At 46.0% G+C, this 70,919-nt stretch overlaps 3 protein-coding genes and 2 non-coding genes across 5 annotated transcripts in view; 3 read left to right on the forward strand and 2 right to left on the reverse strand.

Annotated features, from left to right (window-relative positions):
- The first annotated feature begins 548 nt into the window (after window positions 1-548).
- Window positions 549-14,182, forward strand: INA (internexin neuronal intermediate filament protein alpha). Its single transcript, XM_049790879.1, has 3 exons — window positions 549-1,646; window positions 10,336-10,460; window positions 13,035-14,182. Exons 1-3 carry the CDS (start codon window positions 585-587, stop codon window positions 13,336-13,338), a joined length of 1,491 nt encoding a protein of 496 aa, XP_049646836.1. The 5' UTR covers window positions 549-584; the 3' UTR covers window positions 13,339-14,182.
- LOC125995332 (U6 spliceosomal RNA) lies at window positions 9,777-9,883 on the forward strand. Its single transcript, XR_007490874.1, has one exon. It is a non-coding gene; the product is annotated as a U6 spliceosomal RNA (small nuclear RNA).
- Window positions 14,183-32,357: 18,175 nt separating the features above from the next.
- On the reverse strand, window positions 32,358-56,663 carry PCGF6 (polycomb group ring finger 6). Its single transcript, XM_049764310.1, has 10 exons — window positions 56,295-56,663; window positions 54,433-54,532; window positions 54,247-54,343; window positions 50,746-50,801; window positions 50,589-50,648; window positions 48,970-49,078; window positions 47,343-47,370; window positions 40,623-40,721; window positions 35,237-35,323; window positions 32,358-32,614 (listed from the first exon to the last, which is right to left on the reverse strand). The coding sequence occupies exons 1-10, from the start codon at window positions 56,661-56,663 to the stop codon at window positions 32,558-32,560; spliced, it is 1,062 nt and encodes a 353-aa protein (XP_049620267.1). The 3' UTR covers window positions 32,358-32,557.
- Window positions 43,484-43,582, reverse strand: LOC125995132 (small nucleolar RNA U13). The gene has a single exon (XR_007490726.1). It is a non-coding gene; the product is annotated as a small nucleolar RNA U13 (small nucleolar RNA).
- An 8,672-nt stretch (window positions 56,664-65,335) lies between the features above and the next one.
- The window catches only part of TAF5 (TATA-box binding protein associated factor 5), a 25,967-nt gene continuing 20,383 nt past the window's right edge, over window positions 65,336-70,919 (forward strand). Inside the window, exon 1 of the mRNA XM_049790845.1 lies at window positions 65,336-65,933. Within this exon, the coding sequence (XP_049646802.1) occupies window positions 65,336-65,933 (598 nt within the window). The remainder of the gene's footprint in view (window positions 65,934-70,919) is intronic.

The raw sequence follows: 70,919 nt of genomic DNA on the forward strand, positions 1-70,919 counted from the left end.
GAGGAACCCCTGATTGAGCGGTGCCGGGTGTGACCCCAAAACGAAAGAAAGAAAGAAAGAAAGAAAGAAAGAAAGAAAGAAAGAAAGAAAGAAAGAAAGAAAGAAAGAAAGAAAGAAAGAAAGAAAGAAAGAAAGAAAGAAAGGTAGCCGTGGGGTGTGTGTGGAGAGAAACACAGGAGCATTTGGAGCATCTATCTGGGCTATGTCCGAACTGGGTGTTTTTCCTAGGGCAACCTAGTCGGCTGAGGGGGAAATCCCTTCCCTCCTTGCAGTCACTTCGACTGGCTTCGGGGTGTGTGTGTGCTTGAACGCCCGCATCCCGGGCATCCTGCGGCAATCGCCGCGCTTCCCCGTTCCCCCCACCCGCTCCCACTCAGGGAGGGAGCGGGCCCCTCTCCCCTAACCCCGCCCCTTCATTTCCATAACTCCGCCCAAGAGCCCCGCCCCTCCCGCGGCGCCTTAAAAGCCGGCGCGCGCCGCCTCGCCCCACCGGGCGCGCCTTCTCCTCCTCCCGCGAGCTCCGGCCGCCGCCGTAGCCGCCGCCGCCGCCGCCGCCGCGCGCCAGCAGCCCGCACTCCCTCGCCATGAGCTTCGGCTCCGAGCACTACCTGTGCGCCGCGTCCGCGTCGTCCTACCGCAAGGCGTTCGGCGACGGCTCGCGCCTGGCCGCCGCGCGGGGCCTGGCGGGGTCGGGCTTCCGCGCCCACTCGCTGCCCCGCGGCGCCGCGGCGTCGCTGCCGCTCGGCCTGGGGCTGGGGCTGGCCTACCGCCGGGCGCCCGCGGCGGCCGACGGGCTGGACCTGAGCCAGGCGGCGGCGCGCACCAACGAGTACAAGATCATCCGCACGAACGAGAAGGAGCAGCTGCAGGGCCTGAACGACCGCTTCGCCGTGTTCATCGAGAAGGTGCACCAGCTGGAGACGCAGAACCGCGCGCTCGAGGCCGAGCTGGGGGCGCTGCGGCAGCGGCACGCCGAGCCGTCGCGCGTGGGCGAGCTGTTCGAGCGCGAGCTGCGCGAGCTGCGCGCGCAGCTGGAGGAGGCGAGCTCGGCGCGCGCGCAGGCCCTGCTGGAGCGCGACGCGCTGGCCGACGAGGCGCAGCGGCTGCGGGCGCGCTGCGAGGAGGAGAGCCGCGGGCGCGAGGCGGCCGAGCGCGCGCTCAAGGCGCAGCAGCGCGACGCCGACGGCGCCACGCTGGCCCGCCTGGACCTGGAGAAGAAGGTGGAGGCGCTGCTGGACGAGCTGGCCTTCGTGCGCCAGGTGCACGAGGAGGAGGTGGCCGAGCTGCTGGCCACGCTGCAGGCCTCGTCGCAGGCGGCCGCCGCGGCCGAGCTGGACGTGGCGGCCGCGGCCAAGCCCGACCTGAGCTCGGCGCTGCGCGAGATCCGCGCGCAGTACGAGTCCCTGGCCGCCAAGAACCTGCAGTCGGCCGAGGAGTGGTACAAGTCCAAGTTCGCCAACCTCAACGAGCAGGCGGCGCGCAGCACCGAGGCCATCCGCGCCAGCCGCGAGGAGATCCACGAGTACCGGCGCCAGCTGCAGGCGCGCACCATCGAGATCGAGGGGCTGCGCGGCGCCAACGAGTCCTTGGAGAGGCAGATCCTGGAGCTGGAGGAGAGGCACGGCGCCGAGGTGGCCGGCTACCAGGTAGGCTCCGACCGGCCGCCCCGCGCTCTGCCCCCGACGCACACCCGGGCTTCGGGAGGAGGAACCCCGGCTGGAGGCGGCTGCTGCGAACAAAAAAGGCGCTGGGGAGCCACCCTGGGCATCCTCTTTTCTCACCCCTCACTTAGGTTTCTACCTCGGCCCTTCTTATCTTAGCAAAGAAGCTTTCTTTGTGGGGTGCCACACCCGGCGACGCTCGGGGCTTACTCCTAGCTAAGCGCTCAGAAATCGCTCCTGGCTTGGGGGACCCTGTGGGACGCCGAGGGATCAAACCGCGGTGCGTCCTAGGCTAGAGCACGCAAGGCAGATGCCTTGACACCGCCTGCACCACCGCTCCGGCCCCAGCAAAGAAGCGCTTACTTAAGCTTTTGTTTTTCAGTCTAAAAACCCACGCCCTGGGAAGGGGTTAGACGCAAAGTGGTGCCCCCCCCCCACACCAAATGGCGTGCAAGTAGGAGCAAGCCTGAGAGATGTGGGGTCCAGCCTTTCTGTGGCTGCCCGAGCTGTCTTGAGTTGTTCGGCTTATTACGTTTATTTTGAAAGGCTTTCTGTGCCGCCTAGGGTTGACATTTCTGCGGTGCGGTGCCCTAGGGCTGAGCGGAGAGTACTGAACAGGTAAGCCAGGGATCTGTTCCATTTTCTTCACTTCTCCTTCGAAAAAAGAGAGAACCTAGGAGCTGCTGGGCAGAGCTCCAAGTACCACCGGCGCGTACCTCACTTCCCCCGTTTTCCTTACCATGCTGTTCCTCCCTAAAGAAATCTTTACCCACCAGCCCTAAAAATAACTGTGATCTTTCCATTTTTGTTAACAAAGTTACATGTTCTTGCCAGAGATCGAAAACCGATAAAAAGGAAGCACCTACGCATACGCATACGCCAGTTAGTAAAACTAGTGGCTGGCGGGGCGCTGGCCGCGGTGCTGATGCAGAGTTGGGCTGTTTCAGAAAGGACGCCTCTGCCTCCCTGTGTCCCAGTTATGACTCTAGGCAATTAACCGCTTTCATTCCCCCGCAGTACCAGCACATCAGTCTTGGCTGCCTGCAATCAAAGGTCAGCCCATGCAGACATCAATTCTCACTTTTCATGGATGGCTGAGCACTTAACGAAAACCACTTAACCGCTCAGCTTCAGGGAAGTCCCACTAGAAAATTCCTTGTCCTTAATATTTTTTGCATCCTGAGTGAATGTGATGAATCACAAGTAAATCTCTGTTACGAGCCATTTGTTTTTCTCTGTTATTGCCTGTCCTCTCAAAGCCTGTGACGGTATTGATTGCCTCTTTCCTCCTTCTCTGGTCAGACAAAGGCCGCTCCACTGCCTCTTCAGTCTTGGAATTGGACGTTCTGAGCTTATGGCCACAAGAGTTGGAGAGGCAGGAGGATGTGTAGAAAATAACCTAAATAGTGGGGTTCGGGTACCAGGTACAAAAAATAATTCCATCAGACAGAATTAATCAGTTCAGAAACTTGGCAGTAATTCATTTTAGCCTCCATTAAAGCTTTTTTTTTTTGATGAATTTCAGAATTAGGAGCATCAATAAAATGCATCCATAAACATAAGTAATTGAGTGACACCTCAATTGTTATTACATTCCAGCTTTAAAAAATTACTGATACAGGGCCCGGAGAGATAGCACAGCGGCGTTTGCCTTGCAAGCAGCCGATCCAGGACCAAAGGTGGTTGGTTCGAATCCCGGTGTCCCATATGGTCCCCCGCGCCTGCCAGGAGCTATTTCTGAGCAGATAGCCAGGAGTAACCCCTGAGCACCGCTGGGTGTGGCCCAAACACCCCCCCCCCCAAAATTACTGATACATAGGTGTTGGCTTTCCATGGTAAATGACGACCTTTGGGAAAAGAAAGGGGATGGTTTGGAGCATTTATTTTAGTGGTTTCAAACTGGTTTGTTTTGTTCTTCAAGTAAATATTTCTATTTTGCCATAGAATTTGCTTCAAAATATGTAACTCAAACTTTCCACTGCTGGTCTAGTCCCAGGTTGGTTGGATGGAATTAATCCCACTTACCTCACTGAGACCTCATGTTCCTCTTTAGACTTCTAAAAGAATGAATGAGGTGGGTGAATGAGGATTCATTCTAAAAGAATGAATGAGGAAGGGCTGGCCTGAGAATTTCTGCAAAAAGATCAATTTCCCTGCACTGCCTCCTGATTTGGGCTCCACAAGATTTCTGCTTATTGTTGCCCCAGCAAGTCCAAGAATCGTGATGGCATTGTCTAGCGTGTTTTGTTGGCTTTGGAAGATTTTCATTTTTAGACAGCAGTAGAGTTGTGCAGTCTGCAGAGAAACAAAAACCTCAAAACTGCAGCGTTGGCAGCTATTCCAGGGTGGCCCCAGTTGCTTTATTCTTGAGCTCCTAAGCGGACCTCAGGTGGTGTAGCAACACTGATCAGACCACTGAGAGTTATTTTCTCCCTCTGGGGCTTCAAAGGTAGGGAGGGATCTCAGAGCCAGGTCTGCAGCTCCCCAAGGCCTGAGGCCACCAGGCTGTCCTTTCTAAGTCTTTGAGGCCAGGTGACAAGACAAAAGGCCTTTTCCACACTGAGATTCCGCCATTGTTTTCTTGCCCTCTCACCCTGCCCCTCCCAGTTCACTGCAGTGATGGGAGTCTCTGGCTTTCTTCTGCTTCAGAGATTAGTGACAGGCCCATTTTTCTTTTCAAGCATGCTACCATCTAGGTCCCCATTATAGTCACGTTTTCCCTACCCTAGAGAACTGACGGCCTGTTTGAGGAGAGAACGCTTATTACACATTTGAAGGAATGAAGAACAATTCAAGGTGACTGGTAAGTGTGTAGTATAGGAAAGATTTTTAATCAGGCAACAGGAAAAAAATTGGAAGAGCTACAGCTACTGTCTTCAAAAGCCAAGTGCACCCACCCACCCTCTAAGACTGTTTTTTATTAATCTTTATTTAAATACCTTGATTATAAACACAATTGTGGTTGTGTTTCGGTCATGTAAAGAACATCCCCCTTCACCAGTGCAACATTCCCATCACCAATGTACTAAATCTCCCTCTTCCCCACCCACCCCTACCTGTACTCTAGACAGGCTTTCTACTTCCCTCATTCTTTCACATTGTTATGATAGTTCTCAATGTAGTTGTTTCTCTAGAAGAATTTTTTTTGTTTGTTTTTTGGGCCACACCCGGTGGCGCTCAGTAGTTACTCCAGGCTCTGCATTAGAAATTGCTCCTCAGCGGTGTTTGCCTTGCAAGCAGCCGATCCAGGACCAAAGGTGGTTGTTTCGAATCCCGGTGTCCCATATGGTCCCCCGTGCCTGCCAGGAGCTATTTCTGAGCAGACAGCCAGGAGTAACCCCTGAGCATCGCCAGGTGTGGCCCAAAACCAAAAACAAACAAACAAAAAAAAAAAAACAGAAATTGCTCCTGCCAGGCTCAGGGGACCATATGGGATGCCCAGGATAGAACCAAGGTCCATCCCGGGTCGCTATGTGCAAGGCAAATGCCCTGTCACTGTGCTGTCACTCTGGCCTGCTTGAAGCTTTTTTTGGGGGGAGGGGGAACAGAGGCATTGGGATATTTCTGGCAGGTCCTGGGGGCCCTTGCCCTACACTGAGGTTGTCTTAGAAAGCTCCAACTTTTCCTTGAAAGACGCTGAACAATCAAGCTTGCCATTAGTTAATGCTCTCTAGGGAACTGAGCCAAGTCTGCCCTCTTCCCTCCAGTATGAGATTAGAAAACAACCTAATTAAATAGCAGGAAGGGGCTGGTCCCTTGGGGATTGGAAGTGGCAGCGGCTGCATATATCTGTAGCTTGATAGATCTATTTCTGAAATTAGGATTCAAGAGGTTAAAAAAAGGCTACCTTTGATCTTCTTGTCCTCTTCCCATGTGTTTTCGTATTCGGTTTTGCCTCTCTATCTGACTCACCAAAGTTACCTCTGGTAGCTTCTTTACAAAAATAAACTGGAACTAGTACTTTCTTTCCCCGCCAAGACAACATCACTTAGGGTGGACAAAAGATTCACAGACCTGGTTCCAAAGAGTTGGATCCTGCAGTTCACAGGCAGGGCTTGGGAGCAAATATTCAATAAAAGTGCTGCTTCATGTCATTATTCAGAGATCTTGAGGTGCACCAACCTAAATCACATCGCCCAGTGCAAATCCACCCAAAATTTGGAAATATAGGGCCCAAAGTGATAGTGTAGTGGACAGGGCACTTGCCTTGCATATGTACAGTTAATCCAGGTTTGATTCCCAGTAACCCTTAGGGTTGCCCAAGCCCCACCAGGAGTGATCCATGAGCACAGAGCCAGGAGTAAGCCCTGAGCACTGTTGGTATGTTCCCCTAAATACAAAGATTTTAAAATATGGAAATAAGAAAATAGAGGTGGGATTGAAATGAGACAGGCAGGAGATTACCTGCCCTGGGATCTACTGGTGGTCCAGGTTTCAGAACACCCTTAACTCCCTCTCTGCCTCGATGAATTCAGCAGAGCAGTCCTTGGGAGTGGCCTTTCAGTCCAATTGTGCTGCCCTGGGACCCCTGAAACTGATGAATACAGGGCGCTGTCCTTCCTGTTCCCCAGCGCACAGGCGAATCCTAGCCCACCGCCTTCCAGTCCCAGGAAAGATGCTCGGCACCTGTGCACCTGTGCACTCTTCGAAGCTACAGAAGGACCAACTGGGGCTGGAGCACCTCCTGCTGCATCCCCTCCGGCCAGGCGGCAGCTGCAGGACTGGGGGAGGGGAGTCTGCAGCTGCAGGCTCAGCCGGGGAGCTGGAGGCCATCTTTGGCAGGGCTTTTCAAGGGCAGCAACTCAGGCTGGTGAGGGAGAGTCAAACAAAGAGCTCCAGGCCCTGGTCAGCAGTCAGCACTGTCCTTCTGAAGATCCTAACACATTGAAATGGGTCACATCAGAATTCAAGCGGAGTGTGCCTTCCCCAGCAGTCTCCTCTCTAACAAACTCAGCTGAGAAACAAGTTCTTTTTTATTTGCTTTTGATTTGGGGAGTGTCATATTTAGCAGTGCTCAGGGCTTACTAATGGTTCTATGCTCAGGGATCACTCCAGGCAGTGCTCAGGGGGCCATCTGGGGTGTTGGGGATTGAATTTAGGTCAGCGAGTGCTAGGTAAGTGTCCTACTGGCTGTACACTCACTCTAGCCACAGGAAACAAATTCTTTTTTTTTTTTTTTTTTGAAACAAATTCTTTTAAAGAAGCTAGTTAACCTGCTGAGGAAGTCCACCTACTGGGATACAGCCTGTTCCCTCTCTCCAGGGTTGGGAAGCCCTTGGTGACTTCAGTGGCAAGACTAGCTATAGAGAAGAGAAGAGAGGCCACTGGCCTCTGGCCCTTGTGAGAATAGGGAGTGGCAGGACAGGTCAGTTTGTAGGACAAAGAAAACCAACAAGGAGTATGAATTACATGAATTTAAATCTAACTCTTTGGGACTATCTAGAGTAAAAATAGCTCCAACTATCTTGGTTGACCTAAATAAAAAGCATTGCAGAATTATATAAAAAATAATTGATTGATCAGGAGCTGAAGAGATAGTACAGTGGGTAGAGCACTTTCCTTGCTTATGACTGACCTGTGTTTAATCCCCAGCACTTCATGTGGTCCACTAAGCACCACCAAGAGCAATTCCTAAGTAACCCCTGCCCCTGAGCACTGCCAAGTGTGATCCCCCCAATTTTTTTTTAAGTAGTTGATCATTATCATAAACCTAGTGACTGAGAAAGTTGCATTAAGTTGCTTAATGTTCTAATTGAAAGTAATCGCTTTAAATAGTCTTTTAAAAAATAGTGCTTGGGCCCGGAGAGATAGCACAGCGGGCGTTTGCCTTGCAAGCAGCCGATACAGGACCAAAGGTGGTTGGTTCAAGTCCTGGTGTCCCATATGGTCCTCCGTGCCTGCCAGGAGCTATTTCTGAGCAGACAGCCAGGAGTAACCCCTGAGCACCGCTGGGTGTGACCCAAAAACCAAAAAAAAAAAAAAAAATAGTGCTGGACAGCGGCGTTTGCCTTGCAAGCAGCTAATCCAGGACCAAAGGTGGTTGGTTCGAATCCCGGTGTCCCATATGGTCCCCTGTGCCTGCCAGGAGCTATTTCTGAGCAGACAGCCAGGAGTAACCCCTGAGCAACGCCGGGTGTGGCCCAAAAACCAAAAAAAAAAAAAAAAATAATAATAATAATAATTAAAGAAAATAGTGCTGGAGAAGGGAAAGTGGCTTGTAGTGTCAGAGATTTTTGAATTTAAGCCTCACATATAATTTGGCCGTATCGTTAAGAAGATAGAAAATCACATGGCATAATAGTAGCAGTAATAAAAACTTAACATTTTGTTGGCAGTACAATGGGTAATATGCTTGCCTTGCTTGTGGCCGATTCTGGTTTGATCCTTGGCACCATATTTGGCCCCCTGAATCCTGCAGGAGTGATCCCTGAGCATTGAAAGCACATTTATTGAGCAGTTTCCTACGTGTCAGGTGCTATTGAAATGCCTGTTACCAGGGCCGGAGAGATAGCATGGAGGTAAGGCATTTGCCTTTCATGCAGAAGGTTATCATTTCGAATCCCGGCATCCCATATGGTCCCCTGTGACTGCCAGGAGCAATTTCTGAGCATGGAGCAAGGAGTATCCCCTGAGCATTGCCGGGTGTGACCCAAAAACCACACACACACACACACACACACACACACAAAGTTAAAATCAAATGCCTGTTACCTCTTTGAACAATAATGGACTCATATAAATCACTTAAGTTATATACCTTTGAGGATTTCAGAACACTTCAGAAAAGAGTAAACATTATAATTTTCTACATGCATAAGAAAGTTTCCAAGAAACTAAATGGAACTGGAGAAAATGTGTAAAGGGTTAGAGGGCACGTGCCAGAGGCCAGGATTTCATCCCTGCTCCCACCTGGTCCCCTTAGCACTAAACTTCTAAGCATCCCTAGATGTGGCTTTAAGTAAATTCCCAAACAAGGTGAATAAACTAAAATAAAACTGATGAGATATGTTGGATGTTTGTTCCAGAGCAAGAATTGTAACTCAGGGGCCAAAGAGATAGTAGAGTGGGTGGAGTACTTGCTTTGCACGTGACCAACTGGGTCTATCCCCACCATCTCATGTGGTCTCCCAAACCCACCAGGAGTGATCCTTGAGCACAGATTCAGGAGTAGACCCTAATCACAATTATGATCCCAAAACAAATATGGGGCTGGAGCCCTGACGCAAGTAGCAGACGCCTGCCTTGCAAGTGCTAGCCTAGGACAGACCGCAATTTGATCCCCTGCATTCCATACGGTCCCCCAGGCCAGGAACGATTTCTGAACGCATAGCCAGGAGTAATCTTTGAGTGTCAACGGGTGTAGCCCTCACCCCCCCAAAAAAAAAAAAAAAAAACCAAGAACTTAGACATGCAGAGATTTCATTACTAATGTCTTGTGTTTTGAGTCTGTTTCCATTTGTATTTCTTATCCTTTGTTTGGGGAATTTTGTTTGGTTTGGTTTTTGACCACACCTACAAGTGGAAGTGTAGGCCAGAGACTGGGATCCTGGTTCACATCCTCAGATTCGCCAGACAGCACTGCAAGAAATTGTCCTGAGGGCCCCAGAGATAGCACAACGGCGTTTGCCTTGCAAGCAGCCGATCCAGAACCAAAGGTGGTTGGTTCGAATCCCGGTGTCCCATATGGTCCCCTGTGCCTGCCAGGAGCTATTTCTGAGCAGACAGCCAGGAGTAACCCCTGAGCACCGCCGGGTATGACCCAAAAACTAAAAGAAAAGAAAAAAGAGAAAGAAAAAGAAATTGTCCTGGGTCTGGAAGTGACTCAGTGGGAAAGCACATTCTTAGCATTGAAGGCGCCTGCATTTGGTCCCCCAGCACTGCAGGGCCTGGGCCCCTGAGCATTGCTGGATATGAATAAAAATAAGCCAAAAATGTGCTTGCTTTAAGGGCCTGAGAGATAGCATGGAGGTAGGGTGTTTACCTTGCATGCAGAAGGACGGTGGTTGGAATCCCCTCATCCCATATGGTCCCCCAAGCCTGCCAGGAGCGATTTCTGAGCGTAGAGCCAGGAGTAACCCCTGAGCGCTGCTGGGTGTGATCCAAAACCAAAAAAATTTGCTCGCTTCAACAACACATATACTAAGATTGGAACAATACAGAGAAGATTAGCATGGCCCCTGCGCAAGGATGACACGCAAATTCATGAAGTGTTTCATATTTTTAAGATTGGCCGTAAGAAGCCCCCGCCTGATCATGTGAGCATTGTGGAATCCAAAGATGAGATCTTGACAACCACACCCATCTCCAAACAAAAGGGCGGGAAGCCAGAGCCGCCTGCTATGCCCCAGCCAGTACCAATAGCATAACAGGGTCTCCTTGGCAGCTGGATCTGGATGTTCTATAAGGATCTTTAATAAAATCATTTTCAAAGACAAAAAAAAAAATAAATAAAGCCAAAAATAGCTAATCCTCATCATGTATCCAAAACTCTGAGGACCTTTAGTGGGGGAATTGTAGATGCTGAGAACCAGCCAGAACCATAAATCAGCACTCATTTGGGTTGGCAACTGGATGGACAATGTAATGTGTAGTGAGAGTTGAGAATCCACCCTCCTAGCACCTCTGTGGCTCCCAACAGGTGTGGTCTAACTGTTCAGGCTGTGTCCTTTCTCAGGATAGCATTGGGCAGCTGGAGAATGACCTGAGGAACACCAAGAGTGAGATGGCCCGTCACCTTCGGGAATACCAGGACCTGCTCAATGTCAAAATGGCTCTCGACATCGAGATTGCAGCCTACAGGTACTTCAGAAGGCATCTCCTCTCAGCAGGGACAATCCCCTGGGCAGTGCATCCTCCCTCAGTAGTGATACCCAAAGAAGTTACTAGTCTGTTGAATTTCTCACGGACATGGGTCTGGGGAGCCTGGTGAGAAAAGATACTATGGGCCAGAGTAATTGTACATCGGGTAAGGCAATTGAGTTGCCACAGCTGAGCCAGGTAATTCTGGGTATTGCTTATGGTAACCCCATCCCTCAAGGTGTGATCCCTGAGCTCACAGCTGTAGAGTTACAGCCCTTAGGATGGGCTTGGATGGTGGTGGACACATGGAGGTGCCTTTCTCTGCCACCCCAGGCCACATGGCTCTGCAACCCCCTTCAGCCTGCGGGTATCTGGGTCCAGGAGAGTGGCGGGTAGAAATCTCACTCACAAGCAGGCTTCAGGAAGTATCAGCTTTATTTATGCTCTAGCCAACAGATGTGGCTGCTAACCATTTAAGCATTCATCCCTGCATTCCAACTTATCCCTCAGCCATAGCTCTCCATCCAGGTAAATGCAAATTCCTCTTTGCTGCCTTTCTGTGCAGGTAAATGCAAAATCCTCCATGTGGCCCTTAGGCCACACCTTTTTTTTTTTTTTTTTTTTTTGGTTTTTCGGGCCACACCCGTTAGATGCTCAGGGGTTACTCCTGGCTATGAGCTCAGAAATTGCCCCTGGCTTGGGGGGACCATATGGGACGCCGGGGATCGAACCGTGGTCCTTTCCTTGGCTAGCGCTTACAAGGCAGATACCTTACCTCTAGCGCCACCTTGCCGGCCCTAGGCCACACCTTTATAATCTCCCTAGACCTCTCCCATTTCTGGGAGGGTCTCTAGCAGGTAGTCAAAGGTAATATCCGCCCAAGACTCCTCCCAGAAATGGGAGGGCCTTTGGGTCAGATTACAGGGGAAGTGGGGCTACACACAGCCATGAGTAACCCTGAGCACTACCAGAAGTGGCCAAAAAATAGAGAGAAAAAAGACCTCACCAGTGCCTGCCAGGTGTTCCCACTCCTCTGTCAAATGACTTGGGTTACATCCTAGCTCCACCTCACTAGACCGTGACGTAGTCCACCTAGGATTTAAGGACTGAGGATGCTAGGATTTAAGGAGATAATGTGAGAACAGAGAAGTTATAGTAAACCCATCAGATTCTAACTTTGAGAAGGTTTGGACCCAAGTGAGTAAGGTGCTTGCCTTCCACTTGGCCAACCTGGATTCAAACCCTGGTATTCCATATAATTCCCCTTAAGTCAGTTTGGAAAAACGTCTGAGAATAGCTTCACAGACTGTTTTTCTTTAATTGCTGGTTTCTTTCCATTTATCCCTCGTCACTGAAACTCTGAGTTAGGCAACTGCTCCTTCCTCTGCAGACTTTGAACTTAATGTATTTACTAGCAAATTTCATCTACTGAGAGTGTTGTGCTCTTTTTAAAAAAATATTTATTTTAGGTTTTGGAGCCACACCCAGCGGTACTCAGGGGTTACTCCTGGCTCTGTGCTCAGAAGTCACTCTTGGCAGACTCAGCAGACCATGTGGGATGCTGGGAATCAAACCTGGATCTGTCCAGGGTCAGCCACATGCAAGGCAAACATACTATAGCTGTGCTGTTGCTCTGGCCCCAGTTTTGTGCTCTTAAGTGCCAAACACAGCAAGAAAAAAAAATCAGTATTTCCTCATTGAATTTATGAATAGAAAGACTTTTCTGGGGCCAGAGCTATAGCACAGCTGACAGAGTGTTTGCCTTGCATGCAGCCCACCCAGGTTTCATCCCTGGCATCCCATATGGTCCCCGTAGCCTGCCAGGAATGATTTCTGAGCGCAAATCTAGGAGCAATCCCTGAGCGCCAATCCAGGAGTGATCCCTGAGCACCACCAGGTGTGACCCCCCAAAATTAAATAAAAAGACTTTCCATTGACAGTGTAAATATAGCAGGTACTAAAGGGGCATATGTGTGTGTAAGCGTATGTGTGCCTGTGTGCACATCTGTCCTGAAGAGATGACAGCCTTTGGACTTCAGTGTTTATTGATCTTATGAAGAAATGCTTACTTGGGCCCAGAGAGATAGCACAGCGGCGTTTGCCTTGCAAGCAGCTGATCCAGAACCAAAGGTGGTTGATTCGAATCCCGGTGTCCCATATGGTCCCCCGTGCCTGCCAGGAACTATTTCTGAGCAGACAGCCAGGAGTAACCCCTGAGCACTGCCAGGTGTGACCCCCCCCCCAAAAAAAAAAAAAGAAATGCTTACTGGCATATTTCATTTTGTTTATTTGGGGGCCACAACTGGTGGTGCTTAGGGCTTACTACTGGCTCTGCACACAGGGATCACTGCTTGTGGACTCAAGTGGAACCTTTTGGTTGCTGGGAATCAAACCTGGGATGACTGTATGCAAGGCATGTTTTCTCTCTCTCTCTCTTTCTCTCTCTCATACACACACAATCTAATACCATATGTCTAAATACATCAGGGCTGGAGAAATAAATTATTAAAACACACACACACACAAAGGAAAGTTGTACATTTTCCTGAAACCTTTTATTTGTTGACCTTACAGGAAATTGCTGGAAGGCGAGGAGACACGTTTTAGCACCAGTGGATTAAGCATTTCGGGTCTGAATCCACTTCCTAACCCAAGTTACCTGCTACCACCTAGAGTGCTCAGTTCTACAATCTCCAAAGTCTCATCCACTGGGCTGTCTCTTAAGAAGGAGGAGGAAGAGATTTCGAAGGAGGCCTCTAAGAAAACCTCCCAGATAGAGGAAAACTTTGAAGAAATATTGGAGGAGACAGTAGTAGCTTCTAAGAAAATTGAGAAATCCAGTTTAGAAGAAAGCAGCCTTTCAAATCAAAAAATATAATTGCTTTTTAAAAATTCATGCATAAGAGGGGATAATAATATGCACTTGACTTGTTAAACAGCCTATTCCTAAACCAAAACATCTGCCACAATGATACACTATCTTCCAGGCTTCCGTCTCACGTTTAGCATTAACTACTTTCTCTAGTAAGAAAACCACCCCTTAGGTTGGAGCAAACTGCAGTCCTCCAGCAGTCCTAGAGGGGTTATCTAAGAATCCTGCTTTCTCATCCAAAGCACAGGCTTCACAGCATAGATGATCCAAGTACAGAGGAAGTGCGAACTGAGGTGCTATACCGGTGATCATCGTCATATGCTGCAAACTCAGATCAAAACTTGTTTTCATTCAGTATCTCCAGCCATCACCCCCATGATATTATCGCACTCAGCACCTACAACACATGGTTACTGCCAAAAATAAACCAAGCCACTCTCCTAGAACCGTGCCACCAACAGTATGTCAATTCCATAGAGCCTTTTCTCCCTGACAAGGGAATAAAACAAACTGGTAATAATCTTGCCTTTCAAACACATCAAGATTTTTCTCAAAGGAACTTTTCCCCTTCAACCCTCTGGGGGTAAAATTAGGTGCATGTTGTCCATTTCTAAGATTCGTGTAAAACTGCTCCCTACCCATTTCATTTCCTTTCAATTCTGTAGGTGTAAGAAAAATTGCAGTGGTAAGTTTTAATAGATGCCCCCCAAAAAAGATGATCCCCAAGAAATGAAATAATGAAAAGTCCCCTGATTTAAGTCTTTCAGCTTTTTTAAACCCATTTAATTAGAAAACTAAGTATGTAGCATTTTGATGTGAATGTTAGGAGCACATTAATAGTTGATCCCAGGCTATGATGACAGTGACCTTAGATTTAGTAATAAAAAGTGGGAATGGTGAGGGCCCGGAGAGATAGCACAGCGGTGTTTGCCTTGCAAGCAGCTGATCCAGGACCTATGGTGGTTGGTTCGAATTCCGGTGTCCCATATGGTCCCCCGTGCCTGCCAGGAGCTATTTCTGAGCAGACAGCCAGGAGTAACCCCTGAGCACCACTGGGTGTGGCCCAAACCCCCCCCCCAAAAAAAAAGAAAGAAAAGGAAAAAAAGTAGGAATGGTGAGTTATTTGTGTGAATGGAAAAAGCCAAGGTTTCATTTATCTGTATTGATTTATTGTGATGGTCCAGAATTAGCTTAGACACATCCAAATGTTCTTCCCACTTAGTCTATCTAGGTCTAAGAGACTAATTTCACTCTCCTCTGCCTTTGGAAAGTACCCAATGCAGGTTTATTTATCACCAAGAGACAAATGCACTTCCCAGAAGTAAAACTCACTTCTGAAGGTCAATGACCAACACCAGCAAACATAAAGTCAATATTTCTCTTTTTTAAAAAAGAAGAATTTTGCCCATCATTTTGCTATGGCTCCCCAGTTGGGGTCTCACTTCCCTGATGGACAGGAAGTGACTGCCCAGAGGAGGGATGTTCGCTAGGAAGCAGATTCTGGAGTCAGCTTTCACCCATGCCATGAGAAACAGCCGCAGCGCCCAGTCTGCCTGTGTGCCAGGTGGATGATTTATTCTCTGCCACAGTCACTCCCACCAAGCTAAAGCAATGCCCCATATCTGCCATCTGTCTCCATAAAGTTCTGTGGGTGTCACACTCTTCCTGAACTCTTTATTCTAGCACAAGCTTCAGTACTCCAAGGAATTCAAAAGATAATTTTTTTCCCGTTCCTTCTACCATCTCTGTCCTTCCTCCCTACATTTATTGTCAAATGTTAGTAAAATAGGAATTAAAAGTTACACGAATCCCATCCAAATCTTTTGTGTTCTGTGATTTTTATTGTTTTGATGGAATTACTATTCAGTGACACAGCTGCTCCCCAGATGATGCAGAATCTAACATTCTCCATGCTTTCCACCAAAGCCAAGATGCTTGCGAGTTGGTTCCTGGATCCTGGTCAGAAACATGTGCAAAGTGTACAGTTGGTGGTAGGGCACTGAGGACCCAAACCAAATGATGAATGCCAATGTGATATGTGGCTGGACAGTGACATCACTAGCAGCACTGGCGAAAATCCCTGAGAATGAGAGAACAGAGCAGACAAGTACTTCAGAGTCAGGGATACAGTTCAAATGGCTAGGGATAAGCTCACATGCCAATTGCCTAGGTTCATTCCCAGACACACTATGGTCCTCTAAGCACTGCTGGATGTGGGCCTCCCAAAAAATTGGGGTTAGTGATACAGTAAGCAGGTAAGATCCTTGCCTGCATACAAATATAGCTCCCATAAACACCAAGAAAAGTGATCCTTGAGCACAGTGCAAGGAGTTAGCCCTGAGCACCACTAGATATGGTCCCCAGACAAGAAAGCAAATATCCTTCAATGTTTAATGGATTCAGGGAGCTAGATGTCCATGCTTGGCATATTGAAATACCAGAGTATGATCACTAGCACTGCATGTTCCTTCACACCCATCACCCAGCACTACCAGAGTAGCCCTAGTGGCCATCAGCACTAGGGATCCTAGTATTCAACATTTCAGCTGGCTGACCAAAGTCTCTGAGTGGTGCTTGAAAGGCCACCTCTCCCCTCTAAAACAATCCCTCTGAGTAACAAGAATTCTTTTTGAAAATAGTGTAATCCTTCTGCAGAATCCAGATGTTTGGGTAGAACAGGGAACTAGTCATATTTCTCTATTGCACATGGTTTTTAAGTTTTTTTTTTCAGATTCCAGGCTTTTTTGAGAAAGGCCTGAGCCCCTTTGCCAGAATAATACACCCAGCAGTATGCAACTGCTGTTCCTGGCTTTGTGCTCAGTAGTGACCCCAGGCCGTGCTCAGAGACAATTTGCAGTACCAAGCATTTGAGCCCAGGTCAGCCAGATGCATCTTAAACCTTGTACTAGCAGTCTGGCTCCTAAATTTTTTGTTTTGTTTTGGGGCCACACCCGGTGACACTTGGGTTACTCCTGGCTATGTGCTCAGAAATCACTCCTGGCCTGGGGGACCATGTGGGATGCCAGGATCGAACCCAGGTTCATCCTGGATTGGCTGCATGCAAGGCAAATGCCCTACAGCTATGCTATCACTCCAGCCTCTGGTTCCTAAATTTTTTTTTTTTTTTTGATTTTTGGGCCACACCCGGTGACGCTCAGGGGTTACTCCTGGCTATGCGCTCAGAAGTCGCTCCTGGCTTGGGGGACCATATGGGACGCCGGGGGATCGAACCGCGGTCCGTCTCCTAGGCTAGCGCAGGTAAGGCAGGCACCTTACCTCGAGCGCCACCGCCCGGCCCTAAATTTTTTTTAAATTAATTTTGGTTTGGGGGCCACACCAAGCAGTAAGTCAGGACTTACTCCTGACTCTGTGCGCAGGGATTACTCCTGGAGTACTCAGGGGACCATATGGGATGTGGAAGATTGAACCCAGGTGGCTATGTACAAGGCACATGCCCTACTCTCTGTACTCTCTTTGACCTCTTAGAAAGGTATTTTAAGGTCATTGAAACAGCTTTCTCTATTTTGGAAAAGCCCATGTTCTCTTCTTCTTCTTGCCTTTTACACTTCTCTAAGTAAATTTCTTTAAATAAAAACTACTTTGCTTAACTGAAAAAAATAAATTTAATTTAAATTAAGTCATAGAAACAGAAAACAGATTCATAACTGCCAGCACTGGAAAGAAGAGACTATTCAGAGAAAATAGAGAATGTTTTATTGTGGAGTGATGGAAATGTCTTCATGGAACTAGATGAAAGTGGTAGTTGTATGCTGAGCAGTAGTACAACAAATAGGATGCTTGCCTCACCATAGCAACATGTGTACCCTATTGTCCCCTGAAGGCCACTGCTAGAAGTGATCCCTGAACTCAAGAGTCAGGAGTAAGGGCCCGGAGAGATAGCACAGCGGCATTTGCCTTGCAAGCAGCTGGATCGCCAGGACCAAAGGTGGTTGGTTTGAATACCGGTGTCCCATAGGGTCCCCCGTGCCTGCCAGGAGCTATTTCTGAGCAGACAGCCAGGAGTAACCCCTGAGCAACGCTGGGTGTGGCCCCCCCCCCCAAAAAAAAATGAGTAAGCCCAGAACATCACTAGGTGTGGCCTCAAAACGAAACAAACCAACAAAGTAGTAGCTGCACATCATCATTCAGTTTATTCTGGAGAGGGGCCAGGGTTGGGGCCAACCTGGAAATGCTTAAGGAGTACTCCTGGCTCTGTGCCCAGGGCCATATGTAATGCCAGGAATCAATTGGAGTCATCCACATGCAAGGACTTCTTTAATATCTCTGCAGACCAACATTGTACAGTTTGAAAATGATTACTTTTATGGCCAGAGCAATAGCACAGTCGGTTGTGCATTATGCCTGCATGACACTGACCTGGGTTCAATCCCTGGCATACCATATGGTCCCAGTCCATGCCAGGAGCAATTTCTGAGCTCAGAGTCAGGAATCACATCTGAGAGCTGCTGAGCATAGCCCAAAAACAAAGAAAAAATATTAATTTTATCGTAAATAAATGTTACTTGTATAAGGCTTGCTAGGTTAAAAATTAGGAAGTCCCTACCTCCAACAGGAGAAGTGCTAGCCATGATTCTTAAGTTTTTTCAGATTCCAAGCTTTTTTGAGAAAGGCATGAACCCTTTAGTCAGAATAATACACCCAGCAGTATACAGATAATAGTTGAGTCTGGGAAAGAGGAACAGGACTTGTGCATGGCATACCTATGTTATAAAGAATGCAGAATAGCAGGATGTCGGCCCATACAGTCATAAGGACTGGCCACTGCATGATCCCAACTGACCTGTTTGCAGGGTCGATGGCAAATGTGTGACCATCAGCACTATCTCTTCCCGAGCCTATACTTTTTCCACCAGAAGTGAGCTATAAAATCAATCCTACTGCACAGACTCGACTCTGGCAGCCTCTGCGGAGACTGTCAGACCTCGCCCCACATGTCCCACCCCCCAGTTGATCAAATCTGTCTTGATTCTGGCTCTATCTTGCCACCTTTCAACTTGAATTTAAAAAACCCATGGATAGTGAATTTATGGAGCTATCAGAATAGAATGACAGAAAGTCTGCTATTCCTTTGTTCCAATTGAGCCCACCATGCACAGAAACCTTGGTCAACCCCAAAGGAATTCCATTAGAACAACCTTAGCCAGATCTGATCTAAGCATTGATTTCAAAACAGAGCTCAGAAGAAAAAAAATATCTCTCCACAGGCAAACAAAAGGAAAAAAAAAAGCTGCACTGTTTGGCATATGAACAACTATCACTGATTTCCACTAATATTTTTATTATAACATCAAAAATCTCTAAGGTCTTTAAAAACAACCAACTCATAAAAAATGCATCCCTTCCCTCCCTTCAACCCAACTGCTACACCAGAAACTGCAGTCATTTAAAATGGAAATAACTGAGGTTTAAAATAGAACTCATATATGAAATTTAATTTTTCTTTATAAAGCACAGCATTACTGACATTGTTGTCTGTTCAGATTTAATGAACAGGTTCAAGTAATGTCCTTACACCTTTTGTTATTTGCAAATATTTTACAGGAACCTGTCTGCAAATGGGGTGATCCCCATTGACTGCAGCCAAAGGATTGATTTTATTACTTTGCCAAGTCATGTTGCAGACCAACAAAGGAGGAAAAGAATCTTTTTTTTTTGTTTGTTTGTTTGTTTTTGTTTTTTTGGGCCACACCCGGTGGTGCTCAGGGGTTATTCCTGGCTATCTGCTCAGACATAGCTCCTGGTAGGCACGGGGGACCATATGGGACACCGGGACTCAAACCAACCACCTTTGGTCCTGGATCAGCTGCTTGCAAGGCAAACGCTGCTGTGCTATGTCTCTGGGCCCTGAGGAAAAGAATCTTACCATGTTGATCAGAGATCTCTTCCACTATATCCATCACTTAGAAAATTATCTGATTGATTTTTATATAGATATTTTCAGAAATAGCTTGTGGTGGTGGTAACAAATATCTAAAATGCTTAAATTCTTTCTTTTCTCTTTTCTGTTTTTGGTTTGTTTGTTTTGTTTTGTTTTTTTGCCTTTGGGTCACACACAGCAATGCCCAGAGATTACTCTTGGCTCTGCACTCAGGAATCACCCCTGGTGGGCTCAGGGGATCAGATAGGATACCAGAAATCAAACCTATGTTGGCCATGTGCAAGGCGAGCTCCCAACACTGTACAGTCTCTCCTAGTCCATAAATTCCTTCTTATAATCCTGTTACACACACACACACACACACACACACACACAGACGAGATTGTAATAATATATAAAAACATTACACTGCAGCCACTTAAAGATTGAACCTACTTAAAGAAACTTGAAAATGTTTTCACAGTACTTTCTGATTCTGAAGAAAACAAAATGGAGAAAGCTCAGACAACAAAGAACAATGAAGATCAGGAGGGCTCCAGGCTTGGTGGCTTCCTATAGATCACCACCTGGCCACTCTCCCTCGAGGAGCCAAGTGTCTCTGTTCTGCAGCTGTGTGTGTGAGTCCTTTCTAAGCCCTTCCCAGATCTGTCACTTGCTCTTAGTGGTTATAGAATACCTAGCGGACTGTAACCAAAACCATTAGTGCAAAGGGCTGGAGTCAGAATACAAAATGAGTAGCTGGTTCTAGCCAATTGCTGATAATTACAGAGTGGGGTAGGGAAAGCCTCATTTTGTTAAAGAGGCACTTATGAAAATAAATTTAATTCACTCCATAAGGTTCATCTGCTCTTCCATAAATATGAATGTGACAGTGTAATTTCTGTCTTCCATGATTTCCTGACATAAGGATTTATACACGATATACAGAATGCATCATTTCCTTCATGCTACAAAATCTTCCATCTTTATCTTAAGCCAGGCTTTCTAAAACTGTCCATAGGCTAATTAATCTAGTCAGCAAAGGAGAAGCAGCAATGCCCAGAGAAAAATTAGAATGCAGAATCCAAGACCAATTATAAAGTCTGTCTCCCTCCCTTATCTTTATTATTGATAGACAGGAAAGAGAAGATTTATGTAGGAAAGTAGAAAAGATAAAAGAGTTAGTTTTGGGGCCGGTGAGATAGCACAGCGGCGTTTGCCTTGCAAAGCAGCCGACCCAGGACTTAAGGTGGTTGGTTCGAATCCCGGCATCCCATATGGTCCCCCATGCCTGCCAGGAGCTATTTCTGAGCAGATAGCAGGAGTAACCCATGAGCACCGCTGGGTGTGGCCCAAAAATCAAAAAGAGAAAAGAAAAAAGAGGTAGTTTAATATTAATTTTTGGGGGGTTCTGGGGCTACACCTGACTGTACTCCAGTCTTACTTCTGGCACAGTATTCATGGATCATTCCTGATTGGAGCTCAGAGGATCATATTGCGTTCTGGGATCAAACTTAGGTCAGCTGCATGCAAGTGCAAGGCAAGCATGGTATTCATTGTACTATCACTCCAGCCTCTCATAATAATCTTTTCCTTAGGTGGGCCACACCCAGTGATGCTCAGGGGTTACTCCTGGCTATGCACTCAGAAATTGCTCCTTGGCTTAGGGGACCATATGGGATGCTGGGCGATCGAACCACGGTCCGTCCTAGGCTAGTATGGGCAAGGCAGATGCCTTACCCCTTGCACCACCGCACGGGCCCCTCTCATATTAATCTTTTAATATTATTGGACCTTTGTATTTTTTTTTTTGTTTTTGGGCCACACCCGTTTGACGCTCAGGGGTTACTCCTGGCTATGAGCTCAGAAATCGCCCCTGGCTTGGGGAGACCATATGGGACGCCGGGGGATCGAACCACGGTCCGTCCTACACTAGCGCTTGTAAGGCAGACACCTTACCTCTAGCGCCACCTTCCCGGCCCCTGACCTTTGTATTCTTTAGAAAGGATCTGGGCTGGAGATATAACATGGGAGTTTAGGTGCTTGCTGTACATGAGCCATGGTTCAATGTTGGCACTGCAGATGGTTCCCTGAGCACTGAGAAGTGACTGTGTGGGTGTTATAAGTGAATTTGATAATATGCTATAAGTCAGTCACAGTTTTGAGTGCTTTCTCTATTCATAAATTCTCAAAACAATCCTGAGCTAAATACCAAGTTTCTGCTCAAAGAAATTGCTCAAAGGGGGGCCGGAGAGACAGCATGGAGGTAAGGCGTTTGCCTTTCATGCAGGAGGTCATCCATTCGAATCCCGGTGTCCCATATGGTCCCCAGTGCCTGCCAGGAGCAATTTCTGAGCCTGGAGCCAGGAATAACCCCTGAGCACTGCTAGGTGTGACCCAAAAACCACCAAAAAAAAAAAAAAAAAAAAGAAATTGCTCAAAGGGATGAGCACATGCTTTGCATAGGGAAGACTCAGGGTTGATCTCTGGCACCACATAATCCCAGATCAGCACCTGCATATCCTCAAGCACAGAGCTGGGAGTAGCTCCCGAGCACTGCCTGGTATGTCCTTCCACCATCAAATAAATACTGTGATCCTTAGGTGCAGGTTAGAAAAGACCAAAGCGGCCCGGAGAGATGGCACAGCAGCGTTTGCCTTGCAAGCAGCCGATCCAGGACCAAAGGTGGTTGGTTCGAATCCCGGTGTCCCATATGGTCCCCTGTGCCTGCCAGGAGCTATTTCTGAGCAGACAGCCAGGAGTAACCCCTGAGCACCGCCGGGGGTGGCCCAAAAACCAAAAAAAAAAAAAAAAAGAAAAGAAAAGACCAAAGCTCAGAGTAGTTACATAACACACCCACTGTCACAAAATTTGCACGCAGCCAAACTATAGTGAAATCTATACAGTCATTGGGTTTGAAAAACAGTACAGCAGGTAGGGACCTACACCTGGCCAATCTGGGTTTAATCCCTGACACTCTATAAGGTTAGTCCCTGTCAAGAGCCAGCAATGAGCACAGTGGGTATGGCAAAAAATCAAAAATCTCTATGCAGTCCTTAACTGTTATTACTATACTATCTTGATGTCTTTTGGGTCTGGGTATCTGTTCTTAGCTACCTTTCTCTTCATCATCTACCAATTCAAAATATTGTTGTACTTGTATTTCTTTTGGGGAAAGTTTTCTTAGGAAGTTTGGAAGAGAAAAAAAATCCACTTTTTTATTTAAATGAAAATAGAATCATCATTAAGAAGCCCTATAAACCACAAACACTATCAGAGCAAAATCCAAGTGCAGATCAAACCGTAATATGTAACCAACTACTTGGCAGGCTTTTAAGAGATCAATATAGCATTTCATTTTTGAGTGGACTATTAATCTCTCTAGGTAATGAAGATTAAATTGCATCAGCCCACTTTTGAAAAGCAGCCAGTAATCAAACTCATGCTTCATACAAATAACATATTGAACAAGGGCATAAATGAGGACCTGCTCTTTGGTCTGGGTCTACCAAAGGAAATAGTGAGCAGTCTGAATCAATGACTGCTCGATTCTGTAATTGTAGGAGCTCCCAAGATAACAGATTGCACCATTGAGGTTGCAACTATGAGAACTTTTTGTTTTGTATTGTTTTGTTTTGTTGGGTCACACCCGGCAGCACTCAGAGGTTACTCCTGGCTCTATGCTCAGAAATAGCCCCCAGTAGGCACAGGGGACCAAATGGCAACTATGAGAACTTTTCCCCTTTCTTCCTTCCTTCCTTCCTTCCTTCCTTCCTTCCTTCCTTCCTTCCTTCCTTCCTTCCTTCCTTCCTTCCTTCCTTTTCCTTCCTTCCTTCCTTCCTTCCTTCCTTTTCCTTCCTTCCTTCCTTCCTTCCTTCCTTCCTTCCTTCCTTCCTTCCTTCCTTCCTTCCTTCCTTCCTTCCTTCCTTCCTTCCTTCCTTCTTCCTTCCTTCCTTCCATCCATCACCCCCTTCCTTCCTTCTTTCCTTCCTTCAATCTATCATCCCTTCCTTTATTTATTCTTTTTATTTTTTTTTTGGAGAGGGAGTTTGAATCACACCCAGGGAAGCTGCTCCCCACGTGGTGCTGGGGATTAAACCCAGGCCTCCAGCATGCGAAGCATTCACTCTTACAATTTGAACTATGTCTTCAGCCCCCCCTCAGTGTGTGTGTGTGTGTGTGTGTGTGTGTGTGTGTGTGTGTGTGTGTGTGTATTTTTTTTTTTGTCTTTTTGGTACAGGGATAAAACTCAGAATCTCATACATTTGAGGCATGTGCTCAACAGCCCTACTCCAATTTTTCTTTTTTTGGATTTCGTTTTCTGTATAGGAGCCTATGGGTTCCTGGTAGCATATACTTGAGGGCTCATTGCTCGGCTCGGTGCTCAGCCATGCTTAAGGGACCAAGGGTGCTGCACATTAGTACTAAGGGTGGAGTATGAGGTGCTAGGGATGGAATTCAGATTCTGGCACATGTGTTCTACCACAGGTGTCCAAATCCAGGCCCCAGGTCCCTCATTTTTTTTCAGTAACATTTTATTTATTCCCTTTCTCTTGGTTTTACACACTGATGTTAATTTATTATATGTCTTAGGACTGATTTTTGTTTGCTTGTTTGTTTTTTGTTTTGGGGCCACACCCAGTGGCACTGAGGGGTTACTCCTGGCTCTGTGCTCAGAAATTGCCCCTGGCAGGTTCGGGAGACCATATGGAATGCCAGGATTCGAACCAGTGTCCATTCTGTGTTGGCCGCATGCAAGGCAAATGCCCTGCCACTGTGCTATCGCTCTGGCTCTCAAGGACTGCTTTTTAATGTTGGTTCTGGGACCAGACTCTGTGGTACTAAGGGCTTATTTCTGGCTCTATGCTCATGGATCACTCCTGAAAGTGCTAAAAGTCCCAGGTTAGCTTCATGCAAGGCAAGTGATATACTATCTCAGTGGTCACTCCTGACTCTATGCTCAGAAATCGCTTCTGGCAGGGTCAGGGGACCATATGAGATGCCGGGATTCAAACCACCGTCCTTCTGCATGCAGGGCAAATGCCCTACTTCTGTGCTATCTCTTCGGCCCTTATTTTTTTATTTTTGGGATAATCAGGCAGTGCTCATGTCTTAATTCTACATGTCTGGCTCTTTGTTCAGGAATCATTCCCGACAGTGCTGTTACTACATGGATTGCTGAGGACTTAACCAGGGTAGGTAGAGTATAAGGCAAAAGCCTAACCCCAACTATTATAACTTTAAAGAAAAAACATGGTAAAGTCACATGTATGGGGCCGGAGAGATAGCATGGAGGTAGGGCATTTGCCTTGCACGCAGAAGGACGGTGGTTCGAACCCCGGCATCCCATATGGTTTCCCGAGCCTGCCAGGAATAACCCCTGAGCGCTGCTGGGTGTGACAAAAAAAAAAAGTCACATGTATGTGATAAACAACTATAACTGATGGATTTACAAGAAGAATCATGTGAGTTGGTTCCCATTTGGTCTATACTTTGGGCAAGCTGAGTAGGACAAATAAGTGGATCAGAAGCATTACTTCAAAACTGCAAAGTTGGGGGCCGGAGAGATAGCATGGAGGTAAGGCATTTGCCTTGCATGCAGGACAGTGGTTCAAATCCGGCATCCCATATGGTCCCCCCGAGCCTGCAGGGGGCTATTTCTGAGCGCCGAGCCAGGAATAGCCCCTGAGTGCTGCCAGGTGTGACCTTCCCTAAAAAAAAAGAATGCCAAGTCAGGGCCAGAGAGATAACATGGAGGTAGTGCATTTGCCTTGCATACAGAAGGTGGTGGTTTGAATCCTGGTGTCCCATATGGTCCCCCAAGCCTACCAGGAGCGATTTCTGAGAGTAGAACCAGGAGTAACCCCTGAGCGCTGCTGGGTGTGACCCCAAAACCAAAAAAAAAAAAAAAATACAATGCAGTTAACCCATCGAATGGGAGAAACTATTCACCCACTACCCATCTAAAAGAGGTAATATCTAAGATATATAAAAGGTACTGGCATAGGCCGGAAAGATAGTATGAGGTAAGGAGTTTGCCTTTCATGCTGAAGGATGGGGGTTCGAATCCCAGCATCCCATGTGGTCCCCTGTGCCTGCCAGGGGTGATTTCTGAGCATAGAGCCAGGAGTAACCCCTGAGTGCTGCTGGGTGTGACCCAAAAACAAAAACAAACAAACAAACAAAAAAAGGTACTGGCAGAACTTAACAAGAAAAAAGATCTAACTCTATCAAAAAAAATGGGAAGAAGAGGAGCCGGAGAGATAGCATGGAGGTAGGGTATTTGCCTTGCATGCAAAAGACGGTGGTTCAAATCCCGGCATCCCAAATGGTCCCCCGAGTCTGCTAGGAGTGATTTCTGAGCATAGAATCAGGAGTAACCCCTGAGCGCTGCCGGGTGTGACCAAAAACAAAAAAATAGGGAGAAGAAACAGACATTTCCTCAAAGAAAAAATACAGATGGCCAAAAAGCACATGAAAAAATGTTCAAATCACTAATCATCTAACTGCTGGTGGAAATGCTGTCTAGTCCAGGCTTTCTGGAAAACGATATGGATATTTCTTAAAAAACTTAAATTGAGCTTCCTTATGATCTAGCAATACTACTCCTTGGGATGTACCATAGGAACACAAAAACACAATACAAAAATGTCTTCTGCTTTCCTATGATTTTCACAACACTCTTTACAATAATCAGAAACTGTAAGCAATCCAGGTGCCTGACAACAGATGAGTGGCTAAAGAAACTGTGGTACATTTACACAATTGAATACTATGCATTAGGAAAAATAAAGCCATGACATTTTTTATACAGGGATGAACATGGAGATTATTATACTGAGTGAAATGAGTTAGAGGAAATGGGATAAACATAGAATAATCTCACTCATCTGTGAGATATAAGGGAAAAAAAGAGAGTGTAGGGATGATATCCAGAGACATTAGAGATGAGGATTAAGAGAACCAATCCCTGGTAGGAAGTTGGCTACACAAAGGGACATACATGATACCCCTTCATTGACAGTATTGCAAACCAGAGTCAAAAAAGAAAAGAGACAGAGAGAGAAAAGTCAAATGCCTGCCCCAGAAACAGGGGAGGGTAGGTGGGAGGAAAGAGAGCATCAGGAAAGGTAAGAGGAAAACTGTTGACATTGGTGACGGAAAATACACACTGGTGAAGGTTGTTGTGTATTGTATGACTAATTCAATAATAAACAACTTTATCTGTGGGGATAAATCCTGTAGTATAAACAACCTTGTAACTATGGTATTTAAATAAAAAAATAAGCAAATAAAAAGAATGCAAAGCAAGGACACTTACTGTGTCACAGTCACTGTGGATCCTGAAGGATGTCTGTTTTGGCTGGGGGACTAGCGGAGGACCTGGAGTGCAGAAAATGATTCTTATTCTATCAGGAGGGAAGGCTTTAGGAAGAGGGAGCCCAGTACAACTAAGGGCAGAGGGAATGACTTGACTTTTACTAGAGAGCCAAGATGAGGATGGTATCAAGGGACTCCTAAGCACACAATGGGCAAAAGGGCAGCCATCGTACACCATCCTGCTGGATGTCTGTTTAGTATAACCAAGGAGACAGCAAAGGCAAAAACAAAACAAAACAAAAACCTCTAAGGAACCTGCAAGCTATGACCATCAGTTTCTATTTTAGTCTTTAAAATTTGGATCCAGGGCCGGAGAGATAGCATGGAGATAAGGTGTTTGCCCTTTTTTTTTTTTTTTTTTTTTAGTTTTTGGGTCACACCCGGGGCTGCTCAGGGGTTACTCCTGGCTGTCTGCTCAGAAATAGCTCCTGGCAGGCACGGGGGACCATATGGGACACCGGGATTCAAACCAACCACCTTTGGTCCTGGATCAGCTGTTTGCAAGGCAAACGCCGCCGCTGTGCTATCTATCTCTCCGGGCCTTTGCCTTTCATGCAGGACGGTGGTTCGAATCCCAGCATCCTATATGGTCCCCTGTGCCTTCCAGGAGCGATTTCTGAGCACAGAGCCAGGATTAACTCTTGAGTATTGCCGGGTGTGACCCAAAAACAAACAAAAAACAAAAAAACACAAAAAAAAATTGGATCAGGGGCCGGAGCAGTGGTGCTAGTGGGCATCCCATATAGTCCCCCAAGCCAGATTTCTGAGCTCATAGCCAGGAGTAACTTCTGAGCATCACCGGTGTGGCCCAAACACCAAAAAATAAATAAATAAATAAAATTCGGATCCAGAATTTACACTTTGTGGGGAGCCGAACTATTGGAACCTAGAACAAAGGTGCCTCAGAAATTCCTGACCTTGTTACCCACGTGACCAGAGGCGCCCATGCCCTGAGGACAAAAGGAAATAGACAAACAAACACTAAAGTAAATTTAAAGCAGCCCAAGCAGTCAGAAAGAAAATTATAGAGCTACTTGCCTTTGTGTTAGCAAAAGATTAATATGTTTACAGCTGATGTTTTATTTATGCTTGCTGAGTAAAATTTATAAGACCCTGTTTGGATCTTGTGCTTTCAGTATAAACATGTGCTCTCTACCTCTTTACCCCTCCCTATAACCTGCCCCCAGCTTATGCTAATGAGTGCTTGCAGTTGTAATTGGTGGAAACCTGTAACACCCTCTAACGTATTTCGCCCTTAAAAGCTGATCTCCCTGGCAATAAACCCCTTTTGAACAGCATGTTGTCTTGAGGGTCTTTCTTACTAACTTAAGTTTTCTTCACAGATCGGACCTTCTCGAGTAAACTCACAAATTACTAGCGACCCTCATTCCCACACCCCCGCGGTCAGGGGTCCCCCACCAAGAGTTGCAACACTTCATTTATTCTTTTGGATATTTTGTTTCTTTGTTTTGGAACAACAACTAAGCTCAGACAATATGTGATGCAGGGATCAAACATGTCGTTTGTATGCAGGGCAAGCACCTTACCTGTTGTGCTATCTCTTTGTTCTCTCAGAACTTGGATCTTACAACGAAACTAAGCATATGGCAGGAATAAGCAGGCAACAAGACAGAGCATTTGTTCTGGCTTTGCTACTCCATCACAAAGCCTTTTAATTCTTATTCTGAAGACAGTTATGTTTTCCACATCTCTAATTAACCAGCTATAACTTCTCAACCTTTGCTCTTGTTCTACAGGTTTCTGGGCCTCTCCTTGAACAGTCCCCCTCCTTGCTCATCCATTTGTCAATATGTCAGTATGGCTTACAGTGGTCGGCAACCTGCGGCTCGAGAGCCACATGTGGCTCTTTACACTTTTAATTTGGCTCTTCTGTGCCGGGCGGCCGCTCTAGGAGTCAGGACTCTGCTTCTAGCCTCTGTCAGTGTGCGCCCTGTGTGGCTCTCAAAATAAATTTCAATCATGGTTTGTCAAGATTTGGCTCAGTTGAAAAAAAAGGTTGCTGACCACTGGTCTAGGAGAATAGAGTAGCTAATTCCCGATATAAAACTTTTGTGTGTGTGGGTCACACCCGGCAGAGCTTAGGGGCTACTCAGAATCGATCCTGACAGGCTCAGGGGACCATATGGGATGCCAGGAATCTTGGCAAGTGGATACTTGGGGTCACAACTGGCTGTGTTCATGGCTTACTCCTAGTTCTGTGCTCAGGGGGTCATGTGTAGTGTAAGGGGTAAAACCTGGGTTGAATATGTACAGACAAGAGTTTGAAATGTAGGAGCCAGAATAATAGTGCAGTGAAGGCACTTGCTTTGCATGCAACTGACCTGAGTTCAATCCCCAGCAACCCATATGGTCTTCTGAGCATCACCAGGACTGATCCTGAGTGCAGAGCCAAGAATAATCCGAGTACCATTGTGTGTGACAAAAGACCGCCAACCTTCCTTTGTTGGCATTGTTCACACAATGTCTAACAAATAATAAGTTACTTTGATTTGCTTATAGTTTTTATCAATTAATATTCTAGTTTAAAATATTTCCCCATAGCCTGTAATTTCTGAGTTCTTAGAATTCCTGCCTGGTATTTTTGCATCCCTGAGGCCTTAGGTCACATGAGGTAGTTCATGCAGCTACCAGCGTATCTCCTTTTGTAAACCAAGGAGGTATTTGGCCAGAAAGAGGTGATGGGGTCTCAGTGGCTGAGATGTCAACCATGCATGTACCATATGCTTGTATTACTGATCTCCCCAATAAAACCTAAGAACACTAGGCTCATGAGTGTCCATGATTGGCAACACTTGGCATTGTGACATGTCACTGCTGGAAAACTAAACACTGTCCATGCTTCTCCACTGGGCCAGGTTACTGTATACATGCTTACCTCTTCCTGGACTTTAACACACACTTCTTTTTCCTTTATTGATTTTGATCCTTCTTTTAATTTTAATAAATTATTAAGTATTTGTAAATACTTATCTTAATATAAATAATAAGCATTAAGCTTCCTTTGGAACCTATGATCCTCCCAGTAAATTACTGAACCTGGGAACGGTCTTGGGAATGATCCCTGACACACATGCTAAAACGATTACAATTCAACCCTAATTCCCCATGTGGTCCACTGAACCCGAGCGCAGAGCCAGGAATAAGCCCTAAGCACTGCTGGGTATGGTTCCATCCTCCCTGCCCAAGAAATATCATAAAGGTATTTGGGGCCCGGAGAGATAGCACAGCGTTTGCCTTGCAAGCAGCCGATCCAGGACCAAAGGTGGTTGGTTCGAATCCCAGTGTCCCATATGGTCCCCTGTGCCTGCCAGGAGCTATTTCTGAGCAGACAGCCAGGAGTAACCCCTGAGCAGTGCCAGGTGTGGCCAAAAAAAACAAAAAACAAACAAACAAACAAAAGAAGATATTTGATATACATTTGATGGCAAAGATTAACTTGGATTCAGATACTTTGTTTCATGAAGGGTTCTGGTTATTTATTTTTTTTGGAACATATTTGCAAATCATCTACTGACAAGTGGTTAATAATAGATAACTCATACAAAATAGCTCAATAGTAGAAGCCAGAGAAAACAATCTGACTTAAAAAATGGCACAAGATCTGGGTATACATTTTCCCAAGGAAGATAAACAAGTAATAAACAACCCCAGCAGCGCTCAGGGGTTACTCCTGGCTCTACGGTTCAGAAATCGCTCCTGACAGGCTCGGGGGACCATATGGGATGCCGGGATTTGAACCACCGTCCTTCTGCATGCAAGGCAAACGCCTTACCTTCATGCTATCTCTCCGGCCTCTCTGGTTACTTTTTAATGTAAGTTTACAATAAACACAAACATTTAAACATAGGTTAAAATAAATGTTTATTTTTAAATTTCACTAAATGTTAAGAGATTTATATATAATTCAAAAATTATATAACAATGGCAATCTTTGTCCAATTTTAATTATTTCTATACAGACTTGGAAATGTTGCAGCAAAATAGGGTCAACAATGTATTTCTGTTCAGAGAGCATCATAATACTAATCAGAAGTAAAACGATGTTTAAAACTGAAATCTTTGCATGCAAGTAAGTACCTAATCACTCATATTTGTGTGTGATGCCAGGATTAAACCCAGAGCCTCACACACAAGGGCAATTGCTCTACAACTAAGTTATATTCTTAGTCTCCACCCAAAATTTTTATCTTCGTGACAAAGTACCAGGAAAATGAACACTAAATTCTCTTACTAAAGAAACAATAAATAAGTATTTTGTAAAATTCTCAAATTCATTCAATATTTTAAAAATTACTTTCAGGGGCCCGGAGAGATAGCACAGCGGCGTTTGCCTTGCAAGCAGCCGATCCAGGACCAAAGGTGGTTGGTTCGAATCCCGGTGTCCCATATGGTCCCCCGTGCCTGCCAGGAGCTATTTCTGAGCAGATAGCCAGGAGTAACCCCTGAGCAACGCCGGGTGTGGCCCAAAAACCAAAAACCAAAAAAAAATTACTTTCAGAATTAGTGTCATTATAAGGTATCAATAATCACTCTCTATATGCAAAAAATGAATAATAAAAATAACATTTACAGGCCCGGAGAGATAGCACAGCGGCGTTTGCCTTGCAAGCAGCCGATCCAGGACCAAAGGTGGTTGGTTCAAATCCCAGTGTCCCATATAGTCCCCCGTGCCTCCCAGGAGCTATTTCTAAGCAGACAGCCTGGAGTGACTCCTGAGCACTTCCGGGTGTGGCCCAAAAACCAAAAAAAAAAAAAAAAAAACAAAAAAAAACAACATTTTAAGATGGAAAATCATTTTTCAAAGAACACCCCTGCTGTACGAAATGTTGAAGAAGTCTTTGAGACTGAAGACTATGGAGACATATGATCATTCTGTTTAGAAGCAAGAAAAATATCTTCAGAAGTTTTGTTGCAATTAAAAAAACAAATAAATGGCTGGAGCAATAACATATTGGGTAGGACACATGCCAATGCATCCCATATGGTCCCCCAGGAATAATTCCTGAGTGTAGAGCCAGGAGTAACCCCTGAACATCATTTTGTGGCCCAAAAAAAACACACATATAAGTTAAAAATATAACATACAAAAGTAACCTCAAGTTTTGGTCTTAAGTCTTTAAAAGATAAGCTCTGTAGTTTAACCACTGGCTCAGAATCTTCAGCTCAAAAGCAACATTTTTTCCCCCAAAAGAATGACTGCCCAGGGAGCCAGAGTGATAGTACAGTGGATTAGGTGCTTGCCTTGTATGTGGATGACCTGGGTTCAACCCCAGATAACCTGTATGGTCCCTTGAGCACCACCAGGAATGATCCCTGAGTGTGGAGCTGGGAGTAACCCCTGAGCACTGCCAGGTGTGGCCCTGAAAAAAAAAAAAAAAAAGAGAATGACTGCCCAAATGGTATGTTTAGAGAGTAGTAGAACCCTAACTTGTAAGGGCCATGGCTTACTGAAGAAAAGAGCAACCAATTTGTTTCAAAAATTAGAAAGCAGTCAGTGCTAAATTATTTGAAATAATGGATTAAAAAGTCAATGTTGGGGCCAGAGTGATAGCACAGCAGTAGGGCGTTTGCCTTGCAGGTGGCTGACCCAGGGTGGACCTGGGTTTAATCCCGTGTCCCATATGGTCCCCTGAGCCAGGAGCACATAACCAGGAGTAAACTCTTGAGTGTCAACCAGGTATGGCCCAAAAAAAACAAAAATAAAATAAAATAAAATCAATGCTTTGAAAATTTCCCCTGAGCTATGAATATTTTTAATAGTGTCTAGTAAGTCAGATGCATTTCATCATTCCAAACAGCATTTTTGCTCTAAATCTTGGTGCTGTTAATTGTTGTCTTGTATAGCACAAAGTGGTAGCCATTACATGTTTTGTTAAAGTCTTTGGTGAGATGCAGTCCTGCAAGTCTCCTTATTTAGTTCTCTGCCTCATAATACTCTTCAAAACTTCAAGTAATTTTCAGAGGAGAAACCACAAGCCCATAATGAAGTACCAGGAGGCCATCCTGAAGAGAAACAGTATAGTTAAGTTACTCAGAATAAGTCCCAGCAATGAACAAGCCAAAGATGGTTTATTTTTCCTAATCTAACACTAACATGGTTTTTTTTCTTATTTAAAAGAATAAAAGGATTAAGATAAACTTGCTTACCCCTACCACTAAAGCTCCTATAAATGTGCCTTTTTTTTTAAATGATGAGAACAAAGATGCAAAGAAAGAGGACAAGGTAAAGTTACAGTGGAAGGACAATCATCCATAAACAGAATTCTCAGAAGTCCCCTTGCTGATGTCTTAACTTTGAACTTTCAGCCAAAGAACATTAAGAAAAATAAAACAGAACCCATGTAAAATTACTTTGTCCCTCAAGTCCCTAGATTGTAATACATAATATTTCTTAGCAGCACACAAAGCAATCTAAAGCTATAAAACTTATGTAACTCCTTAAACATTGAAGACATATAGTACTTTTTACATTTCCATAAATGTGCCTTTTTTAATAGCCCAGAAACGACCATAGTTATAAGCAAGTTACTGGATAAACAGTTCCCCAAAAGAAGCTAAAAGGGAAGAGGAGGAGGGGAAGAGTTTTTTGGAAGGTCAGGGAAAGGGACTCTCAAGCACTGTTCAAGGGGCCCAGGAGCCACTGCTGCCAGTGATTCTTGGCTAATAGGCTGAATGGTTGAATGCTGAGCCCTCACAATACTCCATCCTTACCATGATGAGAACCACCAGTGTTTGGAGACTTCCGGGACCAACTCCTGCTGTGCCTGGTGACTCCAGGCTACTCCCAGTTATGCGTCTAACGGGCTATACTCAACATAGCTGAGGGGGCCATGTGGTGCTGGGATGAACTTGTGGGAGGTGTGGCACATATAAGGTATAGAATATCTCCTGGTTTTATCTCCCTGGCACTCACTTATTCCTCTTTTTGATTTTGTTACAGGGGTCAGTCACTCCAGGTGGTGCTCAGAGACCTGTAGGGCTAGGAACCCAACCCTGAGCCAAAACAAGAAAGGAGGAGCCGGAGGGATAGCATAGCAGTTTGCCTTGCACGCAACCAACACAGGATGGACGGCGGTTCAAAATCCCGGCACCCCATATGGTTCCCCGAGCCTGCCAGGGGTGATTTCTGAGCACAGAGCCAGTAGTAACCCCTGAACTGAGCGCCGCCAGGTGTGACCCAAAAACCAAAACCAAAACAAAACAAAACAAAAACAAAACAAGAAAGAAAAGTACTTGGAGTCTGAGAGATAGCACGGAGGCAAGGCATTTGCCTTGCTTGCAGAAGGACGGTGGTTCAAGTCCCGGCATCCCTATGGTCCCCGGAGCCTACTAGGAGCGATTTCTGAACACAGAACCAGGAATAGCCCCTGAGCAAAGCCGGGTGTGACCCAAAAACCAAAAAAAAAAAAAAAAAAAGGGAAAGTACACTACCACTTGAACCACATCCTTGGCTCCTCACTAAAGGCCTCTAACTTTTGAAGAGTGAGTCAGAGGGTTTAGGTAACACCCAGCAGTGCCAATCATGACAGCTGGCAGCTGATAGTGTGACAGACACTATATGTGGTGTTGGGAATCAAACCAGGGTTGGCCACATTCAAGGCAAGTGTTTAACCCCTCTTCTAATCCTTTTTGTTTTGGGGCTACAACCAGCGGTATTCAGGAGTTACTCCTGGCTCTGTGCTCAGAAATCACTCCTGGTAGGCTTGGGGGACCATATGGGATGCCAGGAATCAAACCCAGATCAGTCTCAGGTTGGACATGTACAAGGGAAACACCCTCCCTGCTGTCCTATCGCTCTGGCCCAACCTCTCTTCTATTCCTTTGGTCCCTTCACAATGTGTCTCTAAAAAAATCTTGAAACACCTATTTAAGGGAGCCTAAAATACACTATATATTTTACTCCTTTCTTAAAGAATATTCAACACAATCAAACGTTAAAATAGTAACTCAAAACTGGAGAGATAACACAGTGGGTAGAGCATATATCTTTCAGTGGACCCAGAATCGATCTCCAGCATCCCATATGGTCCCCCAAGCCTGAGCACAGAGCCAGGTGTAACAACTGAGCACCACCAGGTGTGGCTAAAAATAAACAAACAAAAAGAGTAGTAACTCGGGGCCCAGAGAGATAGCACAGCGGCGTTTGCCTTGCAAGCAGCCGATCCAGGACCAAAGGTGGTTGGTTCGAATCCCGGTGTCCCATATGGTCCCCCGTGCTTGCCAGGAGCTATTTCTGAGCAGACTGCCAGGAGTAACCCCTGAGCACCGCCGGGTGTGGCCCAAAAACCAAAAAAAAAAAAAAAAAAAAAAAAAAAAGAGTAGTAACTCTATTGTGCTATGGTAATAGTGATGTCCTCACAGGTTTGTGGGTGACCTAACCCAAAAAAACTGACATCAAATATTCTTGAGTCTTTCTGTCTTGGCCAGGGCTCTGCTAACTGGAGTAAGTACCAGGGATCACCCAGGCAACCCCAGTGGTGACTTAGGCCTCCAATGTTGTACCTCAGGGGACCAGGAGGTGCAGAGATCTAACTGGGGTCAACTGCATGAAGAGCCTTTAATCCTCTATGCCTTTCCAACCCCAGGAACTTTTCTTCCTCACCAGACTAATAAAGTCAAACGCACCTGCATTGCCGCATCACCAATGGCACGTCGAATTTCCCTCAGAGTCTGAAACCGCTCTAGTAAATGGTCGCCACAAATGATGTCAACCTAGGAGAGTAAGTATGTCAGATGCCTTTCTTGCTTCAAAAAGCCCTCAGAAAAGCTTAGGGAAAACCAGGAAGCTGGAGCAAGAGGTCAGAAGGGAGCATGCTTGCCTTGCATGAAGGAAACCCAGGTTCAATCACTGGTACCCCACATGGTTTCTTGACCTACACCAAGGGCAGAACTAGAAGCACTGCCTTGGGAAAAAAATGTAAAAAAAGAGGGGCCAAAGTGGGCCAGAGCGGTGGCACAAGCAGTAAGGCATCTGCCTTGCACGTGCTAGCCTAGGTTGGACCACGGTCCAATCCCCCGGCGTCCGGTATGGTCCCCCAAGTCAAGAGCAATTTCTGAGCGCATAGCCAGGAGTAATCCCTGAGCATCACCAGGTATGGCCAAAATTCAAACAAACAAAAAACACAAAAGAGGGGTTGAAGTAATAGTACAGCTGATAAGATGTCTGTCTTGCACCTTGCACATGGCCTACTCAGGTTTAATCCTCGGCATCCTATATGAACCCCTGAGTGAGCACTACTGGGTGTAACTCAATCTCTTGCCCAAAAAGAAAGAAAAATGAAGACAACTCTTTCCACAGTAGACTTTGCTATCCTACTGCATACAAAGGGCTTTAGGAAAAAAGTTGGGGCCGGAGAGATAGCATGGAGGTAAGGCGTTTGTTGAAGGTTGGTAGTTCAAATCCTGGCATCCCATATGGTCCCCCACGCCTGCCAGGAGCAACTTTTGAGCATAGAGCCAGGAGTAATCCCTGAGCGCTGCAGGGTGTGACCCAAAAACCAAAAACCAAAAAAAAAAAAAAAAAAAAAAGGAAAAAAGGAAAAAAGTTAATCTAGGTTAACCGTGGGTGTTTGCTATTACTCTGGCCCCAAGGAAAATATATTTTGTCTGTTTATTTGTTTATGGGACATACCTCTTGAGGCTGAAGAGCTACTCCCTAGAAGTCTAATTTTTTTTTTTTTTTGTTTTCTTGTTTTGGGGCTACAACCAGTGGTGAGGAGGTTATTGTTGATTTTGAGTTGATTCATTTCTGGCAGGGGCACTGGGGGCCAATGGATGCTGGGGACAGAACCTGGGTAGGCAAGCTGTGCTATCTACCTGCTATGCTATTGATCAGACCCCCCCCCTCCCCGGGAAGTCCACTTTCTTTAGGAGCTATCAGGACACACTTGTCCATACTCAAGACTCACTACTTGCTGTTGTTACTATTGGAAGTACTAGGGACTATACAGGGTTCTAGGATCAAACAGGAGCTTGCTATGTGCAAAGCAAATATCTTAAACCCGTATCTCTCCTGCTGTCCAGAAAGCACATTTCAAAAATAAGCGTATGATAAAGTTAAAAACAGGGTATTACAAATGGCCAAAAGGTACATAAAAAATGCTCCACACATAATCATCAGGGAGATTCAAATCAAAACAACAATAAGGTACCATCTCACACCACAGAGATTGGCACACATCACAAAGAACAAGAATAACCAGTGCTGACGGGGATGTGGGGAGAAAGGAACTCTCATTCACTGCTGGTGGGAATGCCATCTAGTGCAGCCTTTATGGAAAACAATATGGAGATTCCTCAAAAAACTGGAAATTGAGCTCCCATTTGATCCAGCTATACCACTGCTTAGGGATATACCCTAAGAACACAAAAACACAATATTAAAACCCCTTCCTCACACCTATATTCATTGCAATGTTATTTATAATAGTCAGACTCTGGAAACAACCAAGATGTCCTTCAACAGATGCATGGCTAAAGAATGGTACGGGGCCGGAGAGATAGCAAAGCAGTAGGGCATTTGCCTTAAATGCAGAAGGATGGTGGTTAGCATCCCAGCATCCCATATGGTCCCCCAAGCCTGCTGGTGCAATTTCTGAGGGTATAGCCAGGAATAACCCCTGAGCGCTGCCGGGTGTGACCCAAACCAAAAAAAAAAAAAAAAAGAAAAAAGAAATGTGGTACATATACACAATGGAATATTATGCAGCCATCAGGAGAGATGAAGTCATGAAATTTTCCTACACGTGGATGTACATGGAATCTATTATGCTGAGTGAAATAAGTCAGAGGGAGACAGACACATAGAATAGTCTCACTCATCTATGGGTGTTTTTGGCCAGTGATGCTCAGGGTTTATTCCTAGCTATGCACTCAGAAATCACTCCTGGCTTGGGAGACCATATGGGACTCTGGGGGATAGATCCGCAGTCCGTCCTAGAGTAGTGTGCACAAGGCAAACACTTTAATGCTCAGTACCACTACTCAGGCCCTCCTCTATGGGTTTTAAGAAAAATAAAAGGGGCCGGAGAGATAGCATGGAGGTTGTCTTGCATGCAAAAGGACGGTGGTTCAAATCCCGGCATCCCATATGGTTCCCGAGCCTGTCAGGAATGATTTCTGAGCGTAGTCAGGAGTAATCCTGAAGTGCTGCTGGTTGTGACCCCAAAACAAAAACAAAAACAAAAAAAGAAAAAGACATTGAAATAATTCCCAGAAATGAGGGCTGGAAGGACCAGCTCAAGATATGAAGCTCGGGCCCGGAGAGATAGCACAGCAGCGTTTGCCTTGCAAGCAGCCGATCCAGGACCAAAGGTGGTTGGTTCGAATCCCGGTGTCCCATATGGTCCCCCGTGCCTGCCAGGAGCTATTTCTGAGCAGACAGCCAGGAGTAACCCCTGAGCACCGCCGGGTGTGGCCCAAAAACAAAAACAAAAACAAAAAAAAGATATGAAGCTCACCACAAAGAGTGGTGAGTGAAGTTAGAGAAATAACTATACTGATAACTATCTAACAATGTCAGTGAGTGAGGGATGTAGAAAGCCTGTCTTGAATACAGGCGGGGAGTAGGCGGGGTGGAGGAGGGAGATGGGGGCATTGGTGATGGAAAGGTTGCACTGGTGAAGGGGGGGTATTCTTTTTATGACTGAAACCCAACTACAATCATGTTTGTAATCACGGTGTTTTAAATAAAGGTATTATTAAAAATAATATGCTCAGAAATTGCTGCTGGCAGGCTCAGGGGACCATATGCAATGCCGGGATTTGAACCACCGACCTTCTGCATGCAAGGCAAACGCCTTACCTCTGTGCTATCTCTCCAGCCTGATATTAGAATAATTTACTTATTTACTGGGGAACCTCTCAAACAAGGTGTTCAGGGGCTTTTCTTGGCAATACTTCGCCAATAGGACTGACCATTTAATGCAAGGACCAAGGTGGTGCTTGGGTCCAGGAGAGCTTGGGGTACCAGCGCTATACCTGTACTGTTGAAGAGGACACAACATAGAATTCCAGGGATCAAGCTTGGAGCCCCTTACATGCAACGCTGTGCCCTAAACCCTGAGCTTTATACCTGGCTCCTCTACATCATCAAAGGAAATAAGGGGCTAAGCAGTTAATAAAGGTAGTTATAAGGGCAGTTAATAAGCACTTGCCTTGCATCACACTGCCCCTGCATCTAATTTCCAGCACCATATATAGGCCCCAGCACAACCAGGAATAGCCCCAAACACTGCTGGGTGTGGTTGTACTCCTTGTGCTCCCCCAATATCAAAGGAATATGTAAGTTAATTCTTTACAGCCAGGCAGCATAGTGGTGGAGCTTATGCCTTGCCTGAATGAGACCTTTAGTGATGGGGACCAATCCTCTGAGCCACATCTTCAGCTCTGACACTTCATTTTTCTAGCTATCCTGAGCAACCATGTTATATGTAAGCAATAAGAGCCAAGGAATACCATCAAATGAGAAGAGGGTATGACTTTTTTTGGTAGAAAGAGCTGAGCAAGAGGCTGGAGCAATAGCAAAGCGAGTAGTTCATTTGCCTTACATGTGGCTGACCTGAGTTCAATCCCTGGCATACCATACAGTCCCCCCAAGTCAGCCAGGAGTAATTCCTTTCAAGTATGGCACAAAACAAACAAAAAAAGAACTGAGCAAAGTCCCAAGAACTTTCTTCCACCAGAGCACTTCTCTCTTTCCCTTTCTCTACGCCTCTCATTTTTTTGGGCCATTCCCGGTAGTGATTAGGTCTCAAGGCTAAGTTGGTGCTAGGGTATAGCAGTGCTAGGGGTCACCAGGAATACATCAAACATTGCTGAAGGCAGTCATAGTATAGAATTCCAGGGATCAGGGGCCGGGCGGTGGCGCTAGAGGTAAGGTGCCTGCCTTGCCTGCGCTAGCCTAGGACGGACCGAGGTTCGATCCCCCGGCGTCCCATATGGTCCCCCAAGCCAGGAGCAACTTCTGAGCGCATAGCTAGGAGTAACCCCTGAGTGTCACCGGGTGTGGCCCAAAAACCAAAAAAAAAAAAGAATTCCAGGGATCAAATTTGGAATCTCTGGCCTTGTGCTCAGAGGTCACTTCCGGAAGGTACCATATTTGGTACCAGGGATTGAACTCGGGTCAGCCGTATGCAAGTGTCCTACCCACTGTACTATCCAGTCCTCCTCAGCCTTTCTTTGGCAGCAAACATGGTCATAAATGATACCAAAGGACAATAAATCAAATAGTATTAAAGTTGGGGTGGGAATCACTGTGTAGCAATATTCAATTTAGCATTTATAATGTCTACTAATATTTTTTTTTTTTTGGTTTTTGGGCCACACCCGTTTGACGCTCAGGGGTTACTCCTGGCTATGTGCTCAGAAATCGCCCCTGGCTTAGGGGGACCATATGGGACGCCGGGGGATCGAACCGAGGTCCTTCCTTGGCTAGCGCTTGCAAGGCAGACACCTTACCTCCAGCGCCACCTACCCGGCCCCCAATGTCTACTAATATTATAAAACTAAGGACACTGCTTAAAATTCTATTTTGGGGGCCCGGAGAGATAGCACAGCGGCGTTTGCCTTGCAAGCAGCCGATCCAGGACCAAAGGTGGTTGGTTTGAATCCCGGTGTCCCATATGGTCCCCTGTGCCTGCCAGGAGCTATTTCTGAGCAGACAGCCAGGAGTAACTCCTGAGCACCGCCAGGTGTGGCCCAAACCCCCCCCAAAAAAACCCAAAAAAAAACAAACAAAAAAAAATTCTATTTTGGATGGGGGGTGGCCCACAGGCTACATCTGATGGTGTTAAGGGGGTTACTCCTGGCTCTGCATTCAGGAATCACTCCTGGTGGTACTCAGAGGACCATATGTGGTGCTGGAACCAAATCTAGGTTGGCTGCATGCAAGGCAAGCATCTTTAGCTGCTGTACTATCTCTCTGTTCTGCCTCAATTCTAGGCAGAATGATACTGCAATGTACGGAAGGTAACTCCTGACAATATTACTATCCTTTATATTGATGCATTACCTGACAAGATGGATCAAGACCCATTTTTCTTCTGAGGAATTTTTCTACATGCCCAATTGTTGCTTCTCCTGAAACTCGGACAAACTTCTTTTCCAATGGCTACAAAAATTAAAGAAAAAAAAAAGGGTTGATTACATATTACAGATGCATAAAGCTTAAGACAATTTTTCTTTTTTTTTTTTTTTTTTTGGTTTTTGGGCCATACCCGGCGGTACTCAGGGGTTACTCCTGGCTGTCTGCTCAGAAATAGCTCCTGGCAGGCACGGGGGACCATATGGGACACCGGGATTCGAACCAACCACCTTTGGTCCTGGATCGGCCGCTTGCAAGGCAAACGCCATTGTGCTATCTCTCCGGGCCCAGCTTAAGACAATTTTATGGCAAATTTTAAGATAATTTAACATACTTTGCCTCATTTATTTTTGTTTTGGGGCCATACCAGGAAGCACCAGGATTACTCCCGGCTCTACACTCAGGAATCATTCCTGGCAGGCGTGGGGGACCATATGGGAGAGAGGGATCAAACCTGGATTGGCTGTGTGCAAGGCAAATGTCTTACTATCACTCTGGCCCCAAATCTAAAGAAAGCTTAGAATTAGGTTTATTGACTGAGGGGAAAAACCCGAGATAAAATGTTTTTAAAAAATACTTTATTTGGGGGCCAGAGAGATAGCATGGAGGTAATGCAGAAAGACGGTGGTTCGAATCCTGGCATCCCAGATGGTCCACTGTGCCTGCCAGGGGAGATTTCTGAGCATGGAGCCAGGAGTAACCCCTGAGCGCTGCAGGATGTGACCCAAAAACAACAACAAAAAACAAACAGGGCCCGGAGAGAGCACAGCGGTGTTTGCCTTGCAAGCAGCCGATCCAGGACCAAAGGTGGTTGGTTCGAATCCCGGTGTCCCATAGGGTCCCCCGTGCCTGCCAGGAGCTATTTCTGAGCAGACAGCCAGGAGTAACCCCTGAGCACCGCTGGGTGTGACCCAAAAACAAAACAAAAAAACAAACAAAAAACCCAAAACACTTTATTCTGGCAGGAGAGATAGCCTGGAGGTAGGGCGTTTGCCTTTCATGCAGGAGGACAATGATGGTTGGAACCCCAGCATCCCATATGGTCCCCCACCCCCACCCCGTGCCTGCCAGGGGCGATTTCTGAGCACAGAGCCAGGAGTAACCCAAGTGCTGCCAGGTGTGACCCAAAAACCAAAATAAAGGGGCCGGAGAGAGAGCATGAAGATAAGGCGTTTGCCTTTCATGCAGAAGGTCATCGGTTGGAATCCTGGTGTCCCTTATGGTCCCCCGTGCCTGCCAGGAGCAATTTCTGAGCCTGAAGCCAGGAGTAACCCCTGAGCACTGCAGGGTGTGACCCAAAAACAAAAACCAAAAAAAACCTTTATTCAAGGCTGGAGCGATAGTGTAGTGGGAGGGTGTTTGCCTTGCATGTGGCTGATCCAGGACGGACCTCGGTTTGATCCTTGGCATCCCATATGGTCCCCCAAGCCAGGAGCGATTTCTGAGCACATAGCCAGGAATAACCCGAGCATCACTGAGTGTAGCCAACGCCCCCCCCAACATCTCCCCAAAATACTTTAAAAATGGAAAAACATGTAAGGGCTATAAAAAGAGATCTTACTTAATTACAGTGTATGGTTCTTATCTGAATCTTGATTTAAACTATGAAGCAAACTAGAAAATGTATAGGCATTTTATTAGTAAATTCTATTAATTTTTAAAATGGTAGGATCATTATTACATGTATAAGTTGCTCTTTTTAGAAATAAAATTTACTGTTAAAATTACAGTCTGGTATTAGCTTCAAGGTGAAAGGGAGGACAAGTGGTAAAGAGAGATACAGAAAGAGACTGACCATGAGTTTGCAATTACTGCAGTTGAGTGACATGTACATGGCACCTCGTGCTATTTCTAGTGTCATATTAATTTTAAAAATGCACATAATAAAGGGATTTCTTTTTAATGTAAAAAATTGCATGTGACTGACCAGAGTTAGTCCCTGGGACCATTTATGGTCCCTTGAGCTGGCAGGAGTGACTCCTTAGCAAAGACCAGGAATAAACCCTGGGCTTTACCAGGTGTGTCCCCAGAATCAACACCCAAAAAACAAGGGGAACTTTTTTTCTTTTTTGTTTGTGGGCCACATCCAACAGTGCTCAGGGGTTACATCTATCTGTACTCAAGATGATATGGGATGCTGGAGACTGAACCCAGGTGGGATGCATGCAAGGAAAGTGCTCACTTTACTATCGTTCTGACCCTAAAGAAGGGAATCTTTGAGGAAACCTAGAACAGTATTATTTTTCTAGGAATAGCAGAAGCCGCTCAGATGTGTATGAAAAGGGCCCACGCAGGTTATTTGTTCCCTTTAACAATCTACTTTTTTTGTTTTGTTTTCTGGGGGCCACACTTGTTTGACGTTCAGGGGTTACTCCTGGCTATGCACTCAGAAATTGCCCCTGGCTTCGGGGGACCATATGGGATGCTGGAGGATCGAACCTCAGTCTGTCCTAGGCTAGTGCTTGCAAGGCAGACGCCTTACCTCTAGGGCCACCTCTCCGGTCCCTAATTGGTTTCTTGAGACATTTCTTGCTCTCCCTTATGGGCATAGCAGAGCTCTTGGTGTTGTGTTGGGGATCAAATCCTGCAAATTCCCATGGAAGGAGACCCCCAAATGCAAAGCAAATACTCTAGCCATCAAGCTAGTTATTAGCCCCAGCACAGGTAATTAATATACATGTAGTCCATAGCCTGGTTCTGCCGTTACAAGAGGCAAGACTTTGGGAGAGCTTTTGAATTTTTCTGAGTCTCCACTTGTATTTTTTTTTTTAGTTATTGCTTTTTCTTCCCATTAGATGGATAATGTGTCAATATTGTAACAAGGTTTAAGGGAGGCATACATCACACAATTGCGTGGACACCCAACCATCAGAGAACCCACAAAGGATCCGGATCTCCACAATCAGAGAAACTTCTTTAGTCACATACTATAGAAATGATCCCTGAAAGTATAGTCTTCGGATCTCCATTTGTAAGGAATTATGTTAACTGAACCAACCTCGTACATTTATCCTGAGGAAAGTGAATTATTCTATGTGCATAACCAACAAAAATCTCTGGCCCATAGAATGCATTTAGTTATTGCTGCAGCCTTGGCACCATTTTGCTTTTTATGTGAATGAACAGTTGTTCAGTTGATATAGTGAAACACTAATATCAACTAGACAATAATGACCAGGTTCTCACATTCTTTCAGAGAAAAGACTGCACAGCAGCCAGAGCAATAGCATAGTGGGCAAGATGATTGCCTTTCACTTGACCCACCTTGTTTTGATCCCCAGCATCCCGTTTGGTCCCCAAGCCTGCCAGGAGTACTATATTTTTCGTACCATAAGACTCACTTTTCCCCCCAAAAAGTGCTTCTTATTGGAGTAAATGCCACCTGGAGCTGAAGCTGCAGGGGAGGAGAGCATCTAAAAACTATGTGCGTCTTATAGAGAAAAATATAATTTCTGAATGCAGAGCCGGTTGTAACCCAAGTGCCACAGACTGTGTTCCCAAAACAAAAGACTGCACATATATATATATGCATATTATGAATATATACATAAAAGTATATTTTTTAACTTTCAGCCCCATCCCAAATATTCTAGCAAAAATGGGGGTGGTTGGGTTGGGTTTTCTCCAATTTTCTGCCAAAGACAGTGGATTTACTCCCCATTCAGGCTATTCCCAGCTTTCCCACACAGAGCAGAACAGAGCTAAAGCAGTATCCCTGGTGGGCCATACAACAGAACAGAGCCTTTATATGGACACCCAGGAAGGCATTTTCAGTGCGATAACTGATGAATGCTAATCTCCTACTGTTAAGGAGAAATAGTGGAACCTTCTTGGCAGTTCACTGGTAAGTCTTAGCAAAAGCAACACTGTCTTGCTATAACTCATCCCCACGCCCACACACAAAATGTATCTTCACCACACACACACAATTTACTATTCCTCACTATGCACACTTTTATTTTACAGGGCCAGGGATTGAATTGAGGATTTTATACATGTAAGGCAAGCGCTCTACCGATGAGCTACAACCTCAGACCTCTCACTTAATATATAGACAGAACTTTCTACTGAATTCAACTTCTTAACTGTTTACTGGTGCAGCTATTCTTTCTAGACTTAGTTCCTGGAACCCACAGAGAAAACATGAGGGATCCACCCCTGGCATGTGGATCAAGTAAGTTAGAGGACAGAGTAAGTCCATCAACTATGCTGTGAAAAAAGTTTTACTAGACCTGGAACTTTTCCTCCACAATCTCATGCCCCTTAAAAACTTCTTTGTGCCAGATAGGAGCTATACTACAGAGAAACCTCTAAGCAGTATCAGGTGTGACCCCCAAAAACAACAAACAAAAATGCTCTGTGCCGTCCATTGAAGGAGACAGTTCTCTTGGGGATGGGGGAGAAGAGACATGAAATTTTCCATACATGGATGTACATGAAATCTATTATGCTGAGTGAAATAAGTCAGAGGGAGAGAGATAGACACAGAATATCTCACTCATCTATGGGTTTTAAGAAAAATAAAAGGCATTTTTGCGATAATCTTCAGAGACAAAGAGAGGAGGGCTGGAAGTTCCAGCTCACGACATGAAGCTTGCCACAAAGAGTGTTGAGTGCAGTTAGAGAAATAACTACACTGAGAACTATCATAACAATGTAAATGAATGAGGGAAGACAAAAGCCTGTCTAGAGTACAGGCGGGGGTAGGTGGGGAGGAGGGAGATTTGGGAATTGGTGGTGGGAATGTTGCACCGATAAGGGGGGTGTTCTTTACATGACTGAAACCCAAATACAATCATATTTGTAATCAAAGTGGTTAACGATATTAAAAAAAAAAAAAAAAAGATTCACCAAGCTCTGCCAGGAGTAATCCGGAGCACAGAGCCAGTAGTAACCCCTGAGTACTGCCAGGTGTGGTTCCAAAACAAAACAAAAAAATGAGTGGGAGAAAAAGATAGGACATGATAAATCATACTGAAGATACAACATGTAAGCCCAATCTATACGAAACAATATAAATTATTCTGGTTTACAAATGCAAAAATGAAAATAAAAATAAAAGAGGGCCAGAGAAAGCAGTAGGGTATTTGCCTTGCAAGCAGCCAACCCAGGATAGACGATGGTTCAATTTCCCACATCCCATATGGTCTCCTGAGCCTGCCAGAGGCAATTTCTGTGTGCAGAGCCAGAAGTAACTCCTGAGCGCTGCCGGTGTGACACACAAAAAAAAAAAAACAAAACAAAACAAGCAAACAAACAAAAAAACCCAACCACCACCACCACCAAAAAATAAACCAAAAAAACAAGCGGAGAGATAGCACAGCAGTAGGGTGTTTGCCTTGCAAGTGGCTGACCCAGGACCAACGGTGGTTCAAATCCCAGCATCCCATGTGGTCCCCATGCCTGCCAGGAGCGATTTCTGAGCACAGAGTCAGGAGTAACTCCTGAGCACCGCTGGGTGTGGCCCAAAAACCGGAAAAAAAAAATAGAAAAGAAACAAAGAAACCAGAGCAATAGTACAGAGTAAGGCACTTGTCTTACAAATGGTCTACTGTAGTCCAATCTCTAGCACCCCATATGGTTCCCCAATCACCACCAGTAGTAATTCCTGAGTGCAGACCCAGGAGTAACCACTAAGTATCACTGGTTATAGCCTCAGAACAAAACAAAACAAAACAAAACAAAACAAAACAAAAAAAAAAGGAAAATATACAGAACTAGAACTATAGATATAATAATTAGTCATTTGAGTTTTATTTGGATCTTGCCTAAAAGTGTTAAGTCATCAATCTTTTGGAAAAATGAGAAACTTACAAGAAAATTACAAAAACAATACAAAGTTTTTGTCATACAATGAAGAGATAGCACAGGGGTGAAGGTACTGCCTTACATGTGGCCAATCCTGGAATCCTGGTTCAATTCCTGACATAACATGGTCCTGAGCACTTGTCAGGCATACGGCCTCTGAGTATAGATTTAGAAGCAGCCTCCACCTCCTCCCCCAAAAAAGTATGAGCCAGAAAGATAGTAGGGGGATTAAAATTAGTAGTAGGGGTCTTATATCCCACAGACCCCAGTTCAAAACCTGGGCACCACATATGGTTTACCAAACTCCCTCTATCCCACACATACATCTAAGAAAAAAGTGGGGCCAGAAAGATGGGATAGGGACTAAGACACTTGCCTGGCATGCAGACAAGCCAGGTTCAATCTCTCGCACTGCATATGGTTCCCCAAGTACTGCCAGTGATCTCTGAGCTTTTAAGAGTTAGGAGCAGCTCCGGAGCACAGGTAGGCCTATACTGTCCCCCTCCCCCTATCAATCACTTGCCAGGGATGTAGGTCAGAGATGGAGCACATTTCAAATGTATGAGGTTCTGGATTTGATGCCTGGCATCATATTAAAACTAAAAAAATCTTTCATATTATTTTTCTTAGGCCACTGTCCTGAATTACTAACAAAATCCTCAACTCTTTATAAACATGTCATAGAAGAACATGAATCAATTTATATTTCATATTTCAGTAACTCTCAGTTATTAAAAGCACAAATATATTAAAGATCATTTCTAAGTGACTGATAATTTGGCATATTTGTGTGCAACAGAATTTTCTTGTGATATGAATAAAAAATATAAAGTAAAATACCTTAAAATGTCCTGTGCCTTCATTAGCACTGAAAAATGAGAGCACAATTAATCAATAAAATACTTATAGTTTAATCATTTAACAAAAAAAGACAGGGATATAAGTATTTGAGGAACATTAATTTTACAAACGGCCCTAACCTTTTAGGAAACAAGCAAGCAGAATTCATTGTTATTTCTGCCACCTACTGGTAAGGTATAGCAGTTTTGTTGTTTGGAGAGGGAGCCATGCCTGGCAAAGCTCAGGGTTACTCCTGGCTCTGCACTCAGGGATCACCCCTGGCAGGCTCAGGGATACCAGGGATCAAACCCAGGTCTGCGGCATGCAAGGGAGTGCCCTACCTATTGTACTATTGTTCTAGTTTTGGAATGATTGTTTATTTGGTGTTTGGTTTTTGAACCACACCTGGGTTAATCCTGGAGGGCTCAGGAAACCATGTTGGGTTTCGAACCCTGGTTAGCCTCATGTAAGGCAAGTCACTTAACTGTTGTACTATTCCTTAGGCCTAAAGCCTTCATAAAGTAAAACCTTTTTACCAGGTCTTAATTTTTGTGTTTGGTTTTGGGCCACACTGACAATGCTCAGGGGTTACTCTTGGATCTGCACTCAACATTTACTCTTGGGGGCCGGAGAGATAGCATGGAGATAGGGCGTTTGCCTTGCATGCAGAAGGACAGTGGTTCGAATCCCGGCATCCCATATGGTCCCCCGAGTCTGCTAGGAGCGATTTCTGAGCCTAGTAGAGCCAAGAGTGACCCCTGAGCACCACCGGGTGTGACCCAAAAACCAAAAAATAAATAAAAAATAAAATAAGTAAGAATGACATAACAACTTTTAGGAAAGTAATTATGAACATCTAAGGGGGAATAAATAGAAGTCAGCTAAGAGGCGTCAGCTAAATTAACATGGTTTATTTTTTTGTGGCAGTGCTAGGGGAAGCTTGATTTATGTCTTAAAGTTTTTTTTTTGTATGTTTGTTTTTTGTTTTTTTTTTTGGGGGGGGGGCACACCCGGCGGTGCTCAGGGGTTACTCCTGGCTGTCTGCTCAGAAATAGCTCCTGGCAGGCATGGGGGACCATATGGGACACCGGGAATCGAACCAACCACCTTAGGTCCTGGATCGGCTGCTTGATTTATGTCTTAAATTTTTATTTTTGGGCCACACCCAGCTGTAGTTAGGGCTTAATCTTGGATTAAGATTAATTATTATTATTATTAATAATATCTTTGATCCCTATACTCAGGGATCACTCATGCTGGGTTTAGCCTATCATATGTGGTAGTGGGGACTAAGCCTGGGTCAGCCACATGAAAGTTGACCCTTTCCTAAGTCTTAAATATTTTGTTGCTTTATATTGGGAAACACCCAACAGTACTCAGGAGTTACTTCTGGCTTTACATGTAAGAATCAACCATGGTGGACTGAGCTGAGTGGCTCAGGAAACCAGGTGAGATCGTACTCGAATTGGTCAGATGCAAGGCAAGTGACCTATCTGTTGTACTATCACTCTGGCCCCTCCTAAATCTTAAATATCAATTTGATTTTAGGATGATTTCAAAACGGTTGAGACTTTATGATATAAAGTCTTTATTTTAAGATGACGATGTAGATGGTTAGGATACTCACCCAATAAACTCTAATAATAAAGACATATCAAGTTCAGGTGGAATACGAAACACTGATTCCAAGACTTTCTTAGATCTTCCTTTGCTTGAAGGAACTGGCTGTGGAATAGCTATTTGATAGCAAAACCCCCACAAAAAAAGTTAAGTTAGAATAAAACTTTTAGAGACTATGATAATATACTATTTAAAATTATAGAATGAGAAACAAGAGGCTGACTACAGGCTAGCCTGTGTTTAGCTCAAGGAGTAGGGGGATAGCAAGCGGTGTTTGCCTTGCAAGCAGCCGATCCAGAACCTAAGGTGGTTGGTTCGAATCCCGGTGTCCCATATGGTCCCCCATGCCTGCCAGGAGCTATTTCTGAGCAGACAGCCAGGAAGTAACCCCTGAGCACTGCCGGGTGTGGCCCAAAAACAAAACAAAACAAAACAAAACAAAAAAAGAGGATTGGGTGCTGAAAGAAGATAAAGTGATAGGCATGATACTTTTCACTAACAATATTGCAAATCTTAGTGTCTGTCTAAATGGAGGAAAAAAAAGGGAGAGGAAGAATGAGTGAAGAGGGAGAATAAGAAAGAGGAGAAAAAGAGAAAGAAAGAGAGAATGTGCTAGAGGCGCATAAGGAGAAAGGCAAGAGGGACATTGAGGATATAGGTGGCAAGAAGTGTGCACAGATGAAGGGTGTTGTACATTGTATGACTGAAAATCATGACAACTTTGTATCTATGAAAGAAAAACAAATGTATTATGAACAACCTTGTAACCATGGTGTTTAAATAAAGTAACCAAAGAGAATTGCAAAGCATAGAGCCAGAGAGATTGCAATTGTAAACACAGAGGGTATTTACCTTGCCAACCAGGGTTCAATCCCTGGCACCCCATATGGGTCCCCAAGCTTGCCAGGAATAATTTCTGAGCACAGAGCCAGGAGTATCGAGTGCCACCAGGTGTGGTCCCACTCAAAAAGAAATCACTCCCAACAGGGTCGGGGGATAAAACCTGGTAGGCCGCGTGCGAGGCAAATGTCTTCCCCGCTGTGCTATCATCACTCCAGCCCCAACCATGAATGATTTCTGAGCGCAGAGCCAGCAATAAGCCCTGAACGTAACCAGTGTGTCCCAAAAATAAAATAAAAGCATGACTATATATATGCCAGAGGCTCATGTCAGGCACTTTATATGTATCATCTCATTTAAATCTCATGTTATGGGGCCAGAGCGGTGGCGCAAGCAGTAGGGCAAACATACAAAAAAATCAGTCTAGAACCAAAGTCTATATTTTATTTCTTATAATTAAATTGGATTAGCTTTCTTTTTTTAAAATCATAAAATAGCTAGAACCGAAAAATACTCAAGGGGAGTAAATTCTTACTCAATTAGTATTCTTTGTGGGAGAGAGTTGGGGCACACCTGACAACACTCAGGAGTTACTCCTGGCTCTGTACTGTACTCAGAAATTACACCTGTAGGCGCTCAGAGGAGCATATGGGATGCAGAGAATCAAAGCCAGGTTGGCCATTTGCAAGGCAAATATCCTATACCCTCCTACTGTGCTATCACTCCAGCCCTCAATTAGTACTCTTTAATCTACAATACCAGTATGATATATAAATCCAAACTTACCAGGTTTAGGTACTTCTAGACCTCTTTCTTTATAGAAATCATGCATTTGTTTTTTTTCTCCTAAAAAATGATAAAACACAGACTAAATTACACTTAAAATGTAACTAGCCGAAGTAGTAGATAATGGGATCCCAATTATGTAATAAAAGAAACTTACTTTCCTCTAGATTGATCACTAATTTGTATACTATGTCTTGTAATTGTCGGTCCAACCTAATAAAAAAAAAAAAAGGAGGGAGGATACCTCAGAATTCAGGAAAATGAATCTTGGTATAGCGAATGATCCCTTTATAGAACAAAGTATCTCCTTTCTCAAAAATGCATTACCGCAAAAAAAAAAAAAATACTGCATTACCGCATATACTTGAGTATAAGCCGACCCGAGTATAAACTGACCCCCCTAATTTTACCCTAAAAACTGGGAAAACTTAGTGACTTGAATATAAGCCAAGGTGGAAAATTCAGCAGCCACTGGTAAATTTCAAAAATAAAAAATATATACCCAAAACAATTACAATAATTGAAGAATCAGTAGGTTAAATGTTTTTCAATGTTTATTGCTTAAAAAAAAAACCCTGTAAACTAGCAACAATAACTTTAAAACTTTAAAGTGCAGGAAACCGTTGCCTAACAGGTAATCAAGCTAAATCAAAAAGGTTAAAATCTTTCAAAACTGGATTGTTTCTCCTCATTATTTGTATGTCCAAATAGTTTCAGCTGTATCTGATGTGAGGATATCAGCATAGACATTGTCATCATCACTGCTGTCGGTCTCATACAAAGCGGAATATTGTGGTTCGTATACAGTTCAGCTCAGGCTCTTACCTCTTCAGCTCAGCTGCGACTTGTGGACTGAGCTGAAGCACCGTCCCCTTCAGAAGATGGCAGAAGACAACCGGAGACTTCGTGCTTTTGATTCAGTGCGTGCATGCACACACGAATCAAATAACCTGTATGACCCGAGTATAAGCCGAATTCGGGTTTTTCGGCACAAATTTTGTCCCGGAAAAACTTGGCTTATACGCAAGTATTTAAGTTTGCACTCAAGACTCCGAATATAGAATTCACCTAAGAACCCCAGTGTAACACTATGTATTCTTAATTATAAGTAATCACAGACTCTTGAGCAGTTTGACAAATTGCTCCATTTCTACTGGTTTTACTCCCTTATAATTATGAAGGTGAGCTTTTTCTCTGGTGCCAGAGAAATAGAATAGAGGGCACTTGCCTTGTCTTGCATGGATTGACCTGGATCAATCCCTGGCATCTCATAAGGTCCTCATAAGGAGTGATTCCAGTGGGCAGGGCCAGGAGAAACCCCTAAGCACCAGCAGGTGTGGCCCCCCCAAAAAAAAATTGGAAAAAAAAAAAAAGAAAGAAAGAAAAGAAAGAGCTATCTTTTTCATTTGTTTGTTTTTAGGCTACACCAGCCAAGGTGCTCCTGGCAGGGCTTGAGAAAAAGAGTTTTAACACAACCAAGTACAATCTCTGTATGACATGCAGGAGGCCTGGATTTGGCACTGCACTACCATTGAATGGCCTCAAAACAAAAACAAAAATGAGCTCAAGAGCAGAGATTATATTTTAAACTTCCAGTATCTGCAAATCACCTTTTATAAAGGTAGTAAAACCTCAGTATCTATTGAATGAAAACAATCCACTTTTTTGGCACTTTTTTCCCCTAAAGAAACTAAGCAAGAATTGCAGAACTAATTAATACCTGATTAAAATCTGATTAACATGACCTACTTCAGAGATAAATTTATATCTTCCATTTAGAAAATGAAACTTGGGGCCGGGCGGTGGCGCTGGAGGTAAGGTGCCTGCCTTGCCTGCGCTAGCCTAGGACGGACCGCGGTTCGATCCCCCGGCGTCCCATATGGTCCCCCAAGAAGCCAGGAGCAACTTCTGAGCACATAGCCAGGAGTAACCCCTGAGCGTCACAGGGTGTGGCCCAAAAACAAAAAAAAGAAAAAAAAAAAAGAAACTTGAGGGAAAAGTGATAGTATAGTAGGTAGGGTGATTGCAGCAGGCCCAGTTTAGATATTAACTGGAGGTCCCCCCAGGACCTACTAGAGTAATTCCTGAACACAGGAGTAACTCCAGAGCATCGCTGGGTGTGGCCCCAAAATAAACGAACATAAAGAAAAACAAAATTTTAGAGGAGAGATAGTACAGTTGATTAAGCTTGCCTTCCATGTGGCTAATCAGGGTTTGCTTCCCTGAAACACTATAGTGGGCAAAGTCTGCCAGGAGTGATTCCTGAGTTTAAAGCCAAGAGTAGGAGCCGGAGCAGTGGCGCCATTGGTAGTGTGTCTGCCTTGTATGCGCTAACCTAGGATGGACCTTGGTTCAATCCCCTGGTGTCCCATAAAGTCCCCCAAGTCAGGAGCAATTTCTGAACGCATAGCCAAGAGTAACCCCTGAGAGTCACCAGGTGTGGCCCAACCCCCCCCCCAATTAAATAAAAAATAAAGCCAGGAGTAAGCCCCAAACAAAGCCACACATTGACAGATAGACACAGACACACACAGACAGACAGACACACACACACACACACACACACACACACCCCAAAATAATAAAAAATAATAAAGTTCCATTCTAAGTTTTAGATAGGTTAAGAATAGATTCCCACCCTTCAACAGATGACTGGCTAAAGAAACTATGATATACCTACAAAATAGAATATTATACAGCCATCAAGAGAGATGAAGTCACGAAATTTTCCTATACATGGATGGACATAGAAACTATTATGCTGGGCCAGAGCAGTGGTGCTAGAGGTAAGGCATCTGCCTTGCAAGCGCTAACCTAGGACAGACCAAGTTTCAATCCCTGGGCGTACCATATGGTCCCCACAAACCAGGAGAGATTTCTGAGAGCATAGCCAGGAATAACCCCTGAGCATCAACTGGCATGGCCCAAAAAACAAACAAAAAGAAACTATTATGTTAAGTGAAATAAATCAGAGGGAGAATCAGAGGGGGAGAGAGATAAAGAATAGTTTCGCTCATCTACAGGTTTTAAAAAAAATAAAATACATTATTGTAATAATGTCTAAGACAATAGAAATGAGGGCTGGAAGAATTGGCTCAAAATATGAAGCTCACTACAAAGAGTGGTGAGTGCAGTTAGAGAAATAACTACACTAACAACTATCATGACAATGTTAATGAGTGAGAGAAGTAAAATCCCTGTTTCAAATACAAGCCAGGGGTGGGGGAGGTGGGAGATGGGGGGCATTGGTGGTGGGAATGTTACACTGATGAAAGGGGTGTTCTTTTTATGACTGGAACCCAATTATAATCATGCTTGTAATTATGGTGCTTAAATAAAGATATTATTTAAAAAATAAATTAAAAACAAAAGAAGAATTGGGGCCAGCGAGGTGGCGCTAGAGGTAAGGGTTCTGCCTTGCAAGCGCTAGCCAAGGAAGGACCAAGGTTCGATCCCCCGGCGTCCCATATGGTCCCCCCAAGCCAGGGGCGATTTCTGAGCATCAAACAGGTGTGGCCCGAAAAAAACAAACAAAAAAACCCCAACAACAACAACAACAACAAAAAGAAGAATTGATTCCCAAATACACAACTTCAAACTTTCAGGGAAAAAAACATGTATACTTAAAATACAGATGTTACTTTTATATCCTTCTTACCTTATGTTATAAAGAGGTTGTGTCTGATGTACTACTATGTTGCATTTTGGACATCTGTTGCTATAGTAAAAATGTCTTACAATGCAGCTTTTACAAACTGTTGGAAAAGAAAATGTTTAGATAGGATATCTGAGAGAGATTTACATAATGTTTGTGTTATTGCAGAAATGTGGGCAGTATGCTTACAGGTATGAAGACATTCTGTAATGGTGGTCGCGTCTATTAAGTACCCTTTGCAAATGGAACACAAGATGTAAGGGGTCAGCTCCGAGAGATTAATCAGACGCTGCAAATGAAATAGAAACAGTTTTAAAATACAATCTAAGAATTCTTTAAACTATCATTTCAAATCCCAATTATAACAAATTCTTTTTTTTTTTTTTTTTTTTTTGGTTTTTCGGGCCACACCCGTTTGATGCTCAGGGGTCACTCCTGGCTAAGAGCTCAGAAATCGCCCCTGGCTTGGGGGACCATATGGGACGCCGGGGGATTGAACCGCAGTTCTTCCTTGGCTAGCGCTTGCAAGGCAGACACCTTACCTCTAGCGCCACCTCGCCGGCCCCAACTATAACAAATTCTAACTTACTCTGCAACATAGAAATATAGTACCTTCAACGTTTTGAAAGTTACAAAAAAATAAATGTAAACTAAAGTTTCGAATAGTATCTTTTTTTATTAAATGACACTACCAGATGAGAAGTCTCTAAATTAACAAATCAACGAACTTTCCCAGAGTTGGTGTTTAAGCAACTACTACGGCCAGGCGATTTCCCTAGCTTTAAGTGTAGAATACTACGTTAAGAAAAAGAAGCTGGGCCCGAAGAGATAGCACAGCGGTGTTTGCCTTGCAAGCAGCCGATCCAGGACCAAAGGTGGTTGGTTCGAATCCCGGTGTCCCATATGGTCCCCCGTGCCTGCCAGGAGCTATTTCTGAGCAGACAGCCAGGAGTAACCCCTGAGCACTGCCGGGTGTGGCCCAAAAACCAAAAAAAAAAAGAAAAAAGAAAAAAAGAAAAAGAAGCTATGGGGGTTGCTTGAGGAGATAGTACATAGGGGTAGATATCTCTGACCTGATCTCCGGCACCTCAATGGGTACCCCCGAACCCCGCTAAAAGTGGTCCCTAGGCCGCAGAACCACATATAAATCCTGAGCACCGTCGGATGTGACGCCCAGAAAACACAGAAAAGGTAGGAAAAGGGGCCGGAGAGATAGCATGGAGGTAAGGCGTTTGTCTTGCGTGCAGAAGGACGGTGGTTCGAATCCCGGCATCCCAGATGGTCCCACGAGCCTGCCAGGAGCGATTTCTGAGCGTAGAACCAGGAGTAACCCCTGAGCGCAGCCGGGTGTGACCCAAAAAACAAAAAACAAAAACAAAAACAAAAAAAGGGGGGGGGGAGGTAGAACAGGTACTCTGGAGAAAGGAAGTAATAGCAAGAAAGTTCTAAGAAGGCCGGAGTTAGATAGCACGGCAGTAGGGCGTTTGCCTTGCAAGCAACCAAGTCGGGACCAAAGGTGGTTCAAATCCCGGCATCCCAGAGGGTTCCTCATGCCTGCCAGGAGCGATTTCTGAGTACAGAGCCAGGAATAATCCCTGAGCGCCGCCGGGTGTGGCCCCAAAACGAAACAAAACAAAAGGTAAGAAAAAAACAAAGCAATACAAAAATTGCTCTCCCTTTAGTCACCGACTGGGGAACAGCTGGACCCTAGAATTCATTCACACCTTCCTTTTCCACTGAGCTCCCTCCGCAAAGTCGGGGCACAAGGCACAGGACCCAGTCGGCGCCCCTGTGCTCAGCAATTATTTACATCAGAGCCAGTGAAGGTGGACCAGGAGCCAAGTGACGCTGAGGAAGTTCTCCAGACGGGTCGACAAGCAATCGGCCGGGCAGGGAAGGAGGGAGCATGTGCCCGGCCGGGCAGTGAGTGCCAGGGGGCGAGGGGCGACCCTGGAGGCGGCAGGGACGGGCAGGGAGCGAGACCCAGGCCCAGGCCCGGCCCGGCCCCGGCGTGGTTCCACTAGGTTCCCCCAGGGCGGCGCGAAAGCTACCTCCTCCTCGTCCTCCGACTCCGGCCGGCCTCCCTCCAGCCGCAGCGAGAAGTGGCTCATGTCTTCCTCCTCCTCCTCCTCCTCGTCCTCCAGCTCCTCGTCCTCCTCCAGCTCCTCGTCCTCGTACTCGAAGCGGCCCCGGAGGCGGCCCAGGCTGCGCTCGGGTTCCAGCTCGGGGGGCCGCGAGCCCGAGCAGCCGGGCGCCCCCGCCTCGGACGCGGCCGGCGGGGCGGCCTCCTCGCCCTCGGAGGGCGCAGGGGTGAGGGCGGGAGGGGAGACGGGAGGCAAAGGCGGCACGGCGGCTGCCGCCGCCTCCTCGGCCCCCTCCGAGCCCCCGTTGTCCGTGGCCATCGCCGACGCCTCCTCCATCCCCGGCGAGAGACCCGGCGTGGCGGAGAGACGCCGCTGGGCAGCGCGGGAGTTCGCCGGCCCGACCCTCGCGTCCGTCCACTGCGCAGGCGCCCGCATCTGCAAAGCCTGCCGGGAAATGTAGTTCTTTATCAACCGTCGATGGGGTCTCCAGGAGCTAACTAACTGTGACAATCACCGGGAGACAGAGGTGCTTGCTCACTTCAACAACGAGACCTCACTGTTTTCTTTCTTTCTTCTTTCTTTCTTTCTTCTTCCTTCCTTCCTTTCTCCTTCTTTCCTCCTTTCCTCCCTCCCTCCCTCCTTCCCTTCCTCCCTTCCTCCCTCCCCTTCCCTTCCCTCCCTCCCTCCCTCCCTCCCTCCCTCCCTCCCTCCCTCCCTCCCTCCCTCCCTCCCTCCCTCCCTCCCTCCCTTCCTTCCTTCCTTCCTTCCTTCCTTCCTTCCTTCCTTCCTTCCTTCCTTTCTTTCTTTCTTTCTTTTTATTTTTTTTTTGGTTTTTGGGCCACACCCGGCGGTGCTCAGGGTTACTCCTGGCTGTCTGCTCAGAAATAGCTCCTGGCAGGCACGGGGGACCATATGGGACACCGGGATTCGAACCAACCACCTTTGGTCCTGGTCCTGGATCGGCTGCTTGCAAGGCAAACGCCGCTGTGCTATCTCTAAGGGCCCTCTCCTGGCTGTTTTTAGGGGTCCATATGGGATAATGGGGATTAAACTCAGATCTACAGTATGCAAGGCAAGCACCTATCTCTTCAGACCCTGATTTATTTTAATATAATGCCCTTAATTTAATAAGATCTATCCATGTTGTTGCGTTTTTTTTCTTTTGTGTGTATGTGTTTGTTTTGTTTTTGTTTTGGGGCCACTCCCAGTGACTCTTAGAGGTTACTCCTGGCTATGTGCTCAGAAATTGCTCCTGGCTTGGAGGACCATATGGGACACCAGGGGAATCGAACCATGGTTCTTCCTAGGTTAGTGCATGCAAGGCAGATGCCCTACCGCTTGCACCACTGCTCTGGCCCCAAGTTCTTTTTTTCTTTTATGACTGGTAGTATTCCAGGAATATACAATTAGTATATACATATATATAATTTTTTTTATTTATAGGCTACATCCAGTGGCACTTAGGGATTACTCCTGGCTCTGTGCTTAGAAATTACACCTGACAGGCTTGGGGGACCATATGGGATTCCCAAGACTAAACCCAAATTAGTCACATGTAAGGCAAATCCCCTACCTGCTGTGCTATTGCTCTAGTCCCATATAAATACATACATACATATGTGTGTGTGTGTGTGTGTATATATATATATATGCATAAACCACCTCTTCTACTGGATACTTGTTTCCATATCTTTGTTAAAGTAAACATGCTTTGGTGGTGGGCACAGAGCAGCAGTACTGCATGTATAAAGTAACAATGTTGATTTTAGGGGGCCCGAGAGATAGCATGGAGGTAAGGCATTTGCCTTTCATGCAGAAGGATGGTGGTTTGAATCCCGGTATCCCATACAGTACCCTGTGCCTGCCAGGGGCGATTTCTGAACCTAGAGCCAGGAGTAACCCTTGAGCACTGCTGGGTGTGACCCAAAAACAAAAAACAATGTTGATTTTATTATTTATATATACTATATGTATCCTTAGGAAAATTGATTAGTTAGTAGGTCTAGTTGCCTTTTTCCCCCCCCTTTTTTTTTTGTTGTTGTTGTTCGGGCCACACCCATTTGATGCTCAGGGGTTACTCCTGGCTAAGTGCTCAGAAGTTGCCCCTGGCTTGGGGGGACCCTATGGGACGCGGGGGGGATCAAATGGCAGTCCTTCCTTGGCTAGCGCTTGCAAGCAGACACCTTACCTCTAGCGCCACCTTGCTGGCCCCTTTCCCCCTGTTTCAAGGGAACCTCAAACCATGATTGACCCTCAGATAGTCCCTGGGCATATAGGCTCAAAAATTTTTTTAATGTCAGTGATTGATGACTTTTCTGTGTATACCTGGTGCAATGGACTGTGCAGTCCTAACTTGTCAGAGTCTTTGTATAGATGACAAGACTGATTATTTACATTTCAGTAATCTTTTTGTTGAGATCTAGAATTTGGGCTGCTGTGGTAAACTGTACAGGCCATTCTTCCCTCTGACCCGCTCCTCCACCCCTCATTCCATAAAAGACAGATCATACAGTACAAAAAAGTTTCTTAGAACAGATATGCCAAATATGTCTCTTTAGTTTGAATTTTGAGAAAAAGCACTTCCCATGTGACAGTGAATGGGAAAGATACAGAGGTTTTTACTTTGGCCTCTTTTGGATTCCACAATCTTATTCCTGTTACTGTGACTGTGCACAGCTATGCATTTGATGATGCTCCTGGCCCCACCAGCATTCCCAGCACTGCCCTCCCACAAAAGGCTTTCATAAGTATTTGTTCTGTGCCTTGGTCACCTTTCTGGAACACACTCCCAAAGTATTTGTACCTCTTCAGTAAAAAGAGTCTTTGGGGGCTGAATATAGAGTTTAGAGGACAGAGTACATGTTGTACAGGTGGGAATTTGATGCCCACCACTCAAGGATCCCTTGAGTTTTCTCAATGCCAGGAGCAGCCCCAAGCACTGATCCAGGAGTACTCCCTGTGTATTGCTAGATGTGCATCCCAACCCTCATCCACACTGGTAAAAGAAGTTTCTTTTTATATGCTTGTGAGATGAGACTGTAGCTGCTGACTCTGGATAGTCTCATGATGGGTATATTGCCAAAGGAATCAACCCACTGAATGAGAAAACTCGAAGCTTTAGTCTCTCCTTACCTGCAGGATAAAAGATGTGGGTTCTGGGGCCGAAGAGATAGCACAGTGGTAGGGCATTTGCCTTGCATGCAGATGGATGGTAGTTCGAATTCCGGAATCCCATATAGTCCCCCAAACCTGCCAGGAGGGATTTCTGAGCACAGAGCCAGGAGTAACCCCTGAGTGCTGCCCCAAAACAAACAACATCATCATCAACAACAACAACAAAAAGATTTCATGATTAGATCATAACTTCATCAATTGTGTCTATATAATGAAGCCCCCACTGAAAACCATAGACATCTTTCTCATCCTGTTCCTGACTATGTGCTTTTATCAAAAGCCAGTAACCTCATAAGTGAAGTTTTTTTTTTTTTTTTTTTTGGTTTTTTGGGCCACACCCTGTGACGCTCAGGGGTTACTCCTGGCTATGCGCTCAGAAGTTGCTCCTGGCTTCTTGGGGGACCATATGGGACGCCGGGGGATCGAACCGCGGTCCGCCCTAGGCTAGCGCAGGTAAGGCAGGCACCTTACCTCCAGCGCCACCGCCCGGCCCCCATAAGTGAAGTATTTTAATAAGTTCTCTGAACTGTTCTGGATTTATTGAGTCTAAGGAAAGGTCATAGAACTCCTTGGTTTATCACTGGCCAGTTAGAAATCTGGGGGCCACAGAGATAGTATAGAGGATAAAGAGTTTGCCTCGCACATGGCTGAATCAGGTTTGATTCCTGGTATTCTATATTCCCTGAACACTGTCAGGAGTAATTCCTGAGTGCAGAGCCAGGAGTAAGCCCAGAGTACCCTGTGTATCATCAGGTGTGGCCAAACAACCCCCCACTCCCCAAAAAAGGCAATCTGGATTTTGGAATAGCATTTGCAGTACACTGGAAGGCATCCCTAAAGGATGGAGCCCCTAATCTGTGAGAATTGACACTGTAGATAACATGAGAACTGTATTGCAACACATCTAACTGGGCTCAGAGAATTGGTGAGTGTGAGAAGAAACCTGCCCCAGATGTTGAGATAAGGGAAGCACCTGTTTGCCCTTTTATTGCTCCTCTTCACAGGTTATCTGTGAATTGCAGCATGATTGTCAGTAAAGATACAAAAATAGTGTTGAAGAGGGGGCCCAGAGAGATAGCATGGAGGTAGGATGTTTGCCTTGCATACAGAAGGACAGTGGTTTGTATCCCAACATCCCATATGATCCCCAGAGCCTATCGTGAGTGATTTCTGAGCATAGAGCCAGGATGAACCCCTGAGCACTGCTGGGTGTGACCCCCCCACCCCAAAAACTGTTGAAGAGATAGTATAGCAGATCAGTCACTTGTCTTGCTAGCAGCTGACCAAGGTTTGATTCTGGGCACTACAAAAGGTCCCCATGAGTCCTCCAGGAGTGATCCCTGAATGCAGAGCCTGGAATAGTGTAACCTCTAAGCACCACCAGTGTGACCCAAAAAACAAAACAAATGAAAAAAAAAAAAAAAAAGAACCAAAACCATCTTAATCCCATTTAGTTATACAGCTCTGTTGCATTATTTCTTTTTCTTCCTTTTTTTTTTTTTTTTTTTGTTTTTTTGTTTTTTTGTTTTTGGGTCACACTCAGCAGCGCTCAGGGGTTACTCCTGGTTGCTCAGAAATAGCTCCTGGCAGGCACGGGGGACCATATGGGACACCGGGATTCAAACCAACCACCTTTGGTCCTGGATCGGCTGCTTACAAGGCAAGTGCCGCTGTGCTATCTCTCCGGGCCCCTGTTGCATTATTTCTACTAACGCCCCACTGCTGTGCTATTGCTCCAGCCCCAATCTATTATATGTTTCTATTTAATTTTGCTTATTTTTTTGTCTACTTTTACTAGTTTGTAAGTAACAGTTATGAACAAGGGTGTTCATAACAGCTTTCATTCCTGTTTTAATTTATTTTGAATATATATCTAAAAGTGGAATTGTTGGAGTGTATGGTAATTGTATAATTCTTTTTTTTTCCTCTTCTTGGGCCTGGATATGTAGGTCTGAGAGTTCATTTTGGCAATCTGGCAGTGTCGGGGGCCACAAGGGCCAGATCAGCGATGCTGGAGAGACAGCATGTAGTGCTGGGGATTGAGCCTCTGGCACGTGCTCCAGTCCTTTGAGCTAACTTTCCTGTTCCTTTATGTCTGACTTTTGAGTCACACCTGGTTGTGCTAGTGGCTTACTTCTGGTTCTATGCTCAGGAATTACTCCCAAGGATGTTGGGGGTGATGCCAGGAGTCAAGCCAGCACCTCCTTAATGTAAAAATCATGAACGTGGACCAGAATGATAGCAGTGGGTAGTGCATTTTGCCTTGTATGCTCGGTTCGATTCCCAGCATTTGCAGGAGTAATTTCTGACTGTAGAGCCAGAAATAACCCGAGTGGTGTTGGGTGGGGCTCAAAAACAAACAAAAAGCATGAACTTGGTATATTAAGTTTTTTTTGGGTTTCTTTTTGTTGTTATTGTTGGTTCTGGGGCCATACCCAGAAATGCACAGGACTCACTCCTCACACTGAGCTAGCTCTGGGACCACATTCCCCCCCCCCCCCCCCCCCCCCCCGATTTTGGGCCATACCCAATGTTGCTCTGAGGTTACTCTTGGCTCGCACTCAGAAATCACCCCTGGCAGGCTCAGGGGACCATATGAGATGCCAGGTATTACCCAGGTCAGCCGTGCAAGACAAACTCCTTATCTGCTGTGCTACTGCTCAGGCTCCAGGGATCACTTCTGGTGGGACCACATGGAATTCTGGGAATTAACCCTAGATTGGGTCTCTAGCGAGACAAATCTCTGATGTACTCTTGTTCTAGCCCCCTATGTTTAATTTTTTTGGGGGCAAACCCAGCAGCACTCAGGGGTTACTCCTGGCTCGATGCTCAGAAATCATTCCTGGCTTGGGAGACCATATGAGTCATTGGGGGGTTGAACTAGTGTTGGCTGCTTGCAAGGCAAATGCCCTCCCCGCTGTGCTATCACTCTGGCTCCCTAATTTTTTTTTTTTTTTTTTTGGTTTTTGGGCCACACCCGGTAACGCTCAGGGGTTACTCCTGGCTATGCGCTCAGAAGTTGCTCCTGGCTTGGGGGACCATATGGGACACCGGGGTATCGAACCGCGGTCCGTCCAAGGCTAGCGCAGGCAAGGCAGGCGCACCTTACCTTTAGCGCCACCGCCCGGCCCCCTAATTTTGTTTTTTATGTATCACTGTAGTGCTTTCCTTAATAGTGTTAACATTTTGCATTCCACCAAAACTGTACCAGGGTTCCAGTTTCCCCAGACCCTTGCTAATGGCAGTTAGCCATTACTAGTTTGTAATTTTTATTTGTTGCTTCTTTTTTTTTTTTGGTTTTTTGGGCCACACCCTGTGACGCTCAGGGGTTACTCCTGGCTATGCGCTCAGAAGTTGCTCCTGGCTTCTTGGGGGACCATATGGGACGCCGGGGGATTGAACCGCGGTCCGTCCTAGGCTAGCGCAGGCAAGGCAGGCACCTTACCTCCAGCGCCACCGCCCGGCCCCTGTTGCTTCTTTTTAAATAGCCATCCTAATGGGGGTGAGATGGTATCTAATTGTGGTTTATTTTTATTTATTCTTGTGCATTTTGAGCCATACCCAGCAATGCTCAGGGGGTGACTTTTGGGTCTCTGCTCTCAGGAATCACTCCTGGCTATGCTTGGGGGACCATGTGGGATGCCAGAGATCAAACTTGGCATCCACCCAACCCGATGTACTATTGCTCTAGATGTCATTGTGGTTTTAATGTGCATTTCTCTAATACCTAATAATACTGGAAAAATTTTCATTTGCTTAGTGAATATGTGAATGCCTTTGTTGGAGAAGTTTATTCAAGTATTTTGATCCACTTTTGAATCATGGTGTTTTATACAATCTTGATATTCTCAGTTATGATTTATAGATATTGACTCTAATTCCATTGGTTGCCATGTAATCTGATTATGTCCTTTGATACACACAAATTTTATTTTTATTTTTTTTGGTTTGTAGGCCATACCTGGTGATGCTCAGGGGTTACTCCTGGCTATGCACTGAGAAATCGCCCCTGGCTTGGGGGACCATATGAGATGCCAGGGGAATCGAACTGTGGTCTGTCCTAGGTTAGCGCATGCAAGCCAAACACCCTACCACCTGCATCACTGCTCCGGCCCCCAAAAGTTATTTTTATAGGTTTTATTTATTTTTGTTTTTGGGGTCACACCTGACAGTGCTCAGGGGTTACTTCTGGCTCTATGCTCAGAAATCGCTCCTGGCAGGCTCAGGGGACCATATGGGATGCCGGGATTCGAACCACCGCCATTCTGCATGCAAGGCAAATGCCTTACCTCCATGCTATTTCTCCGGCCCCCAAAAGTTAATTTTTTTTTTTTTGGTTTTTGGGCTACACCCGGTAATGCTCAGGGGTCGGTCCTGGCTTGGGTGGGGGGGGACGGACCATATGGGACGCCAGGGGATCGAACCAAGGTCTGTCCTAGGCTAGCGCTGCCAAGGCAGACACCTTATCTCTAGTGTTACCACGGCGGCCCCATCAAAAGTTAATTTTTGATACAGCACTGTGAAATAAAAATTTATGAGATGTAAGATCACCCCAGGAGCCCCCATGCAGCAGGGTCTTAAGAAGCAGGGTAGTGGCAAAGAAATAATACACCAAGCATTCAGGAAAAGATGAACATGACCTTTGTGGTCTTTTGCCTTGTGTTCTCCATCTCTGTCAAAAAGCAGAACTCTTCCTTCTTTATTAAAAGCAATTCCCAATACCAGGAGGGGCAGGTTGAGAGACAAAAGTACAAGTACTATAATCCAGTGGACTTTTACACATCAAAGGAAGAGATTTACAGGAAAGAGGAAGATGGGGAACACCTTCCTTTGAAGTTGATTGCTGGTGTCATCTTACAGTACAACTTATCTATTTTTGACTTTTTTTTTTTTTTGTGGTTTTTGGGTCACACCCGGCAGTGCTCAGGGGTTATTCCTGGCTCCATGCTCAGAAATTGCTCCTGGCAGGCACGGGGGACCATATGAAAGGCAAATGCCTTATCTCCATGCTATCTCTCCGGCCCCTGGTTTTTGGTTTTGAGTCACATCTGGCAGCGCTCAGAAGTTACTCCTGACTCTTTCAGAAATCGCTCCTAGAAGGCTCTGGGGACCATATGGGATGTTGGGATTCGAACCACCTCCTTTTGCATGCAAGGCAAATGCCCTACCTCCATGCTATCTCACCGGCCCCTCTCTGCAGTTCTTTAAGGATATTTTTCTTCGGACCTATTCTGTCACGTTTCCCGAGCATGTCTAGAATTTTTTTTTTTTTTGGAAGAGACATAAAATTAGTCTTGCAATTAATTTTCAGAGAAATTGAAACCGAAATAGGAGATATTACCAGAAGCAAGCAGAAAAAAATAAAAACACTATTAGCGTCTCTGAAGCCATCGTCTGGCAAATAAATGAACTGCTTGGAGCGAAAGCCTAGATTCCAATTTTGACATTTCAATCTTGTCTGGCTTTGGCAAGTTTCTCTCTAGGTTTCAGTTGAGCCATAGTTAGACAGTCCTGTATAAGGACGTTGACCAAAAGGCCGTCTCCTGTAAAAAGGTGAATCATAGAGCCAGGTTCGAGCCGGCCCGCAACGAGCCACTCATTACCGGGCACAGGTCTGAGGCGGTGAGCGAGCACGGCCACTTCCTGCCTTCCTTCCAGTGAGTCAGCCAGCGAGTGACCCCTCAGAAAGTTCTCGCTCCGAGTCCTTTTCTTTCCGTGGCCCCGCCCACTGCCGTAAACCGCCTCCGGGAGCCGTCGCAAAAAGCCTCCTCCCCGCCCTCCGTGCGGCGCAAAAGGCCGGCACGCTTGACGGCACGAGGTGGCTCAGCCGCAAGATGGCGGCGCTGGCGGAGGAGCAGACGGAGGTGGCGGTCAAGTTAGAGTCGGAGGGACCGCCGGCGCTGCTCCCTCCGCAGGCGGGGGACGGAGCGGGCGAGGGCGGCGGCGGCACCCCCAGCAACGGCCCCAACGGCCCCAACGGCGGCGGCGGGACCGTGGCGGCCGCCTCGGCGCCCGGCGGGGATGGCGGGACTCCCAAAGCCTCGGCGGCGGCGGCTCCTCCGGCTCCGGCTCCGGCTCCGGCTCCCGCGGGGGCGGCCCCGGGCTCCGAGGCGGGCGCGACCCACGACCGCCAGACGCTGCTGGCCGTGCTGCAGTTCCTGCGGCAGAGCAACCTGCGCGAAGCCGAGGAGGCGCTGCGCCGCGAGGCCCGGCTGCTGGAGGAGGCGGCGGCGGGCGCCGGAGCCCCGGGAGAGCCGGACGGCGGCGGCGGCGCCGAGGCGCTCCTCAGCCGGGTCGCAGCCTCCGCGGGGCCCGGCTCCGCGGCGCCCGACCCGCCCGGCGCCGCCGCTTCGGGAGCCGGGGCCGGAGCTGCAGCCGCTGCCGGGGCCGCCGCCTCGGGCTCAGCCCCGGGTCCCGCCGCTGCCGGCAGAGGTGAGCGCCGCTCGGCAGGCTGGGCCGGCCGGAGGGAAGGAAGGTCGTGCCGGCGGGCCTGCGCCTCTGCGGGCTTGTTTTGAATTTCCTGGGCCCGCCTCTAGGGCCGCCCGCCCGCCCCTTTCCGCCGTGCGCCGGCTGCGCAGTCGAACCCGCCGCCGCGCCGAGCTGTCAGTTGCCGGAGTGGCTGGCAGGCAGGCAGGCAGGCGGGCAGGGCTCGTCCTCCTCGCCCGATGCCGTTGCCCGCGCGGGGTTGCTTGCGTGGGCTCGGCGTCCTGCGAAATTTCTGTCTGTGCCCGCGCCCCGGCCAGCCCGGGACAGGGCGCTTGATGCGCTTTGAGCCAACCTCGGGTCTCGTGCTCGAGCCGCCCACCCAGCCGTTGTCCAGCGCGCGCCTTTGGAGAGGAGCGGGCGGACAGACAGACTGACTGACTGACTGACTGACTGACTGAGAGACACCCGGTCTGGGAATGGTGCAGACAGGCCGACAGACGGACAGACTGACTGACTGACTCTGACTGACTGAGAGGGGCCCAGATCTGGGAATGCTGTTGACAGACAGACCGACCGACAGACAGACTGCCTGACTGAGAGGGGCCCAGATCTGGGGATGGTGCAGACAGACAGGCCTACAGACAGACTGACTAACAGATGGGCCTAGATCTGGGGATGGTACCCACAGACATACAGAGAGACAGACCGACAGACTGACTGACTGACTGACTGAGAGGGGCCCAGGTCTGGGGATGGTACTGCCCGGATACTATGGAATGAACGCTGCGGGGCTGTTGAGAGTTTGAATCTCGGCTGCCAGGCGTTGTCGGACCCTTCATTCCGCAAAATGAGGATTCCTAGGCGTCTCTGGGGGCGAAGTGAATGCGGCTCTTGTAGAAGCTGGACTCTGGGAATTCGCAGTTTTTTTTTTATTTTTTTTGGTTATTATTTTATTATTATTATTATTATTATTATTATTATTATATTTTTAAGAAAGGCGCCCAAGTACTTACTGTGTGGTACCAACAGAGTTCGAGAACCCCTTAGGAGTATAGGCGTTGGATTCTCCCACTCCCACCCCTCCTCCCCATGCAGAATTCGGACTTTTTAACTTGAGAGTGAAAATTTTTTTTTGCCTTTAGATGGGTTATTTCGAGGCTCATCTCTTGTGAGATACCGGGCACACGCATCAGCGTATGTACGCCTTAGTATCCTGATTAACCCCACCGAGCCTTTCTCAACTGTTGTCAAAAGTTCAAGCAGTAAAAAACTCAGAGCAGGTCTTTTTTTTTGTGGGGGGGGGGGGGGACGGACCACACATGGCGGTGCTCAGGGGTTACTTCTGGCTGTCTGCTCAGAAATAGCTCCTGGCAGGCACAGGGGACCATATGGGACACCGGGATTCGAACCAACCACCTTTGGTCCTGGATCTGCTGCTTGCAAGGCAAACACCGCCGTGCTATCTCTTCGGGCCCTCAGAGCAGGTCTTAGGGAGCGATAGCTCAGCGGAAGGGCATTTGCCTTAATGCGGCTGGCCCAGGACAGACCCTGGTTCACTCCCTGAGCCTGCCAGGAGTAATTTCTGAGCGCAGAGCCAGGAGTAACTCCTGAGCACCTCCGGTTGTGCCCCCCAATTCCCCACAAAAGGGGATCTCAGGCTGCTGAGACATGTTAATTGGATTAAATTAGTGCAGAGTCTGAGAGGACTCTTGCGAATAAACTATGTCAGATTTATCCATTATTTTCTCTCATATTTCTTCAGAAATAATCTACTTTTTAGACCATAGATAAGAAACCAGTTAGAGTAAGAGAGGCCATCAGAGAACCAGCTAGTGTGACTATACATTACACGATTCACTTTTTTTTTTTTTTTTTACATCATAGAGCCAGCAGTAAGCCTTGAGCATAGTCAGTTGTGGCTCAAGAACAAAATTAGGGGGCCGGGCGGTGGCGCTGGAGGTAAGGTGCCTGCCTTGCCTGCGCTAGCCTAGGACGGACCGCGGTTCGATCCCCCGGTGTCCCATATGGTCCCCCAAGAAGCCAGGAGCAACTTCTGAGCACATAGCCAGGAGTAACCCCTGAGCGTCACAGGGTGTGGCCCAAAAAACCAAAAAAAAAAAAAAAAAAAAAAAGAACAAAATTAAACTTTTTTACATACAATTTTTTGTTTTTGATATTTAATTATAGGACTTGTCCATGTGATCTTACTCAGGTCCACATTGTGTGGTTATTAGGGGCATCAGAGCCATACGTGGCAATACTTGTGTAGCTATGCTATGTTGGGGATCAAATTCTGGGCCTTGAGTATGCAAGTCATGTGTCACTGATCCCTGAGCTATCCCAGTCCCCAACATCAAACTCTTTTAATTTCTTTTGTTTTTCCCAATTTTGGGATCATATTTTATGGTGCTTGGGATTTACTCTTGGCTTTGAATTCAAGAATCACTCCTGGGGTCGGAGAGATAGCACAGTGATAGGGTGTCTGCCTTGCATGCAGCTGATCCAAGATGGATGGTGGTTTGATGGTTTGAAGAATCCTGGCATCCCATATGTGTCTGTCGGGAGCGATTTCTGAGCAGAGTCAGGAGTAAGCCCTGAACACCGCCAGATGTGGACCCCCCCAAAAAAAATCACTCCTGGTGGGCTCTGGGACTTTATGGGGTGCCTGGGATTGAACCAGGATTGGCTGTGTACAAAACAAACTCCTACTGGCTGTACTCTCTTCAGCCTCAAACTCATTAATAGATGTGTCATATTTGGTATTGGTATATTTTAAATAAATACTTGTATTTACTGCCTTGAAATGCTATGGAAATTGCTTTAAGCATATACAATTGGGGTATATTTTGGAGAAAATTTTTTTTGTTTTTTGGGCCACACCCAGCAGCGCTCAGTACTCCTGGCTCTGTGCTCAGAAATAGCTCCTGGCAGCCTTGGGGCACCATATGGGATGCCAGGGATCGAACTTGGGTGCTTGCAAGGCAACCACCCTACTGCTATTATTACTAAGGCCCATATTTTGGAAATTTGGGGGGAGGCCCACACCCAGCAGTATTTAGGGATTATTCTTGGCTTCACGCTCAAGGATCACTCTAGGCAGTGTTCTTGACCATATCTGGGACTGGGGATCAAATCTGGATTGACCATTTGCAAGGCAAATGCCTTACTTGCTGTACTGTCTTTTTAGCCCTTTTTTTAGGAATTTTTTTTTTTTTTCTGAGTCACACCTAGCAGCGCTCCTGGCTCCATGCTCAGAAATCACTCCTGGCAAGCTTGGGGGACCATATGGGATGCTGGGATTCGAACCAATGACCTTCTGCATGAAAGGCAAACGCTTTACCTCCGTGCTATCTCTCTGGCCCCTAGGATTTATTTTTAGGGTTTTTGGGCCACAACCCGTGGCTCTCAGGGGTTACTCCTGGCTCTGTACTCAGAAATCACCCCTGAAGGCTTGGGGGACTATATGGGATAATGGGGATCTAACCCATATCAGTTGCGTGCAAGGCAAATGCCCTACCTGCTGTCTATTGCTCCGTGATTCCCTCCTTACATTTTAGAATCATTAACAAAAGGCCTCTATGATCCTTTTCACTCTTAAAATGCTTACATTTTAGGGGCCGGGGAGCTTGTTCAGAGGGCTGGAATTAGCACAATGTATGTAGGAAGCTTGGAATTGATCCTGGCATCACATGGTCCCTGAGCTTTGCCAGGATAACTCCTACCTGCCATCATGTGTAGCCTCAAAACCCAACTTTCCAGGCGATCACCATATTTTAGCAGGTTGGGTACTTGCCTTGTACCTGGTCAACCTCTGATCACTGCCAGGATTAATTCCTGATGATAGAGCCAAGAGAATTCCCTGTGCATTGCTGGATATGGCAGAAAGAAAGAAAGAAAGAAAAATATATTCTTAAAAAAAAAATCCAAACATGACTCCACTTCCCCCTAAATACTGATATTTATAGTGTGAAGGTAACACAAGAAAGTTACAAGTACTTTAGCTCTGAGAGTTCTGCTTTGTTTTGGACTACACCCAGTGGTGGTCAAGGGTCAAGAGTCATTCTAGGTAGTGCTCAGGAGACCATGGGATGCTGTGCAAGGCAAACGTCCTACTATTGCTCCAGCATCCCAACTCTTTGAGAATTGGGATTGTTATTCAGTTTTTGGGTTGATAGTGGTGGGTGCGTGCCATTTATAGCCAGTCTTGAAAAAAGATTAAAATGGTTGATTTTTTTCTTATACCATGTTTTATAAATTTTGTTATTAAGCTAATTTCAGGGAAATAAATGAATCTTTTGTTTGTTTGTTTGTTTTGTTTTGTTTCTGGGCCTCAGTAACCCTGTGATGACATTGAGGGGTTACTCCTGGCTCTGAACTCTGAAATCCTCTTGGCAGGCTCTGGGACCCTTATGGGATGCCAGGGATTGAACCCAGATGGCTGTGTACAGGGAATATGCCCTGCCCTACCTGCTGTGCTATCATTCCAGCCCTCAAATTTTTTATTATAAGGTATGGACAAGTTGAAGGATTTTGGTATGGGTGACCAAAACAGAGTGAAAAATCCCATTAAAACATGATGTGGGGGCCCGGAGAGATAGCACAGCGGTGTTGGCCTTGCAAGCAGCCGATCCAGGACCAAAGGTGGTTGGTTCGAATCCCGGTGTCTCATATGGTCCCCCGTGCCTGCCAGGAGCTATTTCTGAGCAGACAGTCAGGAGTAACCCCTGAGCAATGCCGGGTGTGGCCCAAAAACCAAAAAGAAAAAAGAAAAGAAAAAAAAAACATGATGTGGGGCTGAACTGGTGGCGCAAGCGGTAGGACGTTTGCCTTGCACACACTAACCTAGGACAGACTGGTTCAATCCCCCAGCATTCCATATGGTCGTCCCCCAAGCCAGGAGCGATTTCTAAGCGCATAGCCAAGAGTAACTCCTGAATGTCACCGGGTGTGGCCCAAAAACTAAATAAACAAAACAAAACATGATGTAGGTGG

This window comes from Suncus etruscus, chromosome 17, assembly GCF_024139225.1.
Source record: "Suncus etruscus isolate mSunEtr1 chromosome 17, mSunEtr1.pri.cur, whole genome shotgun sequence".
NCBI lineage: Eukaryota > Metazoa > Chordata > Mammalia > Eulipotyphla > Soricidae > Suncus > Suncus etruscus.

Coding starts and splice junctions, on each gene's coding strand:
- INA (XM_049790879.1), top strand. CDS start 585: ATGAGCTTCGGCTCCGAGCACTACCTGTGCGCCGCGTCCGCGTCGTCC. Junction 1,647..10,335: donor CCGAGGTGGCCGGCTACCAG/GTAGGCTCCGAC, acceptor GTCCTTTCTCAG/GATAGCATTGGGCAGCTGGA. Junction 10,461..13,034: donor ATCGAGATTGCAGCCTACAG/GTACTTCAGAAG, acceptor TTGACCTTACAG/GAAATTGCTGGAAGGCGAGG.
- PCGF6 (XM_049764310.1), bottom strand. CDS start 56,663: ATGGAGGAGGCGTCGGCGATGGCCACGGACAACGGGGGCTCGGAGGGG. Junction 54,533..56,294: donor AGTCGGAGGACGAGGAGGAG/GTAGCTTTCGCG, acceptor TTTCATTTGCAG/CGTCTGATTAATCTCTCGGA. Junction 54,344..54,432: donor TACAGAATGTCTTCATACCT/GTAAGCATACTG, acceptor CTTTTCCAACAG/TTTGTAAAAGCTGCATTGTA.